The sequence below is a fragment of the Mirounga angustirostris genome, unplaced genomic scaffold (assembly GCF_029215605.1).
Source record: "Mirounga angustirostris isolate CCGP_5_RB_7025 unplaced genomic scaffold, mMirAng1.0.hap1 SCAF_10, whole genome shotgun sequence".
In the NCBI taxonomy this organism is placed as follows: Eukaryota; Metazoa; Chordata; class Mammalia; order Carnivora; family Phocidae; genus Mirounga; species Mirounga angustirostris.
In genome coordinates, this window is record NW_026991718.1 from 34123072 (window position 1) to 34188825 (window position 65754).

Below are 65754 nucleotides of genomic sequence, written 5' to 3' on the forward strand. Positions count from 1 at the left end.
GCGGGAAGCCTGCTTCTCCCTCTCCCACTCCCTCTGCTTGTGTTCCCTCTCTCGCTGTGTCTCTGTCAAATAAATGAATAAAATCTAAAAAAAAAAAAATTGATGTTCTTTCATTAAAATATATATATATATGTTAGGAGATAATAACACAAAAGATGGTTGACTCACAGGTTAAAAGGATTCCCTAGTTGAGTACCTGTACACATCCATTATTGTGTATGTGAAATATGAAGTTTACCAACTTTTTTCCCATACAAATGTTGGGAAACCTATTTATTACAAAAAGCGGGACACATCTAATTATTTCTTGCATGCTACAATGTTCCTATCTCTGCCTTGCACGGAAGCACATAAAGGTGCATAGATTTAAAAAAAAATGTATTAAAGAAAAAGACATAAACAAAAAAAGAAAAAGAAAAAGACACAAACATACATATGTTGCTCAACTTCCACCCGATCTTTTTCAACTAAGTTGGTTGGAAGAGTTAATAAAAGGTGATTTTCCTTAAATTATTCTAAAATGAGTCTTATCAAGAAGGGGATCATGACCCATTATTCTAATTTACAACTATGATTGATACTATTTATTTTAAAACCTTCCAAAGGATAAGAAAAACTGAATAAAAATACAGATAAGAAGTTAGGCAGTTTATCTCAAAGCAAAAATCGCAACTTGTCCAATTCCGTCCTACGAACAAAAACAGCCCTTCACTTGAATCTGAAAGCTAAGCCTTCATCTATTTCATGACTTTGCCTTTTTACCTCTAAGTGTTTCCTATAAGATTGGCTATGGCTGAAACAGTAAGACAAAATAAATATATGTATAGGCATGGCCACATACACACACACACACACCCCCTCTTATTTCAGAGTTCAGGATTTATAACTCAAATGCTGCTCTCCCCCCAAAACGTGAAATTCTCCTGTCCTCTATGCTGTAGAGAAGGAAAGCATGGAATTCCATCAGAGCTACAAGATCAAGCTTATAGCATAGCTAAAAAGCAGTATGTAAGTTTAACAAATCATTCTATATTAATACAGCAAAAACGCCTGTCATTACTTATGTGTCCTTTCTTTAAAAACAAAACACCTTACAATAGCACATATTCTGTATGTATGTGGCCTCTACTCTGTCATGGGCAGAATTACAGGATTATTTCAAAACAAATGAAATAATTGACGTCTAAGAAGAGGAAAAACTACCTAACAAAAGTATGTGAAATTTTAATTTCAGTTTTAATACAACGTTGCATAAATAAAACAAGATCACTTCTTCAGATATAAGTGACACAGCATTTCTTAGTTCTGGTAGGTGAGATCCAAATATTTACTCCCTCAGGCTTTCATCCACTAAATGTCATTTTGCTTTCACTGTACTCAGTTGAGTGTTCAATCAAAGGATTCTCACCAAAGCTACTTAAAATTGACTTGTTTAAGTTATAGCATAAATGCAGGTTTTCAAGTTCCAGTCATTAATCAACTGACAATTAAGCTAATGGTCCAAAGTTCAAGTACTTATTGGGAGTGTCTGATAAAAAACTGGAAAAATCTGGAAGTTGAGGCCTAAGTGGGGAACTGCTGAAAGAAAAAAAAAAAAAAAGTTAATCACAGAACGGGACAATGTAATCACACTGGCAGATGACATTTCTTTCACAAGTCTTTGGAAGGCTCCATAGCATGAGGCAGAGCTGATAGGCCCAGTTCTCTGAGTGTAGATGGGTCTGGAAAAGCAGGAAGCAAAACACCACGTAAAAGCATGCTGAATAAAGACAGAAGTGTAGGCCACCTTCCCTGACCAAAATGGAATTTTTACAGAACATTCCATGAAAGGGGTGCCCTGCTGGTTCAGTTGGTAGAGCAGGCGACTCGTGACCTCAGGGTCGTGAGTTCAAGCCCCACATTGGGCCTAGAGCTTACTTTAAAAAAAAAAAAAAATTCCATGAAAGTGTCAACCCATGTTACTCCCTATTCAGCTATGACACTTCTCAATCTATACCCCTAAATAATGCAATGATAACTATGAATTGCACTTATTTGTATATATGTGAATGGGTGTGCAACTATGAAGTTCTGCAACTGAAAAACTTTACCAGAAGTCTGAGTTCCCTATACACTGGTCCCAAGACACCCTCCCTGACATCGAGGGTGTCTAAAAGGAGCATTTGCTCTTTATACCTATAAGAAAGGGCTCTAATCACTTCTCGGCCTTTTGGCTAAGATCAAGTGTATAAGAAAGGGCTCCAAAGCCCCAAAGAAAATATTTAAACAAGAAATCCTTCATGCTTTCTGATGTTCTTAAACAGAAGTACGTCAAAGACTACTGAACTAAAAGTCTGGAAACCAGGTTTCTGGGGCCTGACCTGACACTACAGTGACCAACTGTCCCAGTTCACCTGAGATGAAGGGACTTCCCTGGATGGGGGACTTTCAGTGCTAAAAACGAAGAAAGTCACAGGCAAATGGGGATGAGAGCTAAATCACAAGCCAGGGGGAGCACACTTCCCTGGCTGCTGACATATGGACAAGAGAAAAGGTGAAGGAAGGGGGCAAGTAGACCAGAGGTCTCCAGGGCCCTTTAGTTTTAACTTACTGTGGCCCTATGACATATTTACATCATATTTGTTTGGACTGTATATTGTACACCATAAGTGAATGTACACTTTCATAGGATCAGAGAACTCTGGAAATATTTTGTGAAGCTATGGGTTAAGTTTGGAGTTGGAGAAGCTTAAGAGTGAAGCATAACGGGCGCCTGGGTGGCTCAGTTGGTTAAGCGACTGCCTTCAGCTCAGGTCATGATCCTGGAGTCCCGGGATCGAGTCCCGCATCGGGCTCCCTGCTCGGCAGGGAGTCTGCTTCTCCCTCTGACCCTCCTCCCTCTCATGCTCTCTGTCTCTCATTCTGTCTCAAATAAATAAATAAAATCTTTAAAAAAAAAAAAAGAGTGAAGCATAACCAGGAGGTTTCCGTTTTTATTTTTCATTTCTTTAGCAAAGAGAAAAAAATCAGCTGCTTTTAGAAAATAACAAGCCAACAGGGGCGCCTGGGCAGCACAGTCGTTAGGTGCCTGCCTTCAGCTCAGGTCATGATCCCAAGGTCCTGGGATCAAGCCCCACATTGGGCTCCCTGCTCAGCGGGAAGCCTGCTTCTCCCTCTCCCACTCCTCCTGCTTGTGTTCCCTCTCTGGCTGTCTCTCTCTGTCAAATAAATAAATAAATAAAATCAAGGGCGCCTGGGTGGCTCAGTTGGTTAAGCGACTGCCTTCGGCTCAGGTCATGATCCTGGAGTCCCTGGATCGAGTCCCGCATCGGGTTCCCTGCTCGGCGGGGAGTCTGCTTCTCCCTCTGGCCCTCCCCCCTCTCATGTGCTCTCTCTCATTCTCTCTCTCTCAAATAAATAAATAAAATCTTTAAAAAAAAAAAAAATAAATAAAATAAATAAATAAATAAATAAAATCTTAAGAAAAAAGAAAAGAAAAGAAAATACCAAGCCAATAAGGGAAATCCTTCCAACACCAATATCCAATGTAACCCCATCTTCCCTGCCTCCCAGGTCACCAGAGACCTAGGCAGGACATCTGGACAAAAATTTAAAAACAGAATATTACTTTGATTTGCTGACAGCCACTGTGGAAGAATATATTTCTACATTTTTAAGAAAGGGAGAACTTACAAATGTGTGGTTACAAGTAACTACAAAACCCAAAAGCAAAGCAAATGCAAACGCTAGTTTCAACTAGCAACCCACAATAACAATAGAGCCATAAAAGAAAGAGATAAGTAAGGCCTTGAGTTTTTAAGAGAATGTTCACTTTTAAATGTATGCTGTAATTTATATCTTTAATCTGAAAAAATACCAATTTAGAGGATACAAGACAAGTTATATGGAAGATTTAGTCAGAATCTCATGTGTGGTAAAATCAGAACAAAGGTTTGGGCTTCCTCTTTCCTCACTGGGGATCCTAATAATTTAGGATGATATCTGACTCACTGGTACTCATAGAGATCCTGATGAAAGTGTCTGTGCCATGAAGATGGAATTATGAGAAATGTCTAAAAGCGAACTAAAAAAGTAGTCCTAGGGCAGTCAGTTAAGCATCCAATTCTTGATTTCAGCTCAGGTCATGATCTCAGGGTCGTGAGATCGAGCCCTGTGTCGGCCTGCTTAAGATTCTCTCTCCCTCTCCCTCTGCCTCTCCTCACCTCGTGTTCTCGTTCTCTCTCTTTCAAAAGAAAAAAAAAAAAAAAAGTCCAACTAAGTGACTTTTTTAAGGCAGTAACATTCAGGGAAAGTTGTAAGAAAAATGCCTCTGTTCCTAGAAAATGACAACATCCACAGTATATTTTTTTAACTCATGAATGAACTATTCTATCATTTCTCATCATCATTCTTAGTAAATGGGTAGCAGAGCTGTCATTAGAATTAGTCATTAGAAGTCCTTAGTCTGGCATCACCAACAAGACATTTCTTGTCACTTAAGGGCAGCCTCGAAGTCTGTGCGTGTTCACACGTGTGGTTCCACAGGTATACATTTGGCTGTGTGCTTCTCCTTGCCTCTTCACACAGAAATTTCTCCCCCCACATCAGTCAACAATAGCCTGTGCTCAAATCTGTCACAGACATTGTGGGGATACGAAGGTGTGGGCAAGAAAAGTGGGTCTCAGCCCTCGAGATAGTTATAATTTACTTGGGAACATAAGACATATTCCCATGGAGGCTTCCCAGTGCCAGCAAAATGGATGGCTACCATATTTTTATTAGTAATGTGGGGATGCTAACATCTGCATATTATTTGCATGAATCTCAAAGCCTTAATCAAAACAGGTAAGAAAAAATAAATCCATGCCATTTATTTCAAATATATTAAAATACAATAAATATACAATAAATAACAGAATTTATTTTGAGCATATAAGAAGTAGCATACCAGTGTAGAGTAGTAAAAAAGATGAGGTGAGATTCTTTTAATGGCCAAAATATCACGGAAAAGGAACAGTTTTGCTATTATTACCCCAGCAATGGCAATGGCAAAGAAGTTTGGCTTCTCGAGGCTTTTCTCAAACCCCAGATGTGTGTTGAGAATAAGCTGCTGGGTGGGGTGCCTGGGTGGTTGAGTCAGTTAAGTTTCTGACTCTTGGTTTCGGCTCAGGTCCTGATCTCAGGGCTGTGAGAGGCTCCAGGCTCAGCACAGAGTCTGCTTAAGATTCTCTCTCTCCCTCTCCCTCAGCCCCTCCCAACCCCACCTCCACCCCCCCACACTCGTGCTCCCTCTCTCTCTCTCTCTCAAATAATCTTTTTTTTTTATTTGAGAGAGAGAGAGAGAGCACATGAGAGGGGGGAGGGTCAGAGGCAGAAGCAGACTCCCTGCCGAGCAGGGAGCCCGATGCGGGACTCGATCCTGGGACTCCAGGATCATGACCTGAGCCGAAGGCAGTCGCTCAACCAACTGAGCCACCCAGGCGCCCTCAAATAAATAATCTTAAAAAAAAAAAAAAGGAAGAAAAGAAAGCTGCTGGGCCAGGTAGGTAGGTTTCTAGTGACCCAGGTTTTGGCCCTAATTCCTCCACAGTCATATCCTCTCTTACCCTGATTGTCTACCTGTACTAACTGAGGTCTGAACTAGATGATGGCTATTATTCTTCAAAGGAACACTTCTGTTCTTCAATAAATATATCCAGGTCCCATCCCTTCTCTATCGACCCTCTACACTCCCATTAAATTACAGTGTACAACATTAAACTATTTGTGAATCTATAACTTTAATTTTTTGTGTTTATCTACCGATTTCTTTATGACAACTGGTTAACAAAGCAAAATCTTAATTCATATTGCTAAAATTTAGTACTAGTCATCAGTTTTATATTATCTAGTCCTAATAATCTACCCAGATTAATGTGGCATATTGTTCAATATTGATATAAGAAGTTTTGGTGTAGCTGCAATTCAAAATGGTGAAGCTCAGATCAAACAATTATATATTCATTGTTGGTTTTTTTTTTTTTAAGATTTTTATTTATTTATTTGACAGAGAGCGACACAGCAAGAGAGGGAACACAAGCAGGGGGAGTGGGAGAGGGAGAAGCAGGCTTCCCACAGAGCAGGGAGCCCGATGAGGGGCTTGATCCCAGGACCTTGGGATCATGACCTGAGCCGAAGGCAGACGCCCAACGACTGAGCCACCCAGGCGCCCCTATATTCATTGTTTTTAGCTGGCTTAAAATTGGCTTAGCTACATAGCAACCAAGAGTAAGGAAATATTTAATTTCTCTTTTGATGATAATCTAGTGAAACATCTAAGTATGACTTTGGTATAAAAAGGCTACATAAACATCCTTTCATCTGGTAAGTCTTACTAAACCCATGGAAAAAAATTAAGAGCAGAAGAAGATAAATATGGGTTGTAATATCAAACTATCTCTATTATCATTTTTATGTTGGAAATATTCTTGTTTGGACATCTGAATGTTAGGACAATTATCACCTAGTAACAGCAATGAATTCAAGTAAAATGAACTCCAATAAAATGCTAAATAATACAAGCTCTCCTCATTCTGAAATAGTCTGTTGAGTCATTTCAGTAAAGAGATAAAAGAAAACCAAAATGGAAAAAAGAAAACATGCTCAAGCTTCCATGAAGCTGTATGATAAGGTGAATAATAGAAACAAAAATAAATCAGGGAATTGAGAAATATGCTGGAAAAGTTTTTCAAATACTATCCTTGCTTGTTATCTAGCTCCATTATACAGTTTAAAATTTGGCCAAATTTTTAAAGTATTTGTTAAACAGTTCCTGCGTGTGACATATGTTTCCAGGATACTTCTGACATTGATATGAGAGATTATAAAACATTTAGAAATGAAAATGTTACTCTCCAACAAAAAACACTGTAACTTCCAAGCTTCTTCTGAATTCGTAAGATGGAAAAACATTTGGAAAATAGTACCTTTCAGTTTTAAAATGTTCAAATAATATACTTTAAGACAAACACAAAAAGTGTAATTGTTCAAGGCAAGGAGGAGACAAGCCTAAATAAAATAAGATCCTAAAATTTATTCTAGGAGTTATTACTTTTCCTTTGAAGTGTCAATCCTATTTACTCCACTATAAGGAAATTTGTGCATCCCTTTTGCTGGGAAGGATCATTTTTACCAACATGACGACAGTACCACTGTCGTGCTCACCCAGCAAGAAACGCATGATGAATAGGAAGTAGCATCAACTCTTTCTATCAAAGTGTACCTAAGAATCGATTTGCAATGCATTAATTGAGGAACTCAGCAGAGAGGCTTCTACTATATCTAGCTGATCTAAACTTGAGCTCATGATAACACTGCACGAAGCTATGGTAGATAAAAGTGATAGGTAACGCCAAGAGAACAATCCCACTGACAACACAAACTCCTCCAAGAATTCTTCCAGGCATGGTGATAGGATACATATCTCCATAGCCAACTGTAGTCATAGAGATAATCACCCACCAGCAGGCAGCAGGGATGCTGGCGAAGTCCTTGTTGGATGTTTCCAGGTCCAACCCATGTTCAAGAAGCTGAGAAAGTGCACTAAAGATTGCCATGGCAACACAAATAAAGACGAGTAACATAACCATCTCTCGGTAACATCGTTTGAGAGTCAAACCAAGTGTCTGGAGACCAATGAAGTGACGGGCAAGCTTAATCACCCAAAAAATCCTCATCATTCTAAGCACCCTCAAGGTGACTCCAGCCCTCTGGAGTTGAGAGTTCTCGCCCGTAAACACTGTCATTAACACGGAGATGTAATACGGTGTGATTGCCAGTAAATCAATGATGTTCAGGGGTCTCTTGACAAACTCACACTTGTTTTTGGAGACGATGAACCTCACGATGCACTCTGCAGTGAACCAACCTATGCAGATAGCTTCAATTATCCTGTCAAGAGAACAAAAGAAGAATTGATCATTTTATTTTTAAGCATTTTAATAGCTCTTAGATATCTTCAGATAGTACTACACTGACAAACGACTTCAGTTACTTTTTCCAGAAAACATAAAGAACAGACAGCATTACCAACATCATCAGACCCACCAGGACACAACAGAACAACAAAGATTACAGTTCAAATGAAAATTGAATTGATCAAGTTTCTATTTATATACTGCATGTAATACCACCAAGTATTTTTTTTTTTTGCCTGTCACTAATCTTTTAGAAAATTGATCTCTTACTTGGTGTTTTAAAATGACCTTCCATGGGGGCGCCTGGGTGGCTCAGATGGTTAAGCGACTGCCTTCAGCTCAGGTCATGATCCCGGAGTCCTGGGATCGAGTCCCGTATCGGGCTCCCCGCTCGGCGAGGAGTCTGCTTCTCCCTCTGACCCTCCTCCCTCTCATGCTCTCTCTGTCTCATTCTTTCTCTCTCAAATAAATAAATAAATAAATAAATAAATAAATAAATAAATAAATAAATAAAATCTTTAAAGTGACCTTCCATGCAGCTAGCCACAATATGAAATGTTACTTACACTGTGAGGACAGCGGTCCCCACTGTGATGTCAGTTATGGGGCAGGTCAGAATGACTGTTCTGACTGATGGTGGACATACCCAAGTTTTCAATGATTTAGTTCTTGGTAAATAAGAGTGAACTCAAGATCATTTCCTAACATGTTACACTGCTTTCTTTTCCTGTGGGCTCCTATGGGAAACACGGAAGCTGAGCTAGTTTGGGGTTTGGCAGGAGCGCCAGTAGCCTCACCGGGACTGTGCCAGGTCATGACCATCCTCATCGCAAGGGTCACTGTGAAAAAAAGGCTGAGGGCTCCTGCACTGGAGTGAAATAATCACTAGATTCTTCCCCAAGGACCCAACCGGTTGGTTGGTTTGTTTTCCATAGCTATTTTTATGTGACATGTATTTTAAAATATAAGGCCACATTTCACCTAGAGCTGTATTGACCAACCTTTCCACATCACTGCATGCGTTGGAAATAAGAATATTTACATAGCACACTGGCAGCAAGGGGTAGTATTCTTGAAGTCAAAGACAGCAACCCGGGGGGCTCTGGCTCCCCTGGCCCTTGCCTGCACTCCCCAAGGCTGAGGAAATTAAATCTCAGCACACTGTTTTGGAAGCCTTGATATAAATAAAGCCTTGAATAAATAAATTGAACCATGTTCCCCTACTATAGGGTTGGCAGGGCTGTAAAGGTTAATTTTATTTACTGAATAGCTAGTACATTTACACGGTTTAAATTTAAAAGATGAAAAGAGAGTATAGAAAGAAAATTCTCGCTCTTGCCCTGTTCCCCAGTTCCTGGGCCACAATCCCTTCAGAGGCTCCAGGGGAGAATCCACTCCTTGCCTCTTCCAGTTTCTGGGGCTGTGGGCATTCTTTGGCTTGTCACTCTATCACTCCAGTCTCCGCCTCCTCTTCCGTCACAGTGTCAGATCCCTCTGCTTCCTTCTTATGAGGATACATGTGATAGCATTTAGGGCCCACTGGGCTAAGCCAGGATAACCCCCTCATCTTAAGATCCTTAATTTAATCACATCTGCAAAACCCCTTCTGCCATATAAGTAACACCCGCTAGTTCCAGGGATTAGGACCTGATATGTTTGGGGCAAAACGGGGAGTGTTTTTCAGCCTACCACACAAAGTAACCACACCAAGTCAGCATGAAGCCACGCTGCCCCCACTATTCCTCTACTGTATTATCTGCTGCTCTGCTCACAAATGCCATTACCCTGTGGTTGGCCACGGCTGCCCTGTCCCCACCAGGCCATCAGTAAAAGCGGCCGCCATGACGGCCTCTTTGAATCTGGAGGCTTAGGAAAGTGGGCGGGTAAAGAAACTTGGTAGTTCTAGAGAATAGAAGATGCATTTTTTTTCCCAATATATAGTTTTAGCAAATAGAATACCACATATGACTTCTCCTTGGTAACGCTCATCAACTATTCCATAGGTACCCCCATATTTTCAGCGCCCCCTGCAGGTAGGCAGGGTCATATGACCAGTTTAGACCAATGAGCCATGAGCAAAATGACCTCTATCACTTCTGGGCAAAAGCACAGAAGGGTGAGTGCTAATTCTCTTCCCTGCCCTGGCAACCTGGAAGGCAGGTGTCCTAGACGGCTACAAGATGGCTGGGGCCCCTACCAGCCCAAGCCCTTGCGTGTCCGTACAGAGAGACAGACGTTCCCCACCCTGACTCAGACTGGACAAGATATGTGAGCAACAAATCCATCTTTGTTGCATTAAGCTGCCGAGACCGCTAAACTGGATGCTACCCTAGGTAATAAACGGGTCTGTATGGTAAGCAGTACGATGCACACTCCAAAGGGATTGCAGCAGGTCACAGTAGTGAGGGTCCTCATTTTCTTAGATTGGCTGTGGTTAAAGTGCGCCCTTCTCCAGCTAGAGTGCCGTGTCTCCTCCCCAGCCAGCCTGGAGACAGAGCCCCGCAGCCCACCGGTGCCCAAGGCCTGCCCCTCGAAGGGGCCTGCCGGGCAGCACACCCGCGCTGACCCTGTAAGGGCTCTCCCAGCAATAAAGCCCGAAGACTCTATTCAGTTAAGAAGAGCAAAAATTCTAAGGGTGCCAGAAATACCAGAACACGTTCTAATTATTTCCACCAGCAGCCAAAGTTGTTCAGATTAAAAAGGAGGAAATCCAAATAATCCCTCAGTAAGGGAATTTCAAAGAGGTAAACACCTCTGTAATGAGGCCCTCTGGGCTCTTCCTGCCCACCCCCCTCCCCAAGTCAGATGCAGTTTATCCAGAATTCCATGCCAAAGGGATGAATCAGTGAGACACCCCAGGCATCCCTCTTTCACCTAGGACTATGCCAAGGCAGTCTCCGACAACAAACACGACAAAGGCTGCCAAAACGCCCCAGGTTTCCAAATGGCATTCTTGCCAAAGCCACCACCGACAACTGCTAGAAAACTGAGTACTGTTTTACTCAGGGCTATAGCCAACAGTCGGGGGCTCCCCAAGGTTACTTCTATCAAAAACAAACAGGAAAAGAGAAGGAAAGAAGATACTGAGGGGGGCGCCTGGGTGGCTCAGTTGTGAAGCGTCTGCCTTCAGCTCAGGTCCTGGGATCGAGCCCCACATCGGGCTCCCTGCTCGGCGGGAAGCCTGCTTCTCCCTCTCCCACTCCCCCTGCTTGTGTTCCCTCTCTCGCTGTGTCTCTTTCTGTCAAATAAATAAATAAAATCTTCAAAAAAAAGGAGAAGATAGGAGGGACACCATATTCCTTGGAAGCCCATTCTGATATCTTTCGAGGCCCAAACACAGAAGCCTATGAATTCCTGGCTAATAAAAATAGTTACCACTTCCTGAAGCCTTTCCATTGGGCACTGTGCAAAGCACTTTACAGATATCGCTTCATTTAGTCCTTTTCTAGAACTCTATGAAGTGTGTATTTCTCCTGATAGGCCCATTTTCCAGATGATGGAGCTGAGGTTAAGAAGTTAAACATCTTTGCCAAGGTCACACAACTGAGAGATGGCGGTGGCACGTATAACGAAACCCGGGTCTCTTGGGCTTTGAAGTTCTACGGAATATCCGAAAATGCTAAAGGTTTTTATGGCAATGTTCGCTGTGAATGTTACGTGATAGATGTCAATCTTTTGGTCTCCATGGTTTATGTGCTGGAGGAGCATTTTTCCAATGTCAGTTCTTAACCTATTAACAGATCAAACTGACATTCGTTTCAGAAATTGGAATAGAAAATATCAGAGTGCAGAGTATAGCTTGATGAAACTTTTGTTTCGGTTACATATAATTGTACCCTGAGGTATGCCGGAAAATGTGCTCCTTCCTGTAGGTACTGGAGGACCACCACAATTGCTGGCTACCATTGGTCACTCGACGGATCCCTCGTGATAGAAGGCACATCCGGGAATGACTCAGAGGTTTCCAGAGTCTCCGAAGGGGGAGCAGATGCCTTTAGTACTAAACAGTTCTACCCCTCGCCCTCCCACCCGGACAAAGGCTAGACAAAACATACAAGGCCAGTAACTATGGTGTGTGAGGTAAAGGTAAGTCTCCTGTGTACTATCTTCTCATCTTTTTCCATCAACATTTTATTATGAAAAATTTCAAACATGGAGCAAATTCATTTACATTTTTTTTTTAAAGATTTTATTTATTTATTTGACAGAGCGAGAATGAGAGAGAGCACATGAGAGGGGGGAGGGTCGGAGGGAGAAGCAGACTCTCTGCAGAGCAGGGAGCCCGATGCGGGACTCGATCCAGGGACTCCAGGATCATGACCTGAGCCGAAGGCAGTCGCTTAACCAACTGAGCCACCCAGGCGCCCTCATTTACATTTTTTTAATTTATTTTTTATTTATTTTTGAGAGAGAGAGAATGAGAGGGGTGAGGGTCAGAGAGAGAAGCAGACTCCCTGCTAAGCAGGGAGCCCGATGCAGGACTTGATCCCAGGACTCCAGGATCATGACCTGAGCCAAAGGCAGTCGCTTAACCAACTGAGCCACCCAAGCGCCCCAAATTCATTTACATTTATATTTTATACTTGTTTATCACCTATTCATCTATCTACCCATCTATTAATCTTTTTTTTTTTTTAAAAGAGGGAAGTGAACTTCCCTCTAAGAACTTCAAAGTGCATATCATTAACTAGAGTTCAGTATTTGTTTCATTTTTTTTTAAAGATTTTATTTATATATTTATTGTAGAGAGAGAGAGAGAGCGCATGCACGTGTGCGAGTGGAGAGAAGGGCAGAGCATGGAGTCCAATGCAGGGCTTGATCCCACAACCCTGAGATCATGACCTGAGCCAAAACCAAGAGTCAGATGCTTAACGGACTGAACCACCCAGGCGCCCCAATCTATCTTTCTTTTTTAAGAACAAAGTGCACTTGCCTCTAAAAACTTCAAAGTGCGTATCATTAACTACAGTTCAATATTTTTTTCATTTTTTTCTTTTGATGTAAACTTTACATGCAATGAAATACACAAACCTTAAGTGTGCATTCACTGAGTTTTGATAAAGGCATAACCTCTATCATCCAAACTCCTATCAAGATATACAGCATTCACATCACCCCAGAGAGTTCCCCGCCTTATTTCTGTTACCTTCTCTCATTTCCCAGACCCATCAGACACTGAGCAAGTGCCCACAGATGTCTGTCCAGTACAATGTAAATGACTTTGAAAGAACTCAAGGGCCTGGGATGGCCACTCCACAGCCACAAGAAGCTTTTAGGTTCTTCTGGGACCTTCAAGGGATTACCGAGGCACACCATCCAAAAGGGTATCAAATTCAGTTGGACCCTTTTCTGAAACCTTATACAAAAATTAACTCAAAATGGATTACAGACCTCAAACCATAAAACTCCTTGAAGAAAACAGGGAAAAAACTTCATGACATTGGACTTGGCAGTGATTTCTTGGGTATGACCCCAAAAGCAAAAATAGACAAATGGGACTACATCAAACTCAAACATTTTTGTGTGTCAAAGGATTCAATCTCTGAGCAGAGTGAAAGGGCAATCTACAGGGGCGCCTGGGTGGCCCACTTTGTTGATCCACCAACTCTTGGTCTCTGCTTGGGTCTGATCTCAGGGTTGTGAGATTGAACTGCACAATGGACTCCAAGCTAAGCTCAGAATCTGCTGGGGTTGCTTTCTCCCTCTGCTCCTCCCCACCACCCGACCCCCCACACTCTCGCTCTCTCTCTCTCAAATAAATAAATCTTTTTTAAATGATGTTTCTTTTTTTGTTAAGATTTTTATTTACTCTAATTTATTTGTCAGAGAGAGAGCGCGCACACAAATGGGGAGTGGCAGGCAGAGGGAGAAGCAGGCTCCCTGCTGAGCAAGGAGCCTGATGTGGGACTCTATCCCAGGACCCTGGGATCATGACCTGAGCCAAAGGCAGAAGCTCAACAGACTGAGCCACCCAGGTGCCCCTAAATAAATCTTTAAATCACTGCATGCTCAATGCAGTGTCTGTTTGAGATTCTTTCTCTCTCTCCTGCCCTTCCCACTCATGCGCTCTCTCTCTACAATAAATAAATCTTTTAAAAATTTTTTAATTTTATTTTTTTTAATCAGAAAAGGCAATCTATAGAAAGGGGGAAGTTATTTGCAAATCATATATCTGATAAAGGGTCAAGGGTCAACATCCAAGATATATGAAGAATTCCTAAAACTCAACAAAAAAAATCAAATAACCTAATTAAAAACTTAGCAAAGGGCTCGATAAACATTTCTCAAAAATGGTATATAATGGCCAACAAGCATATGAAAAGAGGCTCAACATCACTAATCATCTGAGAAATGCAAATCAAAACCATGAGGATGTATCCTCACACCCACTAGGATGACTACTATTAAAAAAAAACAAACAAAAAAAAACAAGTGTTGGTGGAGGTATGGTGAAATCGGACCCTTTGGCCACTGTTGGTGGGATTACAAAATGGTGCAGTCACTAAGGAAATCATTAGGGGGGGCTCCTCAAAAAAATTAAAAATAGAACTACCATATGATCCAGCAATCTTGCTTCAGGGTACATATCCAAAGACTTGAAAGCAGGGTCTAGAAGCGATATTTGCACACCTGTGTTCATAGCAGTGCTATTCATAACAGCCAAGAGATGGAAGCAACCCAAAGGTCCATCAACAATGAGTGGATAAACAACTGTGGTATATACATACAATGGAGTATTATTCAGCCTTACAAAGGAAGGAAATCTGTCACATGCTATAAAATAGATGAACCTTGAGTACATTATGCTAAGTGAAATAATCCAGCCACAAAAAGACAAATACTGTATGATTTCACTTTTATGAGATTATCTAAAGTAGTCAAATTCATAGAAATAAAAAGTAGAATGGTGGTTACCGGGGACTAGCAGGGGAGGAGAAACAGGAGTTGTTTTTTAATAGGCAGATAGTTACAGATTCGCAGGATGAAAATGTTCTGGAGATCCATTTCATAACGATGTGAATATACCTATAATGTTACTGAAGTGTACCCTTAAAAATGGTTAAAATGGGGGCGCCTGGGTGGCTCAGTCGTTAAGCGTCTGCCTTCGGCTCAGGTCATGATCCCAGAGTCCTGGGATCGAGCCCCACATCGGGCTCCCTGCTCAGCGGGAAGCCTGCTTCTCCCTCTCCCACTCCCCCTGCTTGTGTTCCTTCTCTCGCTGTGTCTCTCTCTGTCAAATAAATAAATAAAATCTTAAAAAAAAAAAAAAAAGGTTAAAATGGGGGAGTTGCCTGTGTGGCACAGTCGGTTGAACATCTGACTCTTGGTTTTGGCTCAGGTCATGATCTCTGGGTCTGGGGATCCAGCCTTAGGTTGGGCTTCACGCTTAGGGTGGGGTCTGCTTGAGATTCTCTCTCCCCCTCCTTCTGCCCCTCCCACTCATGTGCTCTCTCTTTACAATAAATAAAACTTTTTTTATTGATATACTTCTTTTTTTTTTTAAGATTTTATTTATTTATTTGACAGAGAGAGACACAGCGAGAGAGGGAACACAAACAGGGGGATTGGGAGAGGGAGAAGCAGGCTTCCCGCCGAGCAGGGAGCCTGATGCAGGGCTCGATCCCAGGACCCTGGGATCATGACCTAAGCCGAAGGCAGATGCTTAACGACTGAGCCACAGACGCCCCTCGACAATAAATAAATCTTAAAAAAAATTTTAATGGTTAAAATGATAAATTTTATGTTTTTTTTTTTTTTTAAGATTTTATTTATTTATTTGAGAGAGAGAGAGTTAGCAAGAGCAGGAACACAAGCAGAGGGGAGTGGGAGAGGGAGAAGCAGGCTTCCCGCCGAGCAGGGAGCCCGATGCGGGGCTCGATCCCAGGACCCTGGGATCATGACCTGAGCCGAAGGCAGATGCTTAACGACTGAGCCACCCACGCGCCCCTTTATGATTTTTTTTAATCAGAATTTTAAAAGTTACGCTGTGGTGGGGTTCAAACCCACCAAAGACTGGAGCCTTAATCCAGAGCCTTAGACCACTGGGCTGTGCTGGCACAAGAGAAAAAAAATGGTGCTGACCTTGTCATTAATTAACTTAGTCACATATTCTGCTTTACTTCAAAAGAATTTAAGGTTGAACGCATAGGGAATAAATCCCAAGAACACTTGGGATTTGCACCAAGCAGAACCTGATTCAAATTTGATACAACAGGGGGGTGCCTGGGTGGTTCAGTTGTTAAGCATCTGCCTTCGGCTCAGGTCATGATCCCAGGGTCCTGGGATCGAACCCCACATTGGGCTCCTTGCTCGGTGGGAGCCTGCTTCTCCCTCTCCCACTCCCCCTGCTTGTGTTCCCTCTCTTGCTGTCTGTCTCCTTCTCTCTGTCAAATAAATAAATAAAATCTTTAAAAAAAAAATTTGAGGGGCGCCTGGGTGGCTCAGTTGGTTAAGCGACTGCCTTCAGCTCAGGTCGTGATCCTGGAGTCCCGGGATCGAGTCCCACATCGGGCTCCCGGCTCGGCGGGGAGTCTGCTTCTCTCTCTGCCCTCTTCCCTCTCGTGCTGTCTCTCATTCTCTCTCTCAAATAAATAAATAAAATCTTAAAAAAAAAAAAAGATTTAAAAAAAATTTGATAAAACAGGGACAATTAAGAAATATAAAAACAGTCAAAGACTGAATTTTCTTTTTTTAAAGATTTTATTTATTTGAAAGAGAGATAGCGAGAGCAGGAGCACAAGCAGGGGGAGCGGGAGAGGGAGAAGCAGGCTTCCTGCTAAGCAGGGAGCCTGATGCGGGGCTCGATCCCAGGACCCTGGGATCATGACCTGAGCCGAAGGCAGACGCTTAATGACTTAGCCACCCAGGCGCCCCCAAAGACCGAATATTTTTACCAGATAGTTGATCTGATGAAGCTGAATGAACTACACAAACATACAACAGAACAGAAAACCATCTGAAATAGTTATTACATGCATGTTATAAATTTTATACATGTAAACACATCTGTACCTATATATGTACATATATACATATGTAATAATAACAAAACTATATTAAAAATAAGTATAGGGGCGCCTGGGTGGCTCAGTCGTTAAGCGTCTGCCTTCGGCTCAGGTCATGATCCCAGGGTCCTGGGATCAAGCCCCGCATCGGGCTCCCTGCTCCACGGGAAGCCTGCTTCTCCCTCTCCCGCTCTCCCTGCTTGTGTTCCCTCTCTCACTGTCACTCTCTCTCTGTCAAATAAATAAATAAATAAAATCTTTATTAAAAAATAAGTATATCACAATGTATAAGAATATAGCATAGGGACACCTGGGTGGCTCAGTCAGTTAAGGGTCCGACTCCTGATTTCAGCTGAGGTCATGATCTCAGGGTCATGAGATCGAGCCCCACAAGGGGCTCTGCACTGGGCCTAGAGCCTGCTTAAAATTCTCTCTCCCTCTCCCTCTGCTCTGTCCCACTGTCCTCCCTCTCCAAAATTTTTTTTTAAATGATAATAAAATAAAATGAAATGAAAAAGAATATGACATAAGAAAATGCTTATATTAATTCAAATCCCAATAACTATTCCTATTAAATTATCTTTAAAATTTGTTTTCTAGGGGCTCCTGGGTGGCTCAGATGGTTAAGTGTCTGCCTTCAACTTATGTCATGATCTCCAGGTCCTGGGATTGAGCCCCATGTCAGGCCCCCAGCTCAGCGGGGAGTCTGCTTCTCCCTCTCCCTTTGCCTCTCCCCCTGCTTGTGTGCGCTCTCTCGCTCCCTCTAATGAATAAATAAAATCTCTAAAATAAATAAATTAATTAATTAAATAAAATGAAATTTGTTTTGTATTCTATTTCTTCCAGTTTTATTGTGATGTTACTGATATATAACACTGTATTAGTTTTAGATATACAACACAATGATTAGATATATGTATATACTGTAATTGCCACAATAAGTTTAGTTAACATTCATCACTTCACATAGTTACAAATATTTTTCCTTGTGATGAGAACTTTTAAGATCTACTTATCAGCAACTTTCAAATATACAATACAGGATGGTTGGCTATAATCACCATGCTGTACATTACATCCCCACAGAACAATTGACCTTGTAACTGGAAGTCTGTACCTTTTGACACCTTCACCCACATTTCTCCCATCCCTAGGGCCCTCCTCTGGCAACTGTTTTATCTTTGAGTTTGGTTCTTTTTAGATTCCACTTGTAAGTAAGACTATACAGTATTTATCTTTCTTTGTCTGACCTATTTCACTTAGCAAAATGCCCTCAAGGTCCATTCATATTGTCATAAGTGGCAAGATTTCCTTCTTTATATGGATGAATAATATTCCATTACATACACGCCACATACTCATTCACTCATCTGTCGACGGACACTTACATGGTTTCCAAGTCTTGGTTATTGTAAATAATGCTGCAACAAACACGGAAGTACAGGTATATTTTTGATATAATAGCTTCAAATTATCTTTAAATTGGAATAGGATTTTAAAAATCAACCTTATTGTTTTGGTGGGGAAAGAGGAAATATAAGTTCCTTAAAGACAACTCTGTGTGTGTGTGTGTGTGTGTGTGTAAAGATAATAAACTTTGGTCATTTTTCAGCCAAAATAAAAATACTATATCCTTTTTTTGTACATGAAACTATACAGCACAGGGAGGAAGATAGCAGGATCTTGAGGCAGGCCACCCCTTTCCACTAGTAACTCACCATGGAACTTTGGATAAGCTATTTAATTTCTCCTCCTGAATTTTCTTCATCAGTTAAATGGTGACAATAATAGAACTTATCTCTTAGGTTGTCATAAGAATTAAATGAAATAATATAAAATAATAGTAAGTGAAAAAAATAATAATGAGTTCTTAACAGATTGTGGCTATAATTACTGTTGTTACAGACCATCTCTGGGCTCACAGTCCTCCCTTCACACTCAAAAGGAGATCAGTTCAGTGCCTTCCTGAGTAGAAAGAGAAGGCAAGGATGAACGCTCTAGCCTTCCACTCTTCTTTCAAGAATTCTGCCTGTATTCTTTTTTTTTTTTTTTTTTAAGATTTTATTTATTTATTTGACGGAGAGAGACACAGCGAGAGCAGGAACACAAGCGGGGGGAGTGGGAGAAGGAGAAGCAGGCCTCCCGCGGAGCAGGGAGCCTGATGCAGGGCTCGATCCCAGGACCCTGGGATCATGACCTGAGCCGAAGGCAGACGCTTAACGACTGAGCCACCCAGGCCCCCCAAGAATTCTGCCTGTATTCTTATACACTCCTGGCTGCAGCATAAATTGGTAAAGCCATTTAAAAGAGTAATTGGCAGGATATATCAAGCTTAATACAGCACGAGACCCAGCCATCCACTGCAAGAGTTTATCCCACACACTTACCCTCATATTCACGCAAGAACTGTACAATGAGATCCACTGCTTGTAATACACAAGGATAAAAAAAGATAGAGAAACGTCTATGCATAGGAGATTGACTATATAAATATATTTCCCAAGGTTATTAGGTTGAATCATATGAAATTGATATCGGCAACTTTATGACTCTACCTTATACTATGTGGGTAAGAAAAGGAATAAGGTGCATTACTGTGTTTTGATGTGAAACATTCTTCAAGACGTACAGGTGCAGAACATACATAAATTATGCTATGATTGAACGTGTTTGTGTGCACACACATGTTCTGGAAGAATACTCAAGAAACCATTAACACTGGTAGCTGCCTCTAGGGAGGGAACCTGGGAACCTGATGCAGGACAGAAACTCACTTTTTACTTCATTCCCTTTTGTATCGTTAAATGCTTTACCACGAGCGTGTATTATTTGCCCAATTTAATAACAAATTTAAGAAAAAGTATAAAGCGGGCGCCTGGGTGGCTCAGTCGGTTAGGCGACTGCCTTCGGCTCAGGTCGTGGTCCTAGAATCCCGGGATCGAGTCCCGCATCGGGCTCCCTGCTCGGCGGGGAGTCTGCTTCTCCCTCTCCCGCTCCCCGTTTGTGTTCCCTCTCTCGCTGTGTCTTTCTCTGTCAAATAAATAGATAAAATCTTAAAAAAAGAAAAAAGAAAAAGTATAAAGCATGCCCAAATAGAAGAGCAATCACCATGATGGAGCTGCCAGCAGCTTGAACCAACCAGCACAACCCCAGGAATGCCACAAAAGGAAAAGTCACACGCTTCCTACCCCAGGCTTTCAGGCCTAAATGTACAAGGCATTTCCAATCACATCTCTTTTTTTTTCCAATCACATTTCTAACCGGCACATACAGTGTAAGAATAACACGGTGGAATAAAAATTTCCAACACACTGCACGTCAATGTCACCACATTACCTAGAGTGTCTTTTATGTCCTTACAAGAGTTTTCTCCATAAATAGTAAGTTGAGGGGCACCTGGGTGGCTCAGTCGTTAAGCGACTGCCTTCGGCTCAGGTCATGATCTCAGGGTCCTAGGATCGAGCCCCGCATCGGGCTCCCTGCTCAGTGGGAGCCTGCTTCTCCCTCTCCCACTCCCCCTGCTTGCATTCCCTCTCTCACTGTGTCTCTCTCTCTCTGTCAAATAAATAAATAAAATCTTTAAAAAAAAATAGTAAGTTGAATGGGGAAAATAGAATTTTAAAAACAAATCTTGACTTTTCTTGTGCACTTTAATTACCTTCAAAAAAAAATCTGTATCATTCACATCTTTTTATCTTCCAACCTAGAACAATAATGAGAATAAATACAGATTCTGTACCCACTCAAGTACCAAGCATCTTTCTCTAAATTCACATGTATTAATTTAGTTCTCACAATGAAATGTAATAGGTTTTGTTATTTTCACCACTTATGACAGAGGAAACTGAAGTAAAGACAAGTCATTTGCTCATGCCCCACAGCTCACAAATGGCAGATTGATAATACATACTCATTGGTTATGTACTACACTGAATCTTGGCTGGGATTTATGTATTTCCTTATTGCTGTAATCATTGTATACTTGTTATTTTATTTTTTAAGACTTATTTATTTATATGAGAGAGAAAGAGAGAGAGCACAGAGGGAGAATGAGGGAGAAGCATGCTTTCCACTGAGCAGGGAGCCCGATGCAGGGCTCGATCCCAGGACCCTGGGATCATGACCCAAGCAGAAGGCAGACGCTTAACCGACTGAGCCACCCAGGTGCCCCTATACTTGTTATTTTATGTTCCCCACTTGATACTATGTGTTTACTCATGTCTGTGTTTGGATGGCCATTTCTTTAGAATACTGGCAGGAGAAGGAGAGTGATAAACAGAAAGGCCACCGGGAGTTGAGGATTGGCTATGCAAGACTGGCCTCCCTACTTGGAGTTAAGGGGCTGCTGTAATTCTGCCAGATCTATTCCCCCCCTGACCACTTACTCCCAGAGTAGCAAAGAGGAGCATGTGGTTCTCTCCCTGCCTGAGTAAAATGGGGCTCCACCTCCTAACTGCACAGTACTTCTCTCTGTCATCTCTCTGTTCTGTTTTAGCAATCCAGGCACCAGATCCACATTCTCTCTTTATAGATAAAGTGGGACCAGTGACCTTCTACAAAGGAACAACCAAGATCTTGACTGTACATCCAAGGACCACACCACCTGCTCTGCTAGGACAGGGAGCGGCTCATCCTATGTGGATCTCCATCAAACTTCAGAATGTTTCCATAACCCTTCCCTTCTCCTTTAGGCATAATAATCAGTTCCATTTTCAACCCAAATACATGAATTAAGTGCACTGTGGTAGAACCTGAGGTAGTATGTATCTTGCTAGGAGATCTGTCTTGCTAGTGTGACTTAATAGAGATGGATTCTAAAACCTAAGAAATGGTTATAATGCTTTGGCAATGTGGCAGTGTGTGTGTGTGTAACTTTTGAGATGAAAAACTGAGACCCATTCAATATGCAAAAGAAGACAGAATGGTATTATGAACTCCCAAATATCCAGTCCCATCAACCATCAGCTCATAGCTAATTCCTCCATACACACACACATACACACACACACACGCACCCATATCCCTCCTCAGGTATTATTTTGAAATAAGTTCTAGAACCCTTTCTCGTCCTCCCTGCCTGGTGGGTCAACTAAATGTTCATGAAGAGAGTCAGGAAATGTCCATGGCTTTGGTCTGAGTCTCCTGAGATAGGTCAGTACTAGCCAGGGCAAGCCAATGTCCTGGAGTAATAAGGATGGGATGACAATCTATTACTTGGCTGTGGTTCTAAGCCCATGGAGCACATTAATTCATTCATCACGCAATAAGGCTAATGAGTACCTACTGTATACCAGACTCTACAGAGCCACAGAGAGGTCTACAAAGATGAATTACAGATAGCATTTAACTATAGTTATGTAAGATGTTATCACTGGAGGAAGCCGAATGAAGGGTAACTGGAACTCTCTACACTATTTCTGCAACCTCTTATGAGTATAAACTTATTTCAAATAAGAAGTTTTTTTTAAAAGATACAATTTTGGGGCGCCTGGGTGGCTCAGTTGGTTAAGTGACTGCCTTCGGCTCAGGTCATGGTCCCAGAGTCCTGGGATCGAGTCCCACATCGGGCTCCCGGCTCAGCGGGGAGCCTGCTTCTCCCTCTGACCCTCTCCCCTCTCATGCTGTTTCTCTCTCTCTCTCTCTCAAATAAATAAATAAATAAAATCTTTAAAAAAAAATAAAAAATAAATAAATAAAAGATACAATTTTGGGGATGCCTAGCTGGCTCAGTCAGTAGAGTATATGACTCTTGACCTCAGGGTCATGAGTTCAAGCCCCACGTTGGGCACAGGTGTTACTTAAAAAAATAATAATAATACAATTTCAAGTTTTGAGCCTCTGAGTTTGTGAACACATGGAGATCTGGGGAGAATGGTGCACCTGGAGAGGGCATGGAAGCTCCACACCCTCTCTCGATACCTTGCCCTATGTATTTCTTCATCTGGCTGTTGTTTTGTATCCTTTATCATATCCTTTAAAAAACTGGTTAATGGGAGACGAGGAGGAGGAGAAAGACAAACTATAACTTAGTCCCCCCCAAATTTAAAACTTAGTGAAAAGTTAAGACATCCCCTCTCCAACAACAACCTACCCATATACACTCAAATATAAAACATAGAAAGTGATAAATGCTGTAATCAACATGCATGAAGTTTAGAAAAAGGTAAGTTTTCCTTCACCTAAGGGATTATGGAAGGCTTCTTTGAAAAAGTGGCAATTTCGGGGCATCTGGGTGTTTCAGTCAGTTGGGCATCTGCCTTTGGCTCAGTTCATGATTCCAGGGTCCTGGGATCGAGTCCCACATCCAGCTCCCTGCTCAGTGGGGAGCCTGCTTCTCCCTCTCCCTCTGCCGGCTGCTCCCCTTGATATGCTCTGTCAAATAAATGAATAAAATCTCTTAAAAAAAAAAAAAGTGGCAATTTAATTTGTCATGGTAAGACCAGCACAAGCAAAGGCAGGAAAGTATTGGGTAAATTTGGAGATGTGAAAGCAGCTACACTTAAGCTTTTTTTTAAAAAAAAAAGCCTAATGGAGGCAGCAGGTGACAAAAATGGAAGTTTATCTGATGGCAATGATCACAGGTACCATTTATTAAAATGACTAGGAGGTTGGTGCTTTAAATATACCAGGTCATTTTTATAGGTACAAATGTACCCAGGAATGGGGCCAAGTGATCAAATTATTAACAGTGGTTATCCCAAGAGAATGAGGGAGATTGGGGCACCTGAGTGGCTCAGTGGTTGAGCATCTGCCTTCGGCTCGGGTCATGATCCCAGGGTCTTGGGATCGAGTCCCGCATCAGGCTCCCTGCTCGGCTGGAAGCCTGCTTCTCCCTCTCCCTCTCCCCCTGCTTGTGTTCCCTCTCTTGCTCTCTCTCTCTCTGTCAAATAAATAAATAAAATCTTTAAAAAAAAAAAATAACTTTGAACTATATATTATTATTCTTCAGAGCCCGTAAGTTGGTCATCACTATTGCATTATCCCTATCTTATAGTTGAGGAAACAAGCACCAGGCTAAGTTGGTGGCTAGCTAGGGTGCTAAGTCTGCAACATGGACATTTCTGCTAGAGGAGAGACTGAAAACAGGAGGTCTGGTTAGAGGACCACAAAATATTCAAAAGCAAAAATAAAGGCCAAAAACCATGCAGTGACAGTAGGAAAAGGAGCAGAGGGGCCAAGTCAGAAAAAGCACAGCAGAAAAGTACTGTGGTGCTCAGAGAACAGGGGCCTCACTTGGTTGCAAAGAGAGATGTGCAGTGGAAGAGGGGGTGACTGTGGGAAATTATGGCTGGGTGTGTACAGAGAAGCCTGACAGTGAAGCTGGTGAATTATGAAAGTCAAGTTACGGCAAAGGAAACCCAGTAAAGATTTGGCAACAGGTAGATTCATTCATTTAATAAGCATTTCTTAAGAGGTTATTACGTGCCGGGCATGCTGCCAGACCCCTGAGCTCGGAAGAGGCCAAGTGGACTGTGGGAATATGCACCGGGCAGGAGTGTATGGGATGGCTGGAGGGTGTGAACAGTCAGGAGGCTCTGACACAGGCAAGACAAATGGGAGGCCCAAACTAGCAGGAGATGACAGGAATGAAATGAAATGATGGGAGATGGATGTCAGAAGCCTTCAGCAGAACCCTGCCACTGGCAGGCTATGGCGAGGTAGAGACTCCAGCTACAAGGATGTGAGCAGACGCCCGGCACTCGGCAGACATTCGTCACTGTCCCAGACCTCCCGGCGAGATGTAGGAGGCAGAGGGAACCAGGCTGTCCCTAAACTGAAAGGCAAGTAAAGAAAGGGAAACCACCCAGAAAAATCTCACTACAAGAGAAAGCAGCCACTCTGAACCATCTTCTTCATTTTCTTAACAGATGGAAAGACAGAAATCATCTTTCTAGAGTGAAATTCTGTAAAGAATTTTATCAACATCTTGGGGTGCCTAGGTGGCTGTCAGTTAAGCATCCGACTCTTGATTTCAGCTCAGGTCGTTATCTCAAGGTCCTGGGATCCAGTCCCGAGACGGCTCTGTTCTCAGCGGGAAGTCTGCTTGAGGATTCTCTCCCCCTCTGCTTCTGCCCCACCCCCCACTCATGCTCTCTCTCTCTCTCTCTCTCTCAAATAATCTTTTTTTTTTTTTTAAGATTTTATTTCTTTGACAGAGAGAAACACAGCGAGAGAGGGAACACAAGCAGGAAGAGTGGAAGAGGGAGAAGCAGGCTTCCTGCCGAGCAGGGAGCCTGATGAGGGGCTCGATCCCAGGACCCTGGAATCATGATCTGAGCCGAAGGCAGACGCTTAACAACTGAGCCACCCAGGTGCCCCTCAAATAATCTTTTTTTTTTAAAAAAAGAAGAATTTCATCAACGTCTTGCTTCAATGTTCATGTTCATTTCCTTCTCTTTTTAAAGATTTTATTTATTTATTTTAGAGAGAGTGCGTGGGAGCAGGGGGAGGGGCAGAGGGAGAAGGAGATAGAGAATCTCAAGCAGACTCCCTGCTAAGCTCGGAGCCCAAGGTGGGGCTCGATCTCATGACCCTGAGATCATGACTTGAGCCGAAACCAAGAGTCCAACACTCAACCAACTGAGCCACCCAGGCGTCCCATGTTCATTACCTTCTAATTGAAGACCTTGGCTCTGGGGTGACTGTGTAGAACCATCGGGCATTGCGGTGTGGGCTGAGGCTCTCAAAGTCAGGGACATCGGGGTAGCTTCTCTTCCTCAGCTGCCAAGGAACGTGTTTTAGAAGACTACCATGTTCTCAGTGGACATACACATACGAGTGAAGAGACCCAAAATCCGTGGCTCCGAGTCTCATTACTAAAAAGCTTCCAGGAGATGAGAGCAACAGAAATCCAGACCCATCAGCACCCACCCTCCCAGGCCATCTGATTCTCCACTCCAGGTGGGCACAGTGATCTCTCCCAGCACTTTTACCACCACCCCAAACAGACACAGGTCCATCTAAATACTATAAGAAAATCAATTTCGCCACAAGAATTAATCTGTTCTGTTCCCATTCCATATATAACAACCCAGATGAGTTCTACTCCCTTTTTATTTAATTGGCAATTCATTAGTAAAAGAATTAAGAAACAAGAAGCGGTATCAGGAGGCCATCCTCTTCTTCAGACAAGATCATCTTATAAAAACTGGTATCAATTCTTTAATACCATTTTATCATTTTGATGTCAAAAATAGTTTCTACCTACAAAGCCACTCAAAATGAATTTCAAAAGAATGATATTTTCAGAAGTGAGGTATTTCATGTTAATATCATTATTTACTATTTTCTAACCACAGGTAAATAATAGGTCCAGAGCTCAAGTTGAGTTATTTTTGCTTGATTACTGTGTACCAGGTTCTCACATGCAAACATCTGACATAAATGATACTTCGTCACACAAAGCTTCCAACATACACATATAAACAAAAGATGATTTCTGTCTTTCTAACCAATTATAGGGCTATTTTAAAATATACACAAGTTAGGGGCACCTGGCTGGCCCAGTCAGTGGAGCATGGGACTCTAGATCTCCGGGCTTATAAGTCCGAGCCCCACGTTCGATGTAGAGATTACTGAAAAAATAAATAAAATCTTAAAAAAATATATGCACAAGTTAGGTCTTATTGAAACAACAAGTTAAATGTTTTCTTCTACAGTCAAGGATACAAAACATTTGCAGCGCTAAAAGCAGCAATGTTCAACTCCCAGTAATGAGTTACTGACTCCCAACTATCATCAGATAAAAGCTGAATTCATGCTCACACCATACAAGGCTCCAGATCATGCCACTCACCGCCTTGCACCATCTGTTCCAAGCAATGTGAAGTATTCTCATGCGTCTTCCTTTGCACATCTAACCCCCCCACCATCTTGGCTAACAGCAACCAGGCCTTCGAGTCTGAGCTCAAGTATCACACCCTTGGAGAGCCTCGCCTTCGATTCCTAGCATGACTGGGTTTCTCCCATGCCCCCTGAAACAGCCAGTGCTGACCTCTAACATAGCACATATCACACTGTGATGTGATTGTACATTTATCTATGTTTCCCCAGCTAAGGGGCAATGGGGATTATGTCTTTTAAAGAATCACTATAGGGGCGCCTGGGTGGCTCAGTCAGTTAAGCGACTGCCTTAGGCTCAGGTCATGATCCCAGGGTCCTGGGATTGAGTCCCACTTCGGGCTCCCTGCTCAATGGGGAGCCTGCTTCTCCCTCTCCCTCTGCCGCTTCGCCTGCTTGTGCTCTCTATCTCTCTGATAAATAAATAAATAAAATCTTTAAAAAAATTAAAAAATAAAAAATCACTATAGTGCCTAATCGTGAAGTATTCAGTAAATGTTTGAACAAACAAAAGGTATAATAAAGTTCATCATTAGTGAATTCAGCTCCTTTATGAGGCTCATGAAATATTTAGGACAAAAGGATGTATCTGTTGTGTTGATTTAAAAAAAAAAAAAAACAAAGATGGGGCACCTGGCTGGCTCAGTTGGTAGAGCATGCAACTCTTGGTCTTGAGGTTGTGAGTTTGAACCCCATGTTGGGTATGGAGATTACTTAAAATATTTTTTAATTAAATAAATAAATAAAAATAAAAGTAAAAAACCAAAGATAATGTATTACAATCCTAACTTCATATCACACACAAAAATTAATGAGATGGAGTATAAAAGCTAAAACCATGACGATTTTATAAGAAAAACGCAGGAATCATCTTTGTGATTTGGCAGTGGGCAAACTTTCATATGCAGGACACACAAAGTAGTTACCATAAAAGAAAATACTGACAAGTTAGATTTCATCAAAATTAAAAACGCTGGTATATTAGTCCCCTTTTATCCATGGGGGTACATCCCAAGACCCCCAGTGGACTGGATGCCTGAAATCATGGACAGTACCAAACCCTATATATACTGTTTTTTTCCTATACATACATACCTCTGATAAAGTTTAATTTACAAATCAGGTACAGTAAGAGATTAACAACAATAACTAATTATAAAACAATTTTTACAATATACTCTAATAAAAGTTATGTGATTGTGGTTTCTCACTCCCTTTCTGTCTCAAGATATTTTACTGCCCCATACTCACACTTCTTGTGATGATGTGAGGTAATAAAAGGCCTGTGTGATGAGATGAAGTGAGATGTATGACGTAGGCACCGTGACACAGTGTTAGACTACTATCCACCTTCTGACGTCAGAAGGAGGATCATCTACTTCAGGACCATGGTTGACTGCAGGTAACGGAAACCGTGGGAAGCAAAACTGCAGATGGAGGGGGGACTACTGTACAACAAAAGACATCACTAAGAAAATGATAGGAAAGCCAGAGACTAGAGGAAAATACATACAAAACATTATTAACTGGCATCCAGAATGCGTAAAGAACTCCTATAATTCAATAACAAAGACCAAAAGACCAATTAAAAAAATAGGCTAAATATTTGAACACTTCACATAATAAAATATATAAATGGCCAATAAGCACATAAACAAGATGATCAATACTCTCATCATCAGGAAAACGAAAATTAAAACCACAATGAGATATTACCATTCACCCAACAGAATAACTAACTAAATTTAACGAAATCGGTAACACCAAATATTGGCAAGGACGTGAAACAACTAAAACTCTTATATATCGTGGGTGGTGGTAGGGAATGGCACAACTCTGGGAAACAGTGTGGCAGTGGCCCCAGTGGCCTAGATGGACTTCTGACGGACTAAAACCTATGACACAATCAAGAGAGTTAATGATTTTCTGAAATGAGTTTTCATTAAAGCAAATGTTGTATGACTCAGAAACAGAACAAATGGAGGGCAGAAGGGAGAAGAAAGAAGAATTGAGAGAATAATAAAGATCAAAACCACAAAAATATAAGGACACAAAGATACAAAAAAGAGAAGAATAAAACCAAAAGCTGGTTCCACGAAGAGATTAATTACAGCTTGCCCCTGGCAAGATTTAGCAAAAAAGAAAAGAAAAAAACAAAAACAAAAAAACAAAGGCAGCAAAAAGCAATGGAGAGAGCAGTAAACCCAGAGGTCCATATACTCACAGAAATGGGATACATGGCAGACAAGGCTCTCTAGATCAGCGGGGTACATACTGGGCTGTTCTACAGTGCTACGGGGACTGTTATCCACACGAAAAAAATTAGATCCCTAACATCATAAATAATTTTAGGGAGATTAAAGACCAAATTTGAAAAATAAAAGTTAAGTAATTTTTTTCTAAATACAGCTTTTAAATTTTAAGAAAATATTAAAAAATATGTAAGAATCCTTATGATGTTGAAGATATCAGATGTTTTCTTAAGAATAATAAAACAAACTATAAAGGACTATATTGATAAATCTATGTTAAAATATACAACCTCTGTACATCAAAACACACTATAAACAAAGTCAAAAGACAAGCCACAGTCAGGAAGAAGATATTTGCAATGCACATAATTGACAGAAATCAGTACCAAGGATGTATAATTAATTATTAAGGAAAAAAAAAGGCAGAAAAATGAGCAAAGGATAGGAACTCATACTTCACAAAGAGGAAATGTATATGGTAAAAAAATGATATGAAAAGATGCCCAACTTCACTAGTATTCAGGAAAATGCAAATTAACCACCACAACATACCATACACTCCCACTAGAATAGCCAAAATTAGCGACTGACAAGACCTAGCGTTAGTGAGGACACAAAGCAAGTGGAATGCTCATACGCTGCTGGTGGGAGTATAAAATAGTACAACCACTTTGGAAAACAGTTTGTCAGTATCTTAAAAGTTAAATATACATCTACTCTATGGTCCAAAAACTCACTCCTAGGTATTTGTCCAAGACGAAAAAAAAAGTATGCCCATGCAAATTCTTGTACACGAATGTCCAAAACAGATTTATTCATTACTAAAAACAAGAAGCAGGGGCGGCTGTTTGGCTCAGTTGGTGGAGCATGTGACTTTTCACCCCGGGGTTGTGAGTTCCAGCCCCACATTGGATGTAGAGATTACTTAAAAATAAAATCTTAAAAAAAAATTAAAGAATAAAAACGAAGCACTGCAAATGCCCATCAATTGAGGAATTGATCAACAAAATGTGGTATATTCATACAATGGAATACTACAAAAAGGAATGAGCTTTTCTCAAAAAATTACCTAGAATTATCATATGACCAGCAATTCCATTTCTAAGTATCTACCCCAAAGAAATGAAAACACATTCACGCAAAAACTTGCATATACGAACATTCACAGCAGCATTATTCGTAAAAGTAAAAAGTGGAAACAATCCAAATGGCTCATCAACTGATAAACAAAATGGGGCATAACCATACAACAGATTCATATTCAGCCACAGAGAGGAACGAGGTACTGATTCATGCTACAACATGGATGAACCTTGAAAACATATGCTGAGTGAAAGAAGCCAGACACAAAAGGCTCCATTATTGTATAACTGCATTTATAGGATGTGTTCAGAACAGGCAAATCCATAGAGACAGAAAATAGATTAGTGGTTGTCAGGGGATAAGAGGAAGGGGGGAAAGGGGAGAGCGACTGCTAACAGGTAAGAGGTTTCTTTCTGGAGTGATGAAATGTTCTGGAACCGTGGTGATGGCTGCACAATACTGTGACTATAGTAAAAACCACCGAACCGTACACTTGAAAATGGTGAATTTTATGTGAATTACATCTAAAAATTTGCTTAAGTAATGAACTACTGATATAAATAACACATGGATGAATGTTTGAAAACATTATGCTGATGAGACACCTGGCTGCCTGTCGGCAGAGCATGTGACTCTTGATCTCAGGGTGGTGAGTTCAAGCCCCACGTTGGCTGCAGAATTTACTTAAACAAATAGCTTTAAAACAACAGTAACAACATTATGCCGATGAAAAGAAGCCACACACAAGAGAGTACAACTTATACAACTCCAGTCGTGTTAAATTCTAAGTACAGTGACAGAAATCAGTGCTTGCCTAAGGCAATCAGGCAGAGAGGAATTTTAGGGTGAAAAAAATGTTCTGTATCCTGACTGGGATGGGAAGCACACAGATACATACATCTGTCAAATGTCAATCAAACTGTATACTTAAAAATGGATGCACTTCATTTTATGTAAATTATACTTCAATAAAATTGATCTAAAAAAGAATTAGGGGCACCTGGGTGGCTCAGTCGTTAAGCGTCTGCCTTCGGCTCAGGTCATGATCCCGGGGTCCTGGGATTGAGCCCCGCATCAGGCTCCCTGTTCTGCGGGAAGCCTGCTTCTCCCTCTCCCACTCCCCCTGCTTGTGTTCCCTCTCTCGCTATGTCTCTCTCTGTCAAATAAATAAATAAAATCTTTAAAAAAAAAAAAGAATTAAACATGAGAGATTATTTTATAGCAATCTGATATGGTGGATATGGCAAGGACTGAGCAAAAAGATTCATATTCCCTACCAGTAAGGGAATAAATCAGTGCAAATACTCTGGAGAGCTATTAGCAACATATAGGGGAGATGTGCATACCTTTCAATATAGAAACTCCAGTCCTAGGTAGACACATTACAGCAATTCTCCTATACGTGTACGGAGACAAACAAAACTACTCACTGCGGCACTACAGTTAAAGGCTAACTTTCCACTGAGAGAAGAACAAATACATCAATGCTTGCAACACTGTAGTTAAAATGCAAGGGCTACAGCCGTAGATATCAACATGCCCAAACCCCAAAAATGTAAACGTGAGCTCAAAAGGCAAGCTGCAGATTCCACTGATGGTACCATTCAGAAAAATGGTTTTAAGTGTGCAAAACAACACTATATTTCATGTGTAGCTACATACATGTATGTACCAACATGGAAATAGTATTTTTAAATGTGTGGAAACAATAACACCAAAGTCAGGGAAGTGGCTACTTCTGTGGAGGAGGAAGGGATTCCAGCAGCAAAGGGGCACCCAGTGGACTTCAGTGGTACTTTTTATGCTTTATTCTTAAGTTGGGTGGTAGGTACACAGGTGTTGGGTGTTCTACCTTCTCTACTTTTTTACATGCTTGAAAGACTTGATCATTGTTTTATGTATAATTTCCTCTTCTACCTTTGCATAAAACATGTGTTTCTTTTATTTCAGATTGATTTGTTCTGCTTAAGTTATTGGTAGTTGTGTTCCAGGAAAACACATTTTGATTGGCATAAGGAGTTCTACCTTTTTTTACTTTTTTATTTGTTTTTTATTTTATTTTATTTTATTTTTACTTTTTAATTTTTTTTAAAGATTTTATTTATTTATTTGACAGAGAGAGACACAGCAAGAGAGGGAACCCAAGCAGGGGGAGTGGGAGAGGGAGAAGCAGGCTTCCAGCCGAGCAGGGAGCCCGATGCGGGGCTCGATCCCAGGATCCTGGTATCATGACCTGAGCCGAAGGCAGACACTTAACAACTGAGCCACCCAGGCGCCCCAGAATTCTACCTTTTTTTAAACGATTTATTTATTTATTAGAGAGAGAGAGTGCGTGCACTCAAATGTGTGGGGGGGGAGGGGCAGAGGGAGAGACTCTTCAAGCAGACTCCTTGCTGAACACGGAGCCTGCCTCCCTTGGGGCTGGATCTTACCACCCTGATCATGACCCGAGCAAAAAATCAAGACTCAGACACCTGGGTGGCTCAGTCGTTAAGCGTCTGCCTTTAGCTCAGGTCATGATCCCAGGGTCCTGGGATCGAGCCCTGCATTGGGCTCCCTGCTCCATGGGAAGCCTGCTTCTCCCTCTCCCACTCCCCCTGCTTGTGTTCCCTCTCTTGCTGTGTCTCTCTCTGTCAAAAAAAAAAAAAAAAAAGTCAGACACCCAACTGCCCAAGCCACTCAGGCGCCCCAGGAATTCTATATATTTTTAATGCTTAAATTTTGCTTTATTTTCAATGGTCTCTTATATTAAAAAAAAAAATCCTCAGAGCATTTGTTGTAATGCCCTAAAGCAACAAAATTTAAATAAATTACACAGATTAATTGAGAAAGAGGGACCATGTGTTTAAAAGCCCACTGTAGGGACGCCTGGGTGGCTCAGTTGTTAAGCGTCTGCCTTCGGCTCAGGTCATGATCTCAGGGTCCTGGGATCCAGCCCCATGTGGGGCTCCCTGCTCAGCAGGCAATCTGCTTCTCCCTCTGCCTCTGCCCCCTCCACCCTGCTCGTGCTCTTGCTGGCTCTCTCTCTCTCCCAAATGAATATATAAAAAATCTTTAAAAAATAATAATAAAATAATAAAAGCCCGTTGTATATTGTACTATTAGCTAGTAAAACTTAATTTTTATCTTTATAGAGACTGAAATATTCTGCTTTTTTGCTTACTTCCATTTATTTAAATGACATATATAAATAACTATCAATTAAATTCAACATGGTCCTTAGTTTGGTTCCTGAGACATGAGTCAAAGGTCTCTACACCTCACCTACATTCCCAGACGCAGAGCTGCCACGGCACAGAACGCGGTGGAGTTTCCCCCAAGCACACGAGCTCTGGAATCAGACTCGGGTGACTCCCAATGCGTTCACATTCTTGTGACCTGCAGCTGCAGTTAGTCACTTGACTGCTCGATCGCCTAACCTGTAACCTGACATACTAATAACCTCGGAGTCTTTTGTCTAAATAAAGCAATTCATGGGGCGCGTGGCCGGCTCAGTCGGTAGAGCACGCAACTCTCGATCTCGGGGCTTTATGTTTGAGCCTCATGTTGGATGTAGAGATTACTTAAAAATCTTTTTTAAAAATTAAAATAAAGCAAGTCACATGTTGCTGGGCATATATTGGGAAGCTCTGTAATATTTATTTCACCGACTCCCACCTTGAACATATGCGAAGGTGCTCACAAGATGACATGCAGACTATCCATGCTGCCTCAGAGTTTTTGCTTTAAAGCGACAAAAAAGAAAGTGTTTCTGTTTCTCTTCAAAACGTATTACATCATATCATACAACTATATCTTTGGTGATTAGAAGTTAATGCACATTGTTAGCAAATGAGTAAAGGGGTAGGTAAAACCCTGTCATGAAGTGTTCTATGAAGAGGGATTATATAAAATCCAAAAGCTTAGTGTTGTCTTCCAGGTGTTTCAGTATTGTTATTTAAAATTTATTTATTTTGGGGCGCCTGGGTGGCTCAGTCGTTAAGCGTCTGCCTTCGGCTCAGGTCAGGATCCCAGGGTCCTGGGATCGAGCCCCGCATCGGGCTCCCTGCTCAGTGGGAAGCCTGCTTCTCCCTCTCCCACTCCCCCTGCTTGTGTTCCTGCTCTCTCTATCTCTCTCTGTCAAATAAATAAATAAAATCTTTAAAAAAATAAAAAATAAAAAATAAAATTTATTTTTTTTTTAAACTTTATTTATTCGACAGAGAGAGACACAGTGACAGAGGGAACACAAGCAGAGGGAGGGGAAGAGGGAGAAGCAGGTAGCCCGATGCGGGGCTCGATCCCAGGACCCTGGGATCATGACCTGAGCCGAAGGCAGACAGACGCTTAACGACTGAGCCACCCAGGCACCCCTGTTATTTAAGATTTAAATGCTCCTTGGCATCCTGTCCCCTTCCTATAAAGTTACTTAACATGATGCCCCATCTGCAACCACCCTCATTTCCTGACACTTCATGATGCTGTCTTGACTTACTGACCTCTAGCAACGTGGTCCCCCAAAACCATCCCGGCAGCTCTCACCCTGCCTCTAACTCACTCGAGCACAGGGGTTCCCAAATCTTTTGCTCATGTGACTCCGGAAAGAATTTAGAAAACCTATATTATCTTCCTGGGACATTTTTATGTTGACACAATAATTTTTAAGTTAAAATAGTTACAAAGCATGCAAATTCTGGCATGTTGCAAATACTGTCATTTTTAAAATGAAATGGTTACCTCACTTTAAAAAATTATCCAATGAATCTAAATACTGTAGTGTTTTGATACAACCCACCAACTCTCATTAAAAAAATACACTAACAAGCTCTCCTTTAACAGAAAGTTTACATTGTTACTTTTTCTCATAAAACTTATATTTCCATTCTCCTTCTCTCACATAATTTTGCTCTGATGATATTTCTAATGCTTGAAAAAAATTTAAACATCATATCATACATCTCTGAGATAACAAAAAATGCTTATATCTTAATTTTCTTAATTTCCATTGAATCTGTAATTTAATTTCCTATAATTTGTGTTAATTTTTTTCATTGTCAATACAAAGTTCAACATATAACAAAAAGTAAAATTTTATTTGAACTGTATCTTTTAATGAAATTGATAGGTTTCTTTTCACTTAGTTCATGTCTTTGTAGCAGGTGGATAATTTAATCCAAATTAATAAATGAGTATTTCTAATCATGTCATGGTAGAATGACAGATCAGCATCATTTCTTTTTTTTTTTTTAAAGATTTTATTTATTTATTTGAGAGAGAGAGAATGAGAGAGAGCACATGAGAGGGGGGAGGGCCAGAGGGAGAAGCAGACTCCCTGCCGAGCAGGGAGCCCGATGCGGTACTCGATCCAGGGACTCCAGGATCATGACCTGAGCCGAAGGCAGTCGCTTAACCAACTGAGCCACCCAGGCGCCTAGATCAGCATCATTTCTGTTCCTATTTTTGTTTTTACACATAAACGGGCTGAGGATTCTTTTTTTTTTTAAGATTTTATTTATTTACTTGAGAGAGAGTGAGCGAGAGTGAGCATGAGCATGGAGAGGGGCAGAGGGAGAGGGAGAAGCCGACTCCCCGCTGAGCAGGAAGACCAACATGGGGCCTGATCCCGGAACCCTGGGATTATGACCCAAGCCGAAGGCAGACGCTTAACTGAGCCACTCAGGTGCCCCTGAGGATTCTTATTTAAACAAGTAGAGGAAAATGGAAAAAGTTGTATTATAGGAATGTTATTTGATTCTTTTACCTCCTTCCAAGTGTATGCAAAAAATATCACATTTTGATCTATTATCATCTATCACCAAAAATTCTTTTTACAGGGGCATCTGGCTGGCTCAGTCGGCAGAGCATGCAATTCTTGATCTCAGGGTTGTGAGTTCAAGCCCCACGCAGGCTATAGAGATGACTTAAAAATGAAATCTTTAAAAAAAAATTATTTTTACATCTACATAGTATTTCTAGAGGGAAGGTTTGACTTGAATATAATTATGAGACCATCAGGGGCATCTGGGTGGCTCAGTTCAGGTCATGATCTCAGGGTCCTGGAATGAAGTCCCAAGCTGGGCCCCAGGCTCAGTAGGGAGTCTGCTTGTCCCTCTGCCCTAACCCCCACTTGCGCGAGAGAGTGCATGCACTCATGCCAGCGTGTGCACTATCTCTCTCTAATAAATAAGACCTTTAGGGCACCTGGGTGGCTCAGTCGTTAAGCGTTTGCCTTCGGCTCAGGTCATGATCCCAGGGTCCTGGGATCGAGCCCAGTGTCGGGCTCCCTGCTCAGCAGGAAGCCTGCTTCTCCCTCTCCCACTCCCCCTGCTTGTGTTCCCTCTCTTCGCTGTGTCTCTCTCTGTCAAATAAATAAAATCTTAAAAAAAAAAAAATCTTAAAAAAAATTATGAGACCGTCAGGCAAGTTCAAATTAAGGGACATCTATAAAATAACTGGCCTAGAGTCTCCAAAAACTTCAATGTTAAATAATATCCTGAGTGTGGGCGCCTGGGTGGCTCAGTCGGTTAAGCGACTGCCTTCAGCTCAGGTCATGATCCCGGAGTCCTGGGATCGAGTCCCACATCAGGCTCCCGGCTCAGCGGGGAGCCTGCTTCTCCCTCTGACCCTATCCCCTCTCATGCTGTTTCTCTCTCTCTCTCAAATAAATAAATAAATAAAATCTTTAAAAAAAATAATAATATCCTGTGTGATCATTGTATTGTTAGATGGGAAAATGTTCTTGTTTTTATTTTTATTATTTTTTAAAATATTTATTTATTAGAGAGAGAGAATGAGAGAGAGAGAGAGCATGAGAGGGGGGAGGGTCAGAGGGAGAAGCAGACTCCCCGCCAAGCAGGAAGCCCGACATGGGACTTGATCCCGGGACTCCAGGATCATAACCTGAGCTGAAGGCAGTCGCTTAACCAACTAAGGCACCCAGGCACCTGTCCTTGTTTTTAGAAGATACATGCTTAAGTATTTAAGGACGAAGTGTCAAGATGTTTGCAACCAACTCTCAAATTAATAGTAATTATAGATAGAGAGAGGCTGATCTTTGTCTTATTCTTGCAACTTTCCTGTAGGTTTGATATTTGTAAAATTAAAAATTGGAAAAAACTGTTTTTAATAATCTACTGTGGGGGTGCCTGGGTGGCTCAGTCATTAAGTGTCTGCCTTCAGCTCAGGTCATGATCCCAGGGTCCTGGGATAGAGCCCCACACATCGGGCTCCCTGCTCTGCGGGAAGCCTGCTTCTCCCTCTCCCACTCCCCCTTCTTGTGTTCCCTTTCTTGCTGTGTCTCTTTCTGTCAAATAAATAAATAAAATTTTTAAAAATAATAGTAATAGGGTGCCTGGGTGGCTCAGTAGGTTAAGTGACGGCCTTCGGCTCAGGTCATGATCCTGGAGTCCCAGGATCGAGTCCCGCATCAGGCTCCCTGATCAGCTGGGAGTCTGCTTCTCCCTCTGACCCTCCCCCCTCTTGTGCTCTTCTCTCTCTCTCATTCTCTCTCTCTAATAAGTAAATAAAATCTTTAAAAAATAATAATAATAGGGCGCCTGGGTGGCTCAGTTGTTAAGCGTCTGCCTTCGGCTCAGGTCATGATCCCAGGGTCCTGGGATCGAGTCCCACATCGGGCTCCCTGCTCGGTGGGAGGCCTGCTTCTCCCTCTCCCACTCCCCCTGCTTGTATTCCTGCTCTCGCTCTCTCTCTCTCTGTCAAATAAATAAATAAAAATCTTAAAAAAAATAATAATAATAATAATCTACTATGGAATCAATTATGTTCTTCAAATTTGCTGAAAGCAAAATTGACAACCACTTAACCTGCAAAAGGATTTGTTGCCCATCATTAGAATCACTCACTCACTTACTTACTTCCTGGGAGGTACTGCATTAAAAAAAGCACTTAGACCAAGACTTATGCCAAATATAGCAATTACTCCTCTACTTTCAGAAACCAGCCCTAAATCTGGTAATATCAGAGAAGGTTGGGATATTAAAATATTTCAATACATCTTTGTCAATACAACATTTTATTTTATTTTTATTTATTTATTTATTTTAGTACTCTCTACTCCCAATGTGGGACTCAAACTCATGACCCCAGAGATCAAAAGTTGCATGCTTTTCCAACTGAGCCAGCCAGGCACCCCGACAATACAACACTTTAAATTAAATATTTATATCTTATGTGCTTTAAGTATATTTTCATCAAAACCTAGGAACTGCAAACTTGTCTCATTCAGCTTTTGGAACATGCCCATCATGTAATTGAATCCACAAAGTCAATCTTCACTGTTAAACCAATCATTCAAATCAGATGTACTTTCTTAAGGAACAGATGGATTTATTTTTTTCGATTCAAATTATATGTAAATGCATTGACAACCTTCTCCACTTTTGAATTCTAAGACAAAAAGAAAGGAAAAAGAAGGAAGAGAGAGAAGGAAGGAGAGAGAGAATTGAAAAATATATATAGGACAGCTAAATTTTCGTATCTGTTTCTGCATTCAATATGTTGTGCTATGTTGTTTTAAAGAATATAAAGAGAATTTAGCCTTACAAAAATATGTCGTTGGAAAAAGAAAGAGTATTTTAATAACCTTTTCTGATAATTATAATATGCTTCTTTGATACCACCCCAAAACTCGAGAAAAGTGGGAGTTTTTTCAAGGTTAGCTGCAACATGGAAACAACTCTTGTCACTGAACTTTTGGTATTCAGTAACATCAAAACCCCTTGTCCCTCAGATACCCGGGATGGATCTTTTGCATGGTGTTGTAACATCAGGTGTTGGGTCATTTAGGATGTATTGGTTACTGAATTATGCAGATCTTCCAAATGTTAACACATCTCATTCTATATTTTAAAAGTCACAGTTATTAATATCACTACCAATCTCATCAGAAAAGTTATGAGCCAGGAAGCCAGCAAGTGCACAGTGGCAAATCCGAGCTTTCCGAGTGCCTAATTTTTACTTGAAAGCTCTAATTTTAAGGGCACCTGGGCAGCTCAGTTGGTTAAGCCCCCAACTTCGGCTCAGGTCATGATCTCAGGGTCCTGGAATGGAGGCCCGAGTTGGGCTCCACGCTCAGCAGGGCGTCTGCTTCTCCCTCTGCCTCTGTCCCTCCCTCCTCCCCTAGCTCTCTCTCTCTCTCTAATAAATAAATAAAATCTTTTTTTTTAAGATTTTATTTATTTATGTGACAGAGAGAGGCACAGTGAGAGAGGGAACACAAGCAGGGGGAGTGGGAGAGGGAGAAACAGGCTCCTGGCTGAGCAGGGAGCCCGATACGGGGCTCCATCCCAGGACCCCAGGATCATGACCTGAGCCGAAGGCAGATGTTTAATGACTGAGCCACCGAGGCGCCCCAAATAAAATCTTTAAAAAAAAAAAAAAGCTCTAAATTTTATCATTGGCAACAAATACTGTCCTGTTGTTTTCCTTGAAGTGAAAGACTCACCTTGCTCAGGTATGAGAAAATGTCTGGTACACTATATACTCAAGCCTGAATAGCCACCGTTTGTCAGTCGTTCTTTCAAATAAAAATGTTGTTTCTTGAAAAAAGCTGCTAGTACAGCTTGCAACTCATCCAACTGTACATGTACTCTCCCTCAAGACAGCCAGTATTTCCGTATGCGGCAGAATTGCCTTCTGCAACTTCCCATTTCATCCCGTAAGATACTTAAAAATACACACTTAAGGATCAGCTGTGATAAAAGCAATAATTTTGACTGCAACGTCAAAGGCATTCCTGGTTAACTTTTTTTTTTTAGCTGTGAGTACATGGTGGTGGAGAATATTTGGTGCCAATGCCCCCCTCCACCGTGTTCTTGCGCCTGGCATTCGGGGAACACGGTCTTCCCTAGACTTCAATGACGCTGCACCGGAGGCCCTTGCACGACACCCCAGGCAGCTCTGGTTCTGCTGCCAAATCAGTGTCCCTTCTATAGCAGGACCGTTTCACCTTCTGGCCTCACCTCACTATACAGGAAGCTACTGAACACCGAGCTGATTAGGCCTCAAGGCCAACTGAGTATTAACGGATATGACTCACTTCCTTTTTTGAAATGTCTTTCCCATTCTATTTCCTACACAATCGTAACCTTTTAATCTGTTACACCAACGCAGTCCCTGATTTAATAGGACCTACACCTTGCGAATCCCAGTTTTGGTCATCCGCCCATCCCCAGCCGCTTCTCACATGCATCAGTGCAGAGTACGCTGGTAAATCTAGATCTTTAACCTGAAATTCACACACAGTCCCTAACTTCTAAATACTTGATTTCCCACACCAGCCGTAAATACTCATAAAAGTCCCTGCTGTACAGAGCTCTTATGATGGAATAATGAGCTCTGGTTGGGGGAAGTATCTTGGGGAAACAGAATAATCCGTGAGTCAGGGTGGGCCTCCCTGAGATCCGAGGGCAGCATCTGGCATCCGGCTGGTTTAGAGGAACCCACCCTCGACCCTCTCTATCTGCTACCCTTACTTTACAAAGGGGGATGCACCAAGGCTCAGAGAAGGAATGTGCTTGAGGGCATACAGCTGGACAGGCCCAAACCCATGACAAGACCATTCTAGACCAAGGATTGGCAAGCCTTTCCTGTAAAGAGCCAGAGAGTAACTGTTTCAGGCTTTGCAGGCCACACTGTCTCTGCTGCAACCCTTCAACTCCACGGGAAGCAGCAAGAAGGCCGCACGGATAACATGTAAACAAATGAGCGTGGCTGTGCTCCAATAAAACTCTACTTATGGACACTGAAATTCGCATGTCAGGTACTTTTCACGAGTCATAAAACAGTATGCTTCCTTTGATTATTTTTCCACCATTTTAAAGGTGTAACAAGCGGGGCACCTGGCAGGCTCAGTCAGAAGAGCATGCAACTCTTGATCTCCGGGTTATGGGTTCGAGCCCCACATTGGGTGTGGCGATCACTTAAAAATGAAATCTTTAAAAATAGTAATAAAAATAAAAGGTGAAAGTGTAAAAACCATTCTTAGCTCAGGGGCTGTACAAAACAGGCAGTGGGCCTGAGCCGTCTGCGGGCCTCAGTCTGCTCACCATCGCTCCAGACCACCAGTCCTGCCACGGAGTGTGAGGGACAGCAGACACCCTGGTCCTATGATGATGTCAGAGGCAAACCGGACCGATTACAATAATTTATTTACCCAGAAAATGAAAAAGGAAACCCTGCCACCACAACCCAGATCAACATGGCAGCTAGCAGCCTGGATGCAGGACTCTAGGCAGCGCTTTGAGTATTAGGTGTAATGGTGGTCCTAACTGGCCTCACTGGCTCCCCCCCTGCCTCCTAGAGGAGCCAGAGTGAGCTTTTAAAATCTAAAATTAAATCAGGGGTGCCTAGGGCGCCTGGGTGGCTCCGTAGGTTAAGCATCCAACTCTTGATTTCGGCTCAGGTCATGATCTCAGTGTCGTGAGATCAAGCCCCACGTTGGGCTCCAAGCTGGGCATGGAGCCTGCTTAAGATTCTCTCTCACTCTCCCTCTGCCCCTCCCCACACCTCTCCTTCTCTCTCTAAAAATAAATAAATAAATAAATTCTTTTTTTTTTTTTTTAAGATTTTATTTATTTATTTGACAGAGAGAGAGATAGTGAGAGAGGGAACACAGGCAGGGGGAGTGGGAGAGGGAGAAGCAGGCTCCTCGCCAAGCAGGGAGCCCGATGCGGGGCTCGATCCCAGGACCCTGGGATCATGACCTGAGCGGAAGGCAGACGCTTAACCGACTGAGCCACCCAGGTGCCCCAATTCTTTTAGCTGGTGTACCTGTAAGGCTCTACAAGAACTACATTCTTATGGGTGGCTCAGTCAGTTAAGCATCTTGCCTTTGGCATGGGTCATGATCCCAGGGTCCTGGGATTGAGCCCCAAATCAGCCTCCTTGCTCAGCAGGTAGCCTGCTTCTCCCTCTGACTGCCGCTCCCCCTGCTTGTGCTCGCTCTCTCTTGCTATCTCTCTCTCTTTTAAATAAATAAATAAACAAGTAAATAAACGAATGAATGAACTACATTCTCCCATTGTCACTGTCACCATCACCCCCAATTCCCTACCACTCTGCTTCCTTGCTGTTCCTCCAGGAGACCAAGGGCACACCCGCCTCAAAGGTTTACACTTACATGCCCTATGCTTGGAACTCTCTCGGCCAGATACTTTCATGGCTGCCTCCTGCATCCCTCCCAGGCCTCGTTCAGACATCCATCACCTGATCAAACAGAACTTTCAGGACCCATGGCTCACACTCTATAAACCCCTCATTCTGCTTTGTTTCTTCATAGCACTTATCACTATCTGCTATATATTTATTTATGAGAGTAGATGGTTCTTGAGGACAGGGACTCTGTTTTGCTCCCTGCCTTATCCCCAGCACCCAGAATAATAATAAATGGGTATCAATAAATATTTGTCGAATTTAATGAATCAATGAATGGGATGCCATAAAACCATTTTGCAATTGATTTCTTAAAATATAACCTGCTCATAGGTTGAAGGCAACTTATAAATACACACTTTCCAATCAAAAATGAAAATGTGGGGCACCTGGCTGGCTCAGTCAGTAGAGTGTGCAGCTCTTGATCTCGGGATTGTGAGCTGAAGCCCTATGTTGGGTGTAGAGATTACGTGAAAATAAAATCTTAAAAAAAAAATAAAACGCGGGGCGCCTGGGTGGCTCAGTTGGTTAAGCGACTGCCTTCGGCTCAGGTCATGATCCTGGAGTCCCAGGATCGAGTCCCGCATCGGGCTCCCTGCTGTCAACAGGAATGCTGTCATTCTCTCTCTCAAATAAATAAATAAAATCTTAAAATAAAATAAATTAAATGTTATTATATTTGCATGGTTCTTCCACATGTATAATTCATTTAAAATACATGCTGAGTGACTACCCATGTGCAAGGCATTGAACTACATGTGGTGAAGCACAGAATTTCTGTTCTCAAAGAACTTGTAGACTAAAAAGGAGCTAAGACATTCACAAGCAACCTCAAGTAAAGAGAGACGGTGAGAAGAGGCCCAGTACAGGGAAAGATAAAGAACTAAGGAAGTTTGGATTCCTGCTGAGGGCTCGGTCTTCATTCTCTCATTGACTCTTCCTTGATGAGGGTACAGGCCCAGAGAAAGGTAATGAATTAACTCAAGGGAGGCCTCCTGACTTGGGAGTCCTGGATTCTTTCCACCATAATGTTTTCCTTTTGACATTTTTTTTTTTTGCCTGAGAAAGTCAGATGATTGCCTCAATTACACACTTCTCTTCACCAGTGGAGTAAAAGCTGAGGAGTCCTTGCTCACAGGCTAAGAAAATCACTTAAGTATGTATAACTTTTCCAAACACTCCAAAAGAACCCACCAGTTCATGAATGAATGAATTCATTCAAACAGAAATGTCTTGCCTATTGCTTCATCCGATTCATCTGCTCAGCCAAAATGCCTGGGTTTCTTTCTTAGCCATTTACGGGCTCCAGCTTTCTAACACATTTTATACTCCTTCAAACACACCATCAAGACATAATGCTTAGGGGCGCCTGGGTGGCTCAGTTGGTTGAGCGACTGCCTTCGGCTCAGGTCATGATCCTGGAGTCCCGGGATCGAGTCCCGCATCGGGCTCCCTGCTCAGCGGGGAGTCTGCTTCTCCCTCTGACCCTCCCCCCTCTCATGTGCTCTCTTTCTCATTCTCTCTCAAATAAATAAATAAAATCTTAAAAAAAAAAAGACATAATGCTTAAAGTGGTATCGATGATGATACTTGTACCATCCTGTGAATATACTAAAGTTCACTGAACTGTACCCTTTAAAGGAGAGTTCAACAGTATCTGAGTTATATCTCGATAAAGCCATTATATTTTTAAAAGGCAGTGATTTCCAAATCTTTGCTATTAAATGTTATTAATTATAGCATTCTATTGATTACTAATTGCTTATTATTATAGTCACTATTATGAATAAAGAGTAATGCTGAATTTCATAGTTTAGGGGGAAATTGGGTAATATCTGTCAAAAAAATTTCTTTAAACACAATCCTCTTGATCCAGCTATTTTTCCACCTTAGAGTTTATCAAACATATATACTCACACCAATTTGCAAAGATATATGAAAAAGATAGTTCTGTACCACTGTATATATATTTTTTAAAGATTAATTTATTTATTTATTTGACAGTGAGAGAGGGAACACAAGCAGGGGGAGAGGCAGAGGGAGATGCAGACTCCCTGCTGAGCAGGGAGTCCAGCGCAGGGCTCGAACACAGGACCCTGGGATCATGACCTGAGCCAAAGGCAGACCCTTAACAACTGAGCCACCCAGGTGCCCCCATTGTTTGCATTTTTGAAAAGCAGGAGTCAAACCAAACATTGCACAGCAGTGTGGAGCAAGGATGTGGAAATCAAACACCAGGTCACCACTTACCCACTCTGTGAACTGACGTAGCCCCCCACCTACCCAAATCTCAGTCATAAAATGGGGATAGTAACAGTGCCGCCTCACAGGATTGTTAGGAGACTCAGATGACAAAATACATGCAAAAACTTAACAAGCGGCTAGCATATATTAAGTATTAAATAAATACTACTATGAAAGCCATCACTGTTATTGACAGGACAGATGCTTGTTGAACTGAATTGTGGCCCATCCATACAATAGAACACTCTACAGATTTTCAAAAGAATGAGGAAGATTGGTATCAACTGATAAAGAAAGAGTTCCAAGATGTTGAGAAAAAAGCAAATTGTTAAACAAGATTATAGAACAATCCCAGTTATAAATTTTTAAAAATATTTATATAATATAAGGGGAGCCTGGGTGGCTCAAGTCAGTTGAGCCTTGGACTCTTGGTTCCATGAGGGTCATGATCTCAGGGTGTTGAGATCGGCCTGCTATGGGCTCCCTGCTCAGCGGGGAATCTGCTTCCCGGCTCCTTCTCCCTCTCCCTATGCCCCTCCCCCTGCTTGTGCACACCCGCGCGCTCTCTCTCTCTAAAATAAATAAATCTTTAAAAAGTTCTATATAATATGTATATATAATTTATACACACACAAATGTGTGTGTGTGTATGTTTATATGTGCATTTCTGGAAAGAATACCCAGAAATGGGGTAATGGGATTGAGGAGAAAAGGGCATATTTACTCTTCACTTCATAATACTTAGAACCATACTTTTTTCCAGTGAGCAAAGTTTTCATAAAAAAAAAAAAAAGAATAACATTGAAAATTACTTGCTTACTAAGGGAGAAAAAAGGCACCTTGATTAAAAAAGGGGTACTGACGAAAGTTTCCACTGAATTCTAAAATTGGCAGCAGATAGAAAAACCCTGTACACATATTAAAAGAAACAGTCCACTGTGTAAGAACAGAATTTAACTGAGATTCACGGTTATGTTCAATCCTATCAGAGATCTATTAATTACCAGCTTCTGAAAATATCCACCTTATCTGCAAAGTAAAAGCACTGAGACTTTCACCTTCGGTTTCAAATATTGCTTTTTAAAGTACTTAAAAACCTACTGAATTTATTTAATATTGACCTAATAGGCAACAGAAGTAATACAACTGATTTTTAAATTGCCATCACCTGGTGTTTCATTTTGATTATGTATTTCATTTTTTAAACTTGGGCTAAAAATAACACTGCAAAAAACTTGAACATCTTTACATCTCAGAGTCTCACTACCACAACACAAAGCAATACAAATTAAAGATCAAAATTCCAACATGAAGCAACTTCTAGAATTTCTAAAGAACAAATTAAAGTTACAGCAGGACTTTGCACAATAAAGAGATTTAAAACTCAAAAGAGAACACTACAGCTGAGACTGGCTGAGGGGACAGAAGTTCAGAGGCAAAAGGGACCAAAAAGTAAAAGGGATAAGTACTTTGTATCTGACCCATCTTTCTCAAAGTTTTGACTAGCAAAGAGCCTCTTTTTATGATACAGGCTAGCAGTACTGAGTGATTTTAAAAGATGAGTATGTCGGGGTGCCTGGCTGGCTCAGTCACAAGAGCGTGCGACTTGATCTCGGGGGTTTTGAGTTCAAGCCCCACTGCTGGGTGTAGAGAAAATGAATGAATGAATGAATGAATGAATGAATGAATGAATGAATGAATGAATAAATAAAGTTAAAAAAAAAAGATGAGTATGCCTGTATGTTAAAATGCCAAAACAACATTCATCTCCTTGGCAGTGTCAGAATGATACTCAATGGTCCTGGAAGGCGAACTGCCTGAAAAATCTGTAGTTTGTCTTACCAGTCAGATAAAACAGTAAGACCATCAGCATTCTAAGATTACCAGAACTGTTCATTAGTGGAGGTTGTGAATGCATTTACCAAAGATCTTTACCAGAAGTCCTCTTGATGAGATGGTTTGGGTTGTACAGAAAGGAAAATGGCAAATGAGCCCTCTCCTCTCCCACTGACTCTCGAAAGATCCCTTCTCCAGATCCTTCTCCTCACAATACCCCCCAAAATGAGAAGCAGACCCTGTAGAAAACAACTGGATTCCCAGCTCATGACATGTGGGCCAAGCCAGTTACGCAGGAGAGACCCCAACGGCCAGTAGCTCTAACTGCTTCATTAAGATCTCACATTTCTCCTAGTACCAGTGGACGAATCACCATTAGGAACATGATAAAGACCCACATATCTACCTGAATCCAATGACTTCTCACCATCTCCACTGCTACTCCCCTAATCAAGCCCCATATTCTCTGACCTGTCAGGTCTTGCTGCATCTGCTGTTGCCCCTGCTTCATTCTCCACCCAGTGGTCGCTGGTGCTTTGAAACCACATCAGATCATATCTTTCCTCTGCTTTAAAACCTTCCAAAGGCTTTCCTGCCCCACTTGGAAGAAAATCCAAACTCCTTCCCGTGGCACACAGGCCGAGCCTGATAGGTCTCTGCCTCGCCTGGAATCTCATCTAACCCTCTCTTGCCCTTGGACTAACTGCTAGCCCACATGGGCTTTCCTTCCATTCTGGTGACAAGCCAAGCTCACTGTCATCCCAGAGTTTCTGCTGTTCCCTCTGTCAAGAACATTCTTCCCTCCTTCCTCCAAGGCTGGGTCTTCCTCATCATTCAGGTCTCCACTCATGTCACCTCCTCACATCCTATGCAAACGACACTCCTGCTGCATTCTATACCTGTATACCCTATTTGATTTCCCTTCACGATCTGAAATTCTTGTTTATTTGCTTCCTTTGCGGTCTGTCCTCCCTTCCTACTATCACCACCAGCCCACCGACTGCATGAGGAGGAACCTCATCTCATGTGCCCCTGCAGCCACACTGCTGGGCACAGTCACCAGAATAAAAAAATAACTAAAATCTGCTTATGGTAGAAGGTCCAAATGTACAAAAGCTGGGATGACTTGAAAGTTGTCCCTAACGTATTTTCTGACATCAAATATTACAGGATTGTGTGTTTATATTCCATTCCAGTATATGTTTAAAAAATAGTAAGGCAAAAATAAATTAAAGCTACTAGATAGATATTTCTCCAGTATGGCATGGTAAAGATCAGAAGTATCAAAAAAAAAAAAAATCAGAAGTATCACAACACTTATGGCATTTGAAAAAGCATGTCCTCCCACACATTGCTGGCAGGAGCATAAAATGACATCTTTTTGGAGAACAATTTGGAATTATCTATGCAAATTACAAATGCACAAGCCCTTTGAGCCTATGTCTTAACTTTCAGGAATTTATCCTATGGGCAAAGGCAAAAATAATGTACACATACAGGATATTCACTAAAGCATTTCTATAGATGAGACAACATAAATGTCCAAAAGCTATGGGACATTCATACAGTGGACTATTATGCAGCTGCATAAAAGAATTTGGTAGCTCTTTATAGACTCATACAGAACAAGCTCCATGGCATGTTGGTTAGTTTAAAAGCCAGTTTCAGGACAGTATTATTACACTGGTTTTGTTGTTGTGGTTCTGTAAATATATATGATATGCTTGCAAATACATTGCATGTCTCTAAAATGACACACAAAATACAAACAACTTTGGTTACATCTAGGGAAAAGAACTAAATACGCAGGAGATGGAGAAAGGCTTGCTTGTGTAGCTTTTGGACTTTAAACCGTTATTTATATGATTATTAACCCTCAGAACATACCAATTTAAAAGGGTCATATTCCTACACAAAAAGCTTTCAAATTATTGATCTGGAAGACCTCTCAAGATTTCTTCCAAACTTGAGATTCTGTGCTATTCTAAAATTTCAAAGTTTAATGAAAAAAATGCTATGCTTGTCTTTATTCCTTTTCCACAATCAGTACCTGATAATCATTCTTTGATTTAAAAGACTTTTTTTCCTCATTTCTAGCACAAGATCCCATCCTCCTCAACTAAGAGTTCCACCAGCTGAAGTCCAAGGCCTTACGTCACACAGCTCTTCAATTTATGCAACAGAAGATATATTCCTGGAAGGTTATATTCTAAATTGTAATATAAACAGTACAATTTATTGTGCCAGAATAATAATTTTTTTCTAAAAGATGCTGTCATAATAAATAGTATAGGAGAATTTAGCTGCCTTCTAGGGCTTTTCGTCTCATCTAGTTTAGGAGCTAGGACATGTTTATATGAAAAAATGACTATCATGCTAGGAAGGATATTATAGACAGTAAATACATAGTACAAATAAGCAATCCCTCAAGAAATTCAAAGAAAACATCACATCTACTAAGGTAGGCAGGAAAAGCTTCAAAAAAGAAACAGAATCTCAGTTGGGCTTGATGGATGATCCAATTTCAATAGGCAAGGGACTGCACAGTAAGGAACACTGGAGTGGTTCAGGAACAAATGAGCAGACCAGTCTGGACAAACAGAGGCTGCAAGTGGTCAGCAGTGTTCCTAGCTCCTGGAAGCCCAGGTAATCAGTCCCTGACGCCTGCCTGTATCCTTCCAATGCCCTGGATTAATTATGAGTCTTCCTAATATTTCCCAGAGTGGTCATTTCTTCTCCATTCTAACCACCTCAATACAACCCACACCCTCATTCCCTCCCTCTGCAAAGATCTCCAAACTCATCCTCCTGTTTCCCATCTTCACCATCCCAATTCACAGTACAGAACTCATGACATTTGTTATTTTATATGCATAACCCACTCACCTCAAATGTGCCAACAGCTAACTACTGCCTACAAATAAAATCATTCTCTTTCTCATTCGAGGCCTTCTAACATCTGCTCTCTATCCACCTCTCACTCCATCACTGGACTCACGCTCTCTAATATGCTAATTTCATGCCTATGCCCTTGCTCTTCCTTTTACCTGGAAAATATTCCTTATTATGTTCTCAGGCGGGGCACACATAGTTGTAAAGATTGTGAACACTACAGTTCATATAAATGACACCCCACCACCACCACTGTTGGGCAGTATACAACCTCTGCAACCTTCCAAAGATGACTTGTTTCCATCCGCCTCCTCCTCCACTTTCAAGGCCAAATTGTGTCCCAGAACAATTCATTTGTTGATCAGTTGTGCCTCTGATTCCTGTATCACCAACTTAACACCATTTCTTTATTTAAAAAAAAAAATGTTACAGTATTTGGAATACCAACAGTGCCTTGAACACAGTAGATACTCAAAAAAGATGCTTGCAAATGATGACAGGATAAGTCAAGAAAGGCAGATTGTGGGGGCACCTGGGTGGCTCAGTCAGTTAAGCGTCTGCCTTCGGCTCAGCTCATGATCCCAGGGTCCTGGGATCGAGCCCACATCTGGCTCCCTGCTCAACATGGAGCCTGCTTCTCCCTTTCCCTCTGCTGCTCCCTCTGCTTGTTCTCTCTCTGTGTGTCAAATAAATAAATAAAATCTTTTTTAAAAAAGAAAAGAGGGAAAAAAAGAAAGGCAGACTGGGGGGAAACCATAAAGAGCCTTAAAAGCCAAGAAAAAAGTTTTGGCTTTATCTGGTAGATGCCAAATATGGTCAGATGATCAGAATGATGTTTTAAAAAGACTAATTTCAGCAACCACAAGCAAGCAGGGTTTGAGAGACTATTGCCAAAGTGCCAGTGCAGAGGCCCTATCAGCTGGAGGAGGCCTACGGGAGGCTCCCTCTGTGACTTCCAGCCTCCTCAGCTGCTCACCCATCCATCTTATCTGTTTGGGATTACAGAGGTTGGTTTTCATATACCTACACTTGGAGAGTAAACCTTAAAACAGGACCTTTAAGCCAAGAAAAATGTGCTTTTGCCTGAAATATCTGGGTATCTAGGAAACAGTTCTGACTTGGGTAATTACATGCATATGTAAAATACATACACACAAATCAAGCATTCCTCTTCTTCCTTCACTTCTTTTGCAGTCCCGGGAAGTCTAACTCAATTCTCCTGTTTCCTTTGCTAATGTAGCTTGAACTTTCACTAACCTTAGAATTCCACAATTACTAGTGAATCATTTCAAGGCGAGTTATGGCTCATTTTCCTATGGTCCTCTAAAAGAATCAAGGGCACTTATGTATTTAGATAAATAAATTCATTTCATTGTACTGATGGAATACTAAATAAGTAATTCTTATCTGTAAATCAAAAACTCAGAACATAATACATTAAACAAAATTACTTTACTAATGAATTTCCTTTTAAAGCATGTATCTTGGATTTCATGCCAAGATATCAATATATTAGTAATGGACTCTGTGGAACTAGACAATTTTATTTACCTCTTAGATTAAAAAACAATCTTCACTCTCCAAAGGAAGAATATTATGTGTAAGTAATGCACTGCAACCTCAAGACACATAGTATCATTGGAAACATGCACATGTCTATCAGGAAAAGATTATCAGGCACAACCTAATTTTAAAAATGAATGGAGGAGGGGCGCCTGGGTGGCTCAGTCGTTAAGCGTCTGCCTTCAGCTCAGGTCATGATCTCCAGGTCCTGGGATCGAGCCCCGCATCAGGCTCCCTGCTCAGTGGGGAGTCTGCTTCTCCCTCTCCCTCCACCTCTCCCCACTGCTCCTACTCTCTCTCTCTCTCTATCTCTCTGTCTCAAATGAATAAATAAAAAATCTTAAAAAAAAAATGAATGGAGGAAAAATAAATAAATAAAACCAATAAAAATGAATGGAGGGGGGCCTCTTAAAACAGTATCCAAGGGGCACCTGGGTGGCTCTGTTGGTTAAGTGTCTGCCTTCGGCTCAGGTCGTGGTATCTCAGTGTTGTGGGATGGAGGCCCACATGGGGCTCCCTGCTCAGCCGAGAATCTGCTTGTCCCTCTCCCTCTGCCTCTCCCCACACTTGTGCTCTCTCTCTCTCTCAGATAAATAAAAAAATTTTTAAGTGAATAAAAAATTTAAAAAACAGCATCAAAAGTAAAACAATATACAATTTTGTGTTTGGGCTCAAAGAGACTGTCTCCCTTGAAATCCAACTTTACTGTTTATTCTTCCTACCAAACATGCAAAATAAACTCACCAGTACTAAAAACAGAAGTATATTATCTCTATCGAAGGGTAAACACAATAGAAGTAAAGATTAAAATATTTTCCTTTCGGGGCGCCTGGGTGGCCCAGGTCATGATCCCAGGGTCCTGGGATCCAGCCCCGCATCGGGCTCCCTGCTCTGCGGGAGGCCTGCTTCTTCCTCTCCCACTCCCCCTGTTTGTGTCCCCTCTCTCTCTGTCTCGCTCTGTCAAATACATAAATAAAACCTTTAAAAAATAATAATAAAAATAAAAAAAATAAAATATTTTCCTTTCATCCTAAATAAACTGAAAAGAAAAAACTATTAACTAATACTGTTTCAGGATTTGAGGCAGTTTAAATGTTTCTTCTTTTCCAAGGTAGTGATTTTTTCCCTCCCCATACTGAAGATCCTTCTGAAAGTCACAGTGTGTATCTTTCGTACCAAACGATGGACAGGTGCTTTGCTAACTCCATTGGAAAAGAAAAGAGAAAAGGGCACAGACATCCATTATTTAGAGTCTATCGTTAAGTTAATCTCCTTTAGAATCTAATAATTCCATTAAAGTGCATATTATGCAAAGTGTATACAATGTGTGGCCTGCATATAGTAGGCCATATTTCACTATAACCAACTTCATCTTTTCAAACACCACCAAAAATTGGCAAACAATTCAAGTTGCTCTTAGCCCAAGGTTAAATTGTTGAATACGAACAATAAAAGTTTAGGGACATCTAGTTAACTGGTTTCTATTTGCTCAAAAGTAAACTAAAAGATGGGAGGCTCGTTTCTCTCTACCTGCCCCTCCCCATGCCTGGCGATTCGCCCTCAAGAGGAGAGCCTACTGTACCGACCCCAGCCGCCTGGTGCCAGGAAAATAGGAGTGCGAAGTGAGGGCCAACCCGTCCCCTGGCTGGCCTCGCTGGGCCCGGAACCCGGCCTGGCCCGGCAGCCCGGAGGCAAACAGGACGGAGACGCGACCGACGGACGGAACGGACAGACGCGACAGGACGGACGGGACGGGCAGAGAAGCAGTGCGTCCTACCCGGAGGGCTCCCTCCCAGGGCCGGCGGAGTACCTGCTCCGGTCATCCAGGCTGCGGTTGTCGGCCGCCGCGGCTCGCCAGTCAGGCAGCGTGCTGGCGCACAGCACCACCATGGACACGATCACGAACACGACCGACACGGTGGCCAGGATCTGCGCGGCCAGCGACGACGTAGGCTCCTCGAAGGTCCGCCGCATGCGCTCGAGCCAGCGCCTGGAGGGGGCCGCCTCGGCACCGCCGGGTCGCGCCTCGTCGCGGCCCAGCGCGCCCGGCTCCTCGGCCGAGTAGAAGGTGTAGGTGTCGGACATGCGGTCGTCGAGGCGGCGCTGGCAGCAGTACTCTAGGTGCGCGCCCTCCAGGCCCCAGTAGATCATCTCGTTGTAGAAGGAGAGCTCGCACATCCGCGGCGCGAAGCGCAGCTTGCCGTGGCCGCGCACGTAGAGCAGGATGAAGCCGAAGGCCTCCGAGTGCCGGTCGAAGAAGTACTCGTTGCGCTCGCGGTCGTAGTCGTCGCACACCTCGAGCACGTCGCGCTCCGAGCGGCAGCCGTGCAGCCGGCTCACGCGGCGCAGCGGGAAGTCCTTCAGCAGCTCCCGGGACAGCGAGTACCGGGCGCCGCCCACGTTCAGCACCACCGAGGCCGCCCCGCTGCGCCCGAAGGTCATGGCTGGCCGCCCCGAAGCCCCGAGGCCCGAGGCCGCCGCCGCCGCCGCCCCCCACCCCCGGCCGCCGCGCGGGGCCTGGCTGCCGTTGGCCGATGGGGGAGCGCGCCGTCGGGGCCAGCGGGCTGGCGGGCCGGCTCTGGCTGCGGGCTCTGCTCCTGCCCTTCGCTGGCCCGGAGACCCCCCTCGGCTCTAGCGTCCTCGGCGGCCCAGCGTTGCTGCTAGCGACGCTCCCTCGGCGCGGTGGCACCTGCAGGTGGCCGGGGAGTCCCCTCAGGCGCCAACGCTGCGCGCCCACTGGCCGGGAACGAGGCTGTCAGCGCCCGGGGATGCCCCCTGTGAGGCCGGGGTGTCCTTTCAAACGGTGGCGCGGCCCCCCCCCCCGAGGGGCGCGGGCGCCGGGAGGAGGCGCGGGTGCGGGATGGCTCCCCGTCCCCGGCGCTCCCTCTGGCCGCCGCTCCGGCAACCGCCCCGCCGCCGTCCAGAGGCGAGAGGCAAAGTGAGCGGGTTCGGAGGCGGCGGAGAGCCGGCTCCGCGAGGCGGGGGCGGGGCCTCCTCGCGGTTCCCCCTCCTCGCCTCCCAGCTCCGCACGGCTCACCTCCCTCCCCGCGCCGCCCTCCTCTTCCCACCCGCGCCCGCACCTCCCGGGCTCGCTCGGCTGGGATTCCCCGGCGCCCCGCCCTGGACCTCGGGCTCCCCGCCCCGTGACGCCGCCCTCCCCCTCCGCTCCCGCCCGCCGCGGCCAGGAGGGGTCCGCGGGGAGGGGAAGGGAGCAATGGGGAGCCCTGGGGCGGGGGCAAAGCCCCGCGGCCAGGGTGCCTGTTCCCGCGTGCCGCCCCGGGCCATCAGGGGTGACTTGGGCAGCTCCCAGGGGCCCTTTATTTAACAGCCCCCCAAAAGGGAAGCGACCGAAGAGTAAGGAGGGGTGAGGACTGGGGTGCAGGATTTGAGGGGCGGGGACAGACGGCGTTTGGAGAGCTTTTTCCAGAAACTATCCGGAACCTAGCTCGGTTTCTGAGACCGCCCTAAGGAATTTCTCAGAGAAGGCACCCCAGCAATTGCTTTTCTTGCCGACTTGCTTCTCCTCCCGCGGCGCGGAGACCCACGTACCGCGTGCTCCGAAGGCGGCCACACACCCCAGCACCCAGGCTCGGTGTCGCCCTCCCGTCTGTCCTCCCGGGGGCGGGGGGGGTGGAGCGGCCCCAGCCCCTGCTTTCTGGGGCGCGGGTCCTAAAAGGGCGCCTTCGTGTAGCGCGCCTGGACCCCCCCCCCCCCCGCCGTGACGCTTCCTGTAGAGTGGGTGAAAGCGGGGAGAATCGCTCTGCCACTGGCAAGAACAGAATTTTCCCGTAGCCTTCGTCTGCGTCCTCCTTTTCATTATGTCTTGATTTCCCCGATGCACCCCAGAGCCGACTGCAGCACTGGCTCTCGGAGCTCGAAAAGCCCTTTAAGGCTTCTCAGGGCGAACTGCCCGGAGCTCCGGTCGATGCCCAGGGAGTGGGTTCCGTTGGCAGGGATTATTTTAAACTGCTACCATCAATTCACACGACATCCGACACCGGCAGCCCAGCCCGCGCGGTGCCCGCCAGAGACGAAACAGGTGAGTTGTAAGGCAAATTATGTTAAATGCAAAACAAATGCTGGAAGGAAGAATAGGGGTGGGGTGGGATGGGATGCGGTCATCTGACCTCAGAGTAACCCAGCTGGTTACTGGGGAGGGTTTTACTTTGCCCTTCACTTTTCATAATTTTGTAGGATTGTCCCGTGCCCACTAGAGGTCACCATAAAGAGTCATTTTGCTTTGATTCTATTGCGGATTCCTAGCTAAAAAGCAGACACCTAAAAATTGAAGTGCTGTCCTTCCTCTCAAAGTAAAATCACTCTGGGTGGTTTCTTAAAGAATGGAAATCTCTATATGTTGTTTATCCCTTGACTTGGATAACTTATCTTAAAAGCACTTAATGTGATTAAAAGCTCAAAAACAAAAGTTGTTTATTTGCAAAGTAGCTACTAAACCAGGAAAACATCCTCAAGGAAATGAGTTTCAAGATAGAATGGAAGGAGGTGATGGTCATGAGCTGGCAGAGAGAAAGAGCAGAAAGCATTCCAAATAGCCGAATCTCAGATGTAAAGGATTAAAGTCTCTAAAGAAAGCTAATGCATTTGCTTGGCTCAGAGGACCCGGATCTCGAGAGCAGAATTTAGATTTCAAAGACTAAGTAACGGGATGCCTGAAGATTTTAATAATAGAAATGGCTTGATGAAAGCTCTAATCAGAAAGATTCTTTTGCCCTTTAGTTTATTCTATGCAGAAGACCATTTTTGCAACGCAGGACTGGGAACCCCACCCCCAAATCTTTGTACATGAGGAAGGGTCAGTTCTTTCTTTATTTCTCTCCTTTTTTTTTTTTTTTTTTTGAGAAAGGGTCAGTTTTGAGAAACACTGAGACCAAGGACTCAGCAGGACTTGAAAATGGATTTGTTATTGGATATGAGGATGGAGAAAAGTTTGCAGATGTGAGCGGAGAGAAGAGCCTGGCTTCACACCAGCAAGAGCCAGTTCTTCAGGGAGTTGTTAAAAATACTTTCTAGAAGCATCACAGTAACAGAACACAGAACAACTATTTCGTTGATTATTTGCTCCAACGTTATTATATTTATTTCCTGTGTTCTCTATCTAAAATCCCTTTAAAGTCTGTTGATTAAACCAGTTGAAGAAATATCACATTTTAAATTAAATTTGAGCTTAGAAAACAAATTAATTTGATGATAATTTGTGCCTCCTAGGTATATTTTCATAAATTTCTTAGAGAGATAGGTTTAAATAACTTCATTTGTTTCAAGAGTAATATATTTATTTGATTTTAATATCATCAACCACTGCTGCAGTAGCAATACCCAAATCATGTTTTTTCCCCCAAAAAATCATATTCTTACACAGTGAGATGCAGAAATGATTGGTTTGTCTCAATATAATCAGGTTTAGAAAGTATGCTTAGAAACCGTTCTTAGAATTATTAAAAATTCTATTCCTTTGTACTTTGAGAAGATTATGTTGAGAATCATTTCATCTAAATTCTTTTCTGGATTCTGGATGACATTTGGGGCCTTCATATATAAATCTTTAGAATGCATTAAAATTTAAAGGCAGCAGGCAGAATTTTAGAATTTGAAAGAACTGAGAGATTTTCTAGTCTCAACTTATCAAGCTTTATTTAGGGAGGAGTAACAAGTTTTCCTTACTGAGATGTGGCTGTAACTTGGGAGAGGTGGTTCGGTTCCCCTTAGCAGCATCATGGTAGAGACTAGGCTGGAACCAAGTTTTCTAGTTCCAGACTCTGGTCCCTCCATCTCCAGGGCAGGCCTTGCTGCCACAACCTTCCATCTGATGTCTTGGCGGCACTCCCGTTCTTTCCTCCCTCTGTGAATCCTGTACTAAGCCACCAGGCAGCTCTTCCTTCTGTTCATTCTCATCAAGCCGTTCCCCAGTTCAGAACCTAAAAGGACTGTAAAACTGTAGAATTACAAACTGTATAATGGAGTCCAAATGGGTTATTAGGGCCCTCCCTAGATTCAGATTCTGGCTGCACAACTTACTCGCTAAGTGACCTGGAACAAATTCTTTGAGCCTCAGTTTTCTCATCCATAGAATGGAGGTAATCAGAAGTATAGCACACGGTGATATGAGGGTTGAATGAGGTGATGCGACAGGTCTACAGCTCAGTGCATGATCCTGGCAAAATCATACTCCGGGTGTGCTTTCCCTAGCCCAATCAAGCCATGCTCATTCTCATTCCTGGGTTCTAAATAAATACAAATCAATGCATCTGAAAATGTGACCGATCACAAATAGTAACCTAAATTAGCATAAAAAATTCAGTGAAAAGTTGTGACCCTCAGAATGCCGAGTCTGGATGGAACACACATTCTTCCATTACTTTGCATTGTACGACTGGTTGAGCTCAGGGACTCTTGAACACCCTGCCCCAAAGCTTTATAAGTTGGAATACCTTGTGGGCACTATCCATCTTTGCTGCTTACTTATCGACTCTGCTTTAAAAAGCCCTCACTCTTGGGGCACCTGGGTGGCTCAGTCGGTTAGCCGTCCAACTCTTGATTTCAGCTTGGGTCTTGATCTCAGGATCGTGAGTTCAAGCCCCGCAGTGGGTTCCACGCTGGGTATGGAGCCTACTTAAAAATAAGTAAATAATTAATAACAAAAATAAAAAGCTCTAACTCTGCTGTTAATTCGTATTTCCAAGTGTTTATGGTTAGACCAGCTTATTTCTCAGCATCTGCAAAACCAGTGGATGCTTTAAAAAGTCAGCTTTTTTTAAAAATGGAAATGTAGCCTTCCAATGTCTCTGATTTTATATAAATGACTCAAATGACTTCACCTACTATGCACAATTACCCAAGTAGAAGGTAAAGCTGCAACTTTTAATAACCTGCCCTCACAACCATCCCACCAAATAGACCCCATTCTTAAGTCAGAACCCAGCAGAGGGATCATTCACCCCTATCTGAACACCAATGCCTTTGCCTTATTCTCTGCTCCAGGGCACTTTGTAGTCTTATGAAAGCAAAAGGAACACTATCGTCTTTAAATTTCCAGCTTTGAGAGGGTCACTGTGTAATCATTACAGGGGAGGCAAAATTTTACCTCTAACCTCTTAGGTTTTTCAACTGGGCCTGAGAATTAGGTTGATATGACAGATTAACAGAGAAAGGCATACAAATTTATTTAAGTTTTATGTGACCCAGGAGCCCTCCTGAGGAAATGAAGACCGAAAGAAGTGGCAGAACCTAAATGCTTTTATACTACGTGGAACAAAGAAAGGCAGTTGCAGAAAAGTTACTAAAATATATGGGGAGGCAAAAGGAAGAGAGGAATTCTTTTGACAAAGTCGGCTTGTATGGAATTCTCTCAGCCTCAACTTCTGAGAGATGATAAAAATGGTACTTAACCTCCTGGTATGGGGAGAATATCTTCCATGTGGGGGTTTCATCTCCTGCTTTTAGGAAGAAAAGGGGGCAGGGTCAGAGCATCCTTCTTGTACCTGATGTTTCTGTAAGTGCTTTTAGCTCAAAATAATCCTTATGCCAAAGTGGCATATTTTGGGGTGGCATATTCTGCTGCCCTTCATCATTAACAGCAAAAACCTTTGTGGTGCCATTTACAGAATGGCCCTTCTTTATCCCCACCCAGCCCTCACTCCCGCGCACTATGTTGGATTGTGATGTAATGGCCTCTCCTCCCCACCACCACTCTGTGTCCCTTGCTCCTTACAGTAACTAAGAGCCCTTTCTTTCTTTCTTTTTTTTTTTTTTAAAGATTTTATTTAGGGGCGCCTGGGTGGCTCAGTCGTTAAGCGTCTGCCTTCGGCTCAGGTCATGATCTCGGGGTCCTGGGATCGAGCCCCACATCGGGCTCCCTGCTCGGCGGGAGGCCTGCTTCTCCCTCTCCCACTCCCCCTGCTTGTGTTCCCTCTCTCGCTGTGTCTCTCTCTATCAAATAAATAAATAAAATCTTTAAAAAAAAAAAAAAAAAAAAAAAAAAAAAAAAAAAAAAAAAAGATTTTATTTATTTTTTAGAGAGCGAGCGAGAGAGAAACAGCATGAGGGGAGAGGGTCAGAGGGAGAAGCAGGCTCCCCGCTGAGCCAGGAGCCCGATGTGGGACTCGATCCCAGGACCCTGGGATCATGACCTGAGCCGAAGGCAGATGCTTAACTAACTGAGCCACTCAGGTGCCCCTAAGCTTATTTTTGAATGTTGACAATTACTCCTTCAGACCGGACCAGAATGCACTTTTTCACAATGCCTGTCATAAAGAGGCCCTCTCGTTTCTCCAGAGTATAAAAAAGCTCAGCACACATTTGACCATGTCTATTAAAATTTTAAATGTACACACCTAATGGTCCCACAATTTTAACATCAGGAATTTATCCTACAAATAGATTTACATATTTCATAAAGATGTACATTTAAGGATTATTGCATTGTTTTCAATAGCAAAAGTCTAGAAATTATCTAAATGTCCATAATTAAGGAACTGAGTCAGGGCCCCTGGCTGGCTCAGTCCTACAACTCTTGGTCTCAGGGTTGTGAGTTTGAACCCCACGTTGGGTGTAGAGCTTACTTAAAATACTTAAAAATAAAAATCTTTGAAAAAAAGTTACTAAGTCAAATTGCTAAACAAAGTCTAGGTCCTGCACTATGGGTTAAATTATTCCTTCTTTATATGTAAGATACATGGATATAAATACAGATAGATGATAAGGCTTCTGAAAAGATACATAAAATACAGTTATGGGTGATTCTTTCCTGCTCAAGGAACTGGGAAGGTTAGAGTAAATATGAGACCTATTTGTTATTGGTTATAACCTTTTGTCTTTTTTTTTTTTTTTTAAAGATTTTATTTATTTATTTGAGACAGAGAGAATGAGAGAGACAGAGAGCACATGAGAGCGGGGAGGGTCAGAGGGAGAAGCAGGCTCCCCGCCGAGCAGGGAGCCCGATGCGGGACTCGATCCTGGGACTCCAGGATCATGACCCGAGCCGAAGGCAGCCGCCCAACCAACTGAGCCACCCAGGCGCCCCTTGTCTTTTTTTTTTTTTAACTGAGTTCAAGGATTATGTTTATAGTTTAAAAAAAAATTTGTTAAAAAAAAATCTCAGCACATAGCCTCCTACCAAATTCTCTTTTCCCTCAGGCCAGTTCTTGCTGTGTCCTGCCTCCTCTGCTCAGTTACATCTGGGGTCATGCACCTGCTGCTCCCTCTGCCTGGAACACTCTGACCCAGAGCATTATGTGGCTGACTCGTTGTTTCTCAAGTCTCAGTTCAAAGGTCACTTCCTTGGAGAGGCCTTCCCTGACCACCCATGCTAGCATATCAACCTACTTTTTAATTCCGTTATCACTATTAAAAAAAAAATCATCTTGTTCATCCACCTGTTACTTGTTTATCATCTGTCTCCGCCACCAGACTCTGCTCACTCCCTCTGAGAATAGGAACCCTGGGACTGGTTCACAGCAATGTCCCCAGCATCTAGAACAGTACCGGGCTCCTTGTTGAAGCTCAATAACTATTTATTGAGTGAGGGAATTAATGACTATTACTGTCGGTTAAAATAGTGTTCTAAATAGAGTACTAAACTGGAAGTATCCATGTATAGGTAAGAGTGAAGTTAGAAATGACCAACTTGAGGGCGCCTGGGTGGCTCAGTCGTCAGGCGTCTGCCTTCGGCTTGGGTCATGATCCCGGGGTCCTGGGATCGGGTCCCGCATCGGGGTCCCTGCTCAGTGGGAAGCCTGCTTCTCCCTCTCCCACTCCCGCTGCTTGTGTTCCTGCTCTCACTATCTCTGTCTCTGTCAAATAAATAAATAAAATCTTAAAAAAAAAAAAAGAAGTGACCAACTTGAAAAACCCAGGCTCTTTCTGAAAAACCACTTCAATTTTGTTAAATGGTTGGCATACTGGCAGAGAAGATCTTGACCTGGTTTTCCCTGGACCTATAGTGTATGCCAGCTTCCTAGCATTTAAAAACACTGCAGAAGCCCTACTCATTTAGCAGGCCCCAACCCTGGGTGAGGCCCTAGCCCCGGAGTCCTTCCCTAGCAGGTACTTTCGTTAGAAAAATTCTTGGAATCGGCTCTACTTGTGTCCAGATGCCATCATCCACTGGTACCTGTCCCTAGAGGAAGGAGATATTGTGGAATCAGACCAGAGGCTTCAAGGAAAAAAAAAAAAGGGCCACGATTGAATTAAACACTTCAAAATTGTTACCAAAAAAATAAAACTGTCCAGAAAGGATTGGATGTGGATCCAGGAGGTTCTATGTGTCTTGGCTCAGGGAACTATAGAAAATATGGAAAGAAATGTAAAAGGCTATTGCCCTGATGGTAGACTGACATTTCAGAGACCCCACTGCCGGATTGGATGGTCCAGATCAGCAAGAGAAGCTTTCCAGCAAAGCAGGCTTTGAGCCCAGACAGGAAGGACGTGGGGGAGCCAAGCAGAGAAAGAGGGATTCCCCCACTCTGCCCCTTACCACATCACAGGGCATATTCATACAGCCCAAGAAAGGATTCTACACACAAGAAAAATCAAAGACGTTTTCAAAATGAATGAAAATTCCCCGCTGTGTTTTATCCATTCTGCAAAGAAGAGGTCTGTCTTTATGAACATTAATGAACCAAAATTAACTAGTTTAGGAGTCTGCTTTGAAAAACACCTGCTGTTCTTACCCTTCTGTCCCTGTAACAATCTTATTTCCCTGACCCACAATCCCAGCCCTCCTCCCTCTCATGCCCAGTGCTATTATTTCTGCCTCAGAGGAAAGATTGGGGCTGGGGTTGACTGAAACGAAGTGTATGGTATTCCTGGAAATGATCTTCTCATTGTAGATGCAACCAAAATAGCATTGGCTCTACGCTTAATAATTGATACACTCTTCAACAGCAATTGCATTTTTCTCTAAGGTACAGGATTTAAAATATGGACTATTTTTCTCCAGTTCTTACTTGGAGATAAAAATCATCCAATTCTGGTTTGTGTGATCCCATACCATTCTGTGGCAAAACCCCAGCCTCGTTTATCCCTGAGGCACATGTTCTCACAGGTGAGCAAAAAGTGTGCTTTTAGTGGAAAGCTGCAAAATACAGCAATCTGGAAGATTTACAGTTTTTAAAGGAGGTTTAGAGCAGATGCAGTTAGGTTGGTATAAGCCTGTCCAAGGCCTGGGTCAGAGAACAGAGGCTATGGCTCAGCAAAAAATGCTAAAATGAATGGCCAGCTATAACGCCACGTGGCCAAGTGACATCAGATCCTATCTTCAGATAGGCTCTTCCTATGCCTGCAAGGGAACTTGCCCTCTGCTTAACATTTGCTAGTACTTCCAGTCTTCCAAGGAGGATTTTTCCTTTCCAGAGGAAAGTAATCACAAATAAAAATCTATGTAGCAAAGGAATACTGAGAAGCTTTTTATACCCTTCCACTAGCTTCTATTGTGATGGATGAAACTGCAGGAACAATTAGAGTAAATGTAAGTGTAAATCTCCAAAGAAAGAAGAAAATAGGCTTACCAAGTTTCCTTTGACGATGCCAAGGCATTCTCTTCTCTAGATGTAGTGTGTATTTAACTTTGTGTCAAGGGATTAGCAAAACGCTCAATGACTATACCAGTGGTCTATCTCAACAGCGACAGATACTTACAGAAAGGGAGAAAATGCGAGTTTAACTTCCATTGAATCAGCATTAGTCAGGACTTTCAATTTCCAGTTCACTGTGATTTCTCCCTAGTAACCAAGTCAAGAGTGATATTTATATACTATATAGATTAAATATTGCTGAGACATCCCCTTACTTCTAGGACCCTCAAGGAAACCAGTTTGAATGGTGCCACTCAATCAATTCTCCCAAACTGTGAAAATGCAAGGTATGCAAGTAACATTGCGATTTCATTTGATTTAGTCACCATGGGATCCCCTAGAGGAATGTTCACTTTGCCCTCACTTCTAACCTGCTAAATAATCAACTAGGCACATAGGAGAGACTGGCATCTCCAGTTACCCCCCTCAGGGGGCACCCCATTTTATCTCTGCCTTAGCAAGTACCTTGGTAGATGTTTAAGGTATTTTTTAGATGTTAAACTGTAGTGATTTATATGGCAAAAACCAATGCAGGTCAGAGGGACTTTAAGGACAAAATGAGAACTACTTGGAATACCAGGTCCCTGTAGAGAATTTGACTGAGAAAGGATTTTGCAGTCATTGAGCTTCAGTAGGTCAATCTTCTTGGCTTAATAGGCATCCTTAGAACTGAACATTTCAGAGGCTAAGAAAAGAACCTTCCTGAAGATCACTAGGAGGCCTAGAAGGGAAAGAGCAGTGACCACACACTGGAAAAGCTATGGGCTCTAAGCTAAGGAGGCAGTGGCCTCCGGAGACCACCTAGTCAAAGCTAACTGCACCTAAAGCTGTCAAGGGACTGAACTCCATGAAAGAGTATAACCAGACTTATCAGGACCCTCAGGAATGTTCTTTGGATAGCCATATTGAATGGAGAAAAGAGTAGAATTTCCAGGGCAAATAAAGAGGGACCACCCCCTCCCCCCCCCAAAAAAAAAGGAAAAGAAGGGATATTTGGAAAGTTAGGCCTAGCTAACTTGAAGGCCAGACCATGAGTGCTGGAATCAGTAAGCTGGGAATCAGGGAGAATCTGAGAGGGCCAGAGAAGTGCCAGGACAGCCAGGCTTCCCAGGCTGGTCTGAGAGGCAAATGGGAGCTCATTCCCAGGAAGGCCAGGGAAAGAGCTCAGACTCCCATCAGACCAGCAATGCTGGCCTCCTCCCTCCCCCGCTCAGGTTCATTGATAGAAGTGAGGGTTTGAAGAATCCCAGATCTGCAATAATGAAAGTTGGGGAAATCATGGTTATCTCAAGACAAGAAAATTGTGCTGTTAGCTCACCATTTTTATGCTGTTTGTAAAAAATCTGTACTTTCACATTTTCATTTATATATGCATGTGTGTGTTTATTTTGAAAGCTCTTTCTGAAAAAGTTCGGTTTGTGTTTGTTAAACTGAAGGGAAAGGGATTTGGGGCCATATTTGGGTTTCAGGGTAGTAGCCACAGAGATAAATTATTTTAAAAAAACAAAAACATGGGCGCCTGGGTGGCTCAGTCGGTTAAGCGACTGCCTTCGGCTCGGGTCATGATCCCAGGGTCCTGGGATCGAGTCCCGTGTCGGGCTCCCCCTGCTTTGCGGGGAGCCTGCTTCTCCCTCTGCCTCTGCCTGCCACTCACCCTGCTTGTGCTCTCTCTCTCTGTCAAATAAATAAATAAAATCTTAAAAAAACAAAAACAAAAACCATAAATATTCCTCCCTCTTTCTTTGATCCAGGCTTTTTATTTTTTAAAGATTTTATTTATTTATTTGACAGAGAGAGACACAGCAAGAGAGGGAACACAGCAGGGGGAGTGGGAGAGGGAGAAGCAGACTCCCCACCGAGTAGGGAGCCCGATGTGGGGCTCGATCCCAGGACCCTGGGATCATGACCTGAGCCGAAGGCAGATGATTAACGGCTGAGCCACCCAGGCACCCACAGGCTTTTTATTAAGCTCAAAAAATGGACACGTGTTCATGAAACTCAAGCCTTTTCAGGTTTAAGGTCCCAGCTCAACCTAGCTCCCTGGGTGTCCAGCTGACTCCCTCTCTCCTTCCCCAACAATGGTTTTACAGAATTCTAATTTTTACAGGCTTACAAACTCAAGGCAAATGTTATAGTTTTATTTTGCAAAATGGCAATCAATACCCTTAGATTAGGAAGGAAGGAAATGGCTGCAGGACCTTAAGTCTAGAATTGAAACAGTAAATGTGACTGAGGAATCTAGCAGTGACAACCCATGGACATTAGTCCAAACAGCCATTTAAGCACCTTTAAATGTAGAGAGAAAGCAGAAGAGAGAATGCATATCAAAGTCTACAAAGAAATTAGGAAGCCATAATGGAAACCAAAGTAGGCCTTTGCAAAAGTATACCACACTTTATCTTAGGTGAGGAAAAAATAAAAGTTGAAAATACAGTTGAGTTGAGCACACCCAGTGCCCAGATCTGTGTTTCTCTCTTTCTCTTTTTTTTTTTTAAATTTAAAGATTTTATTTATTTGTCACAGAGAGAGAGAGAGCACAAGCAAGGGGAGCGGCAGGCAGATAGAGAAGCAGACTCCCCGCTGAGCAGGGAGCCTGATGTGGGGCTCCATCCCAGGAACCTGGGATCATGACCCGAGATGAAGGCAGATGCCTAACCGACTGAGCCACCCAGATGTCCCCAGATCTTGGTTTCTAATACCATTCTCTAGTAAAAGGAACCAAGGCTCCTTGGAGGAATGTCTGAGTCTAGGACCAGGCAAGAAATATACACAGTGAACTTGGAGTATCTTGTAGTGTCAGAAAGTTAGCAAGTGCTAATAAAACAAAACCACCGCCATGATGTCAGTATGTCAAACCGACAGAAAAGTCACCTAAAAGGGTTTCCAGTGGTGAAAACTGGAACGATTTGAGCAAAATGGTCAACCTCACCAATGATACCATGTTAATAGTAAGCACCTTTTGATATGATATGAGGTAATGAGAATGGCACTTTACCTCTCTGGTCTTTTTCCCCCAATCTTCCCCAACCTGGCTCTTCTTCTGCCTGGACTTTCTACTCTAACATCCCAGCTTCTTAGCTCTGGCCGCAAGTCCGTGACTTTGATAAACACCTCACTCCTCTGTCCTGGCATCTCCTAGAACTGACAAACCCCTTGCTGGCATCGTATCTCTGAGAGTTCCTGTGGTAGGCAGCCTGTAAGATGACCCCCAGTGGTTTCCTGGATAATCACCTCCCCTTGCACATGGACTGGACCAAGTCACTCACTTCTAACAAATAAAACACAGCAAAGGTGATACGATGCCATTTTCAAGATTAGGTTACAAAAAGCCTGCAGCTTCCATCTTGGGCATTCTCTCTAGCTC

The 65754-nt window shown here is 42.8% G+C and overlaps 1 protein-coding gene across 1 annotated transcript; it reads right to left on the reverse strand.

The window, feature by feature from the left end:
- Positions 1-5393: 5393 nt before the first annotated feature.
- Positions 5394-54526, reverse strand: KCNG3 (potassium voltage-gated channel modifier subfamily G member 3). Its single transcript, XM_045883734.3, has 2 exons — positions 52610-54526; positions 5394-7908 (listed from the first exon to the last, which is right to left on the reverse strand). Exons 1-2 carry the CDS (start codon positions 53239-53241, stop codon positions 7263-7265), a joined length of 1278 nt encoding a protein of 425 aa, XP_045739690.1. The 5' UTR covers positions 53242-54526; the 3' UTR covers positions 5394-7262.
- Positions 54527-65754: the final 11228 nt, after the last annotated feature.

Coding starts and splice junctions, on each gene's coding strand:
- KCNG3 (XM_045883734.3), bottom strand. CDS start 53,241: ATGACCTTCGGGCGCAGCGGGGCGGCCTCGGTGGTGCTGAACGTGGGC. Junction 7,909..52,609: donor AGCCTGGATGACCGGAGCAG/GTACTCCGCCGG, acceptor TTCTCTTGACAG/GATAATTGAAGCTATCTGCA.